This window comes from Cervus canadensis, chromosome 4, assembly GCF_019320065.1.
Source record: "Cervus canadensis isolate Bull #8, Minnesota chromosome 4, ASM1932006v1, whole genome shotgun sequence".
In the NCBI taxonomy this organism is placed as follows: domain Eukaryota; kingdom Metazoa; phylum Chordata; class Mammalia; order Artiodactyla; family Cervidae; genus Cervus; species Cervus canadensis.
The window spans coordinates 102,572,456-102,634,839 of record NC_057389.1 but is presented as its reverse complement, the minus strand read 5'-3'; the positions used below and the strand labels follow the sequence as shown (position 1 = coordinate 102,634,839).

Sequence of the window (62,384 nt, the reverse complement as noted above, 5' to 3'; positions counted from 1 at the left end):
TAGAGCTGCTGGTAGTAGTCTCTTATGATCCTTTGTATGTCAGTGTTGTCTGTTGTGATCTCTCCATTTTCATTTCTAATTTTGTTAATTTGGTTCTTCTTTCTTTGTTTCTTAATGAGTCTTGCTAATGGTTTGTCAATTTTGTTTATTTTTTCAAAAAAACAGCTTTTAGCTTTGTTTTTGTTTTGCTATGGTCTCTTTAGTATCTATTGCATTTATTTCTACCCTAATTTTTAAGATTTCTTTCCTTCTACTAACCCTGGGGTTCTTCATTTCTTCCTACTCTAGTTGCTTTAGGTGTAGAGTTAGGTTATTTATTTGACTTTTTTCTTGTTTCTTGAGGTAAGCCTGTAATGCTATGAACCTTCCCCTTAGCACTGCTTTTACAGTGCCCCATAGGTTTTGGGTTGTTGTGTTTTCATTTTCATTCATTTCTATACATATTTTGATTTCTTTTTTGATTTCTTCTATGATTTGTTGGTTATTCAGAAGCGTGTTCTTTAGCCTCCATATGTTTGAAGTTTTAACAATTTTTTTCCTGTAATTGAGATCTAATCTTACTGCACTGTGGTCAGAAAAGATGACTGGAATGATTTCAATTTTTTTGAATTTTCCAAGACTAGAGTTATGGCCCAGGATGTGATCTATTCTGGAGGAGGTTCCATGTGCACTTGAGTGTGATGGTTTTTAAATCTGACTGTAAATTCCTTGATGGTCATCCCCTCAAAAAGTAGAAACTAACTCTCCTCCCCTTGAGTGTGGGTTGCACTTAATGACTAGCTTCTACTAAACAGAATAAAGCAGAGGTAATAGTATGTGCATGTGTACAAGCTGGATTTAGAAATGGCAGAGGAACCAGGGGTCTGATTACCAACATCCACTGGATCATAGAAAAATAAGAGAATTCCAGAAAAACATCTACTTCTGCTTCATTGACAATGCTAAATCCTTTGACTGTATGGGTCACAACAAGCTCTGGGAAATTCTTAAAGAGATGGGAATACCAGACCACCTGACCTGCCTCCTGAGAAATGTGCGTGTAGGTCAAGAAGCAACAGTTAGAACTGGACATGGAACAGCATATTTGCTCCAAATTGGGAAAGGAGTGCATCAAGGCTGTATACTGTCACCCTGCTTTTTTAACTTATATGCCGAGTACATCATGTGAAATGCTGGGTTGTATGAAGCACAAGCTGGAATCAAGATTGCCAGGAGAAATATCAATAACCTCAGATATGCAGATGACACCACCCTTATGGCAGAAAGTGAACAAGAACTATAGAGCCTCTTGATGAAAGTGAAAGAGGAAAGTGAAAAAGATGGCTTAAAGCTCAACATTCAGAAAACAAAGATCATGGCATCCGGTCCCATCACTTCATGGCAGAGATGGGGAAACAGTGGAATCAGTGACAGACTTTATTTTGGGGTCTCCCCCTCATTCTTCCACGCTGCCGGTGGCAGCGCGCTGCACCCCTCTTGGACCCAGCGTGGGCTGTCGGCCTTCCTCGCCGCGGGTGGGGCGGGTCGATCTGGCTCCAGGTGATCGCCTTCCTGCCCCTTTCTTCACCTCGTGGGTTTCCACTGCCACTGCACGTCCCCCCAAACGACCCCAGCTCCTTGTGCTAGCTTTAGCTTTTCTTGTGGCTCAGACAGTAAAGAGTCTGCCTGCAATGAGGGAGACCGAGGTTCGATCCCTGGGTGGGGAAGATCCCCTGGAGAAGGAAATGGCAACCCACTCCAGTACTCTTGCCTGGGAAATCCCAAGGATGGAGGAGCCTGGTGGGTTACAGTCCATGGGGTCATAAAGAGTTGGACATGACTGAGCAGCTTCCCTTTGACTTTCAAAATCCCTGCAGAAAGTAACCTCAGCCATGAAATTAAAAGACATTTGCTCCTTGGAAGAAAAGTTGTGACAAATCTAGACAGTGTATTAAAAAGCATTACTTTGCCAACAAAGATAAGAGATATTACTTTGCCAACAAAGGTAAGTATAGTCAAAGCTATAGTTTTTCCAGCAGTCGTGTATGGATGAAAGAGTTGGACCATTAAGAAAGCTGAGCACTGAAAAATTGATGCTTTTGAACTGTGGTGCTGGAGAAGACTCTTGAGAGTCCCTCGGACTGCAAGGAGATCAAACCAGTCAATCCTAAAGGATATCAATTCTGAATATTCATTGGAAGGACTGAAGCTGAAGTTGAAGCTCCAATGCTTTGGCCACCTGATGCGAAGAACTGATTCATTTGAAAAGACCCTGATGCTAGGAAAGATTGAAGGCGGGAGGAGAAGGGAGTGAGAGAGGACGAGATCGCTGAGTGGCATCACCAACTCAATGGACATGAGTTTGAGCAAGCTCTGGGAGATGGTGAAGGACAGGGAGGCCTGGCATGCTGCAGTCCATGGAGTCACAAAGAGCTGGACACAACTGAATGACTATCACACACACACACGCTCCGGTACCACTTAAGCCTTCCATGACTATAGCCCTGGCTGACATCTGATTGCAGCCTCATAAGAGACCCCAAGCCTAAACTACTGAGCTCAACTCCCACATTTCTGCTCCTAAAACTCTGGATAACTAGTATTTGTTGTTTTAAGCTGTTGTGTTTGGGGGGATGGTAGTTACACAGCAGTGAATAACTAATACAACCAACTTGAAATGGACAGATGGGATTTGAACCCCGGAAGTCTGGTAGTCTGGTTCCACTGCTCAACTTAAGTTGTAATATGGAAAGTTAAAAACAATGTAGCCATCCATCTTAGGAAACTGCATAAATAAAGTATAAGTCATTCACTTGATAGAATTCTATGCAGCCATGAAAATGAATGAACTAGGTCTTCAAGGCTTTGCCCTGAGAAGGTGTCCATGTTATATTATAATGTGACAAAAGCAAGGTGCCAAAGGGTACATGTTGTATGAGTCCATTTTGGTCAAAATAGAAGCTTTTTCCCCATTTATGTTCATGTATGCATACTAAGTCACTTCAGTCGTGTCTGACTCTTTGTGACGCTATGGACTGTAGCCCACCAGGCTCCTCTGTCCATGGGATTCTCCAGACAAGAATACTGGAGTGGGTTGCCACCCCCTCCTCCAGGGGACCTTCCCAACCCAGGAATTGAGTCCAAGTCTCTTAGGTCTTCTGCATTGGCAGGCGGATTCTTTATCCTGGCACCACCTGGGAAGCCTCACATATGTTCATATGTGCATAATAAAAGGGCTGTTCATAGTGGTTACCTCTGGGAAGGCATGTTACGGATGAGAGGAAGTAAGTCTCGCTCTCCTTTTACTTCATACTCTTCTCTATACTTTGCATTTTTTAAAAAAACTTTTCCCAATCTGTAGATTGAACCTTCATTTCCTGCATTGCAGGCAGATTCTTTACTATCTGAGCCACCAGGGAATTCCTTTTTAAATAACAGGTTCTTTTTATTTTGTGTGATGTTATATTATGTCATTTCATTTTATTTTTTTGGCCACTCCATGCAGCTTGTGGGATCTTAATTCTCCAGTGAGGGATTGAATCCACACTCTTGGCAGTGAAAGTGCAGAGTCCTAACTACTGGACCCCAAGGGATTCCCTATAGTTTGCATTTTTCCTTTTTAATTGTTCTAGATTTCTTATTTTGGGCTTCCAGCAAAGTGATTCACCTATCCATATTGTACTACTTTTGTAATTAAAAAAAAAAATCCAAAAGATAGACAAACAAAAGCCTTTGCTTTATAGGGTTTTGAAAAATGTTCATCCCTTCAGGAAACAGTCTGGAATGTTTGTTTTTAAAAAAAGAATGTGTGACTGCCCACGGACAAGTGCCCATGTATGCATTCAGACAGAACAGGCCTGTCATTCACTTATCTAGTTGTAATTTTGTTCCAGGGTCATGGTGTGGAGAGAAGGTCTTTATAGGATTTTGTTCAGTGGGCATATTAGTTTGCTGAGGCTATCATAACAAATTATTCAAGAATCAGGAACTTCCCTAGTGGTCCAGTGGTTGACTCCATACTCCCAATGCAGGGGGGCACAGGTTGAATCCCTAGTCAGGGAAGTAAGATCCCGCATGCTGCATGATGTGGCCAAAAAAAAAAAAACAAAGTCAGATGTATTAATGTCTAAGGGCAGGAAAAGACAGATATTTCAGTTTAAGCAGGGAGAGTGAATTTGCCCTTCCTCTATCTTTTGCTCTGCTTAAAGTGAAAGAGGAGAGTGAAAAAGTTGGTTTAAAACTCAACATTCAGAAAACTAAGATCATGGCATCTGGTCCCATCACTTCATGGCAAATAGATGGGGAAACAGTGGAAATAGTGAGAGCCTTTATTTTTGGGAGGTTCCAAAATCACTGCAGATGGTGATTCCAGCCATGAAATTAAAAGACGTATACTCCTTGGAAGAAAAGCTATGACCAACTTAGATAGCATATTAAAAAGCAGAGACGTTACTCTGCCAACAAAGGTCCATCTAGTCAAGGCTATGGTTTTTCCAGTAGTCATGTATGGATGTGAGAGTTGGACTATAAAGAAAGCTAAGTGCTGAAGAATTGATGCTTTTGAACTGTGGTGTTGGAGAAGACTCTTGAGAGTCCCTTGGACTGCAAGGAGATCCAGCCAGTCCATTCTAAAGGAAATCAGTCCTGAATATTCACTGGGAGGACTGATCCTGAAGCTGAAGCTCCAATACTTTGGCCACCTGATGTGAAAAACTGACTCATTGGAAAAGACCCTGATGCTGGGAAATATTGAAAGGCAGGAGGAGAAGGGGATGATAGAGGATGAGATGGTTGGATGGCATCACCAACTCGATGGACATGAGTTTGAGCAAGCTCTGGGAGTTGGTGATGGACAGGGAGGCCTAGCGTGCTGCAGTCCATGGGGTCACAGAGTCAGACACGACTGAACGACTGAACTGACCTGAACAAGGCCTCGGCTGATTGACCGAGTATGTTGGCGGGGGCCATCTGCTTTACTCAGTTCACCAGTTCAGACGCTCATCTCTTCTGACAACACCTTCATGGACACATCCCTTTCTCCAGCTATCTGGGCCCACCCTCCAGTTAAGTTGACACATAAAATTAACTGTCTTGTGATAGTGTTTGGAGGTGATTAGGAACCTTTGGGAGGTGATTAGGTTTACATGATTGGGTCAAAAGTGTAGGCCCCTCATGATAAGATTAGTGTCCTTCTAAGAGAAAGACAGAGAAGCAAGGTCATGTGAGAACACAGCAAAAAGGCAACTGTCTGCAAGTCAGGAATTGGGGTATCACCAGACACCAAATCTGATCAGCACCTTGTTCTTGGGCTTTCTGCCTCCACACTCTGAGAAATAAATGTCTGTTGTTTAAACCATTCAGTCTGTCATGTTGTAGCAGTGCCGTCAGACTGAGCCATGGAGCTTGCTGCTCCAGGTCACATCATGATGGAGCCCCCTGGACAAAGCTTGGTGAGCTGGATTCCTGGGGATGTTATAACAAAGTCCCACAGACAAGGTGGCTTAAAACAATAGAAATCGGCTCTTTTTTAAAATATATATATATTTATTATTTATTTAATTAACTTGGTTGCACCGGGTCTCAGTCACAGCATGCAGGGTCATGCTAGACCTTTAGTTGCACATGGGAGCTAGTTCCCTGACCAGGGATCAAACCCAGACCCCTTGCCTTGGGAATGCACAGTCTTAGTCACTGGGCCACCATGAAAGTTCTCAGAAATCTATTCTTTTCCATTTCTAGATGCTGGAAGTCCTTCCTTGCCTCTTCCAGCTTCCATGGCATTCCTTGGCTTGGGGCTGCATCACCCAACCTCTGCCTCCATCATCACATGATGTTCTTCCTATGCGCCTGTGTCCAACTTTCCCTTTCCTTACAAGGACATGGTCTACCCTAATCCATTTATGACCTCTTCTTAACTTGATTAACATCTGCAAAGACCCCATTTCCAAGTAAGATCATAGTCACAGGTGACAAAGATTAGGACTTGAATCAAACAAGTTTATGAAGAGACACAATTCAACCCACCATACATGGGTTTGGAGAACACACACAAGGTGGTTAATTCAGTTGCTGCTGCTGCTAAGTCGCCTCAGTCGTGTCCAACTCTGTGCGACCCCATAGAGGGCAGCCCACCAGGCTCCCCCGTCCCTGGGATTCTCCAGGCAAGAAAACTGGAGTGGGTTGCCGTTTCCTTCTCCAATGCGTGAAAGTGAGAAGTGAAACTGAAGTCACTCAGTCATGTCCGACTCTTCTCAACCCCATGGACTGCAGCCCACCAGGCTCCTCCGTCCGTGGGATTTTCCAGGCAAGAGTACTGGAGTGGGGTGCCATTGCCTTCTCTGGTTAATTCAGTTAGTGCTATTAAAATATATATACATATATATACATATATATATATATATATATATATATGACTTAGTGAGTAAAGAACCTGCTTGCAATGCAGGAGACACCAGAGACACGGGTTCAATCCCTGGGTCAGGAAGATACCTTGGAGGAGGAAATGGCAACCCATTACAGTTTTCTTGCCTAGGAAATCCCATGGAGCCTGGTGGGCTACAATCCAAAGGGTCGCAAAGAATGGGACAAGACTGAGTGACTAAGCACACATGCATGACTTTGGCCAAGCCCTTCCTTCTCTGAGACTCCGCTGCAGTATGGGGGTGATGACCAATACCTCCCTCCTGGCCCATCTGACTGGCCCCCAGCCTTCTCCATCTCATTAATGGCCATTCACTCACTCAGCTGTTCAGGCCCCAAACCCAGAGTCATTCTCAATTCCTCCCCATTGTCCCCAGTTCGACCCTTCAGGAGCCACCCACCCAGTCCAGGCTCTACCATCACCTCTGCATTCATTCCTGTCTCCACCTTGATCCACTGAAGTCTGTTTCCATGTCTCAGCCAGCTGGTGGCTAATCTCTGGTTGAAAACTATTCAGTCTCTTCCCCCGACATTTAGAGTAAAAGCTAGTCTTCTTAAAAAAAGACCCTACTTGCCTCTTTGACCTCATCAGTCACTCTATGTATCGCAGACTCACGGGAGAAGACTGAATAGAATCCCCCCCAAAAAGGTGTGTCCAAGTCCTCACCCCTTGAACATGGGACTGTGACCCCCCAAAGGGCCTTTGCAGATGTAATTAAGAATCTTGAATGAGATCATCTCCGATGTTAGGATGGGCTCTAAATCCAATAAGTGTCCTTGTAAGAGAAAGGCAAAGGACTTCCCTGTTGGTGCAGAGGATAAGAATCTGCCTGCCAATGCAGGGGATACGGGTCTGATCCCTGGTCCAGGAAGATTCCACATGATGTGAGCCACTGAGTCCCGGTGCTCCAACTACTGAGCCCATCCGTGCTCTAGTGCCTGCGAGCTGCAAGTACTGAGCCCATGTGCCCTAGCTTGCGATCCACAGCTAGAGAAGCCACCTCAAGGAGAAGCCCATGCACCACAGCCAGAGAGGAGCCTCTGTTCTCTGCTACTATATTAAAAAAAAATGTTTTTTTTTTTAAAGAGAGAAAGGCAGAATGGGATTTGGGAGGGATAAAGAGGACAAGGCCCAGTGAAGACAGAGACAAAAAGACTGGAGTGATGCAGTCACAACCCAAGGAACGCTGACGCCCCCAGAGGCTGGAGGAGCCAAGGAAACATCCTCCCCTAGAGCTTTCAGAGGGAGCTCTGTAGTACTAACAAGGAACAATTCTCAATAGACATAGTGGGGAAAACAAGGTACAAAACAGCAGGTATTTTTAAAAAAGAAGATGCGGGGACTTGTGGTGATCCAGTGCTTAAGAACCTGCTTTTCAATGCAGGTCACGTGGGTTCAATCCCTAGCCAGGGAATTAAGATCCCACGTGTCACGGGACTAGTAAGCCCACGTGTTGCAATTAGAGAAGCCGTATGCCACAATGAAGCCTGTGTGCCCAACACAGCCAAAACAAAATTTTAAAAAATATATAGAGAGAAGATGGGGATACATACTGTTATGCTCATATTGTTATGCCCGATGTCCGAATCCCCGAGCAGGAATAGAGAAGGCCTCCAAGACAATGCAACTCGCAGGAAGGGAAGTTTATTACTGACTCGAGCCAGGACTCTCTGCTGCAGCCAGGACTCTCTGCTGCAACCAATGCAGTGGTGCGGGTCAGAGAGCCCCGAGCCCAAGCTGTTACACAAATTTATAGGGTGAGAAGCAGATTGGTTACATGTTTGCAAAGCAATTTCATTGGTCAAAACTTTCGCGCACGCGACTTTCCTGGGGGTTTCCACCCCGTTCCTAATTTCCTAATTGGCAAACAGCGGTCAGTATTAAGTGAAAGCTAATTGGTCCTAATTGGCAAACAGTGGTCAGTGTTAAGCAAAAGCTAATTGGTTGTGTCCAGGTGGCCTGATAATCTTACCAAGTAGGAAGGCCTACTCTCGCCTCACAATATATGCTGTGCTTAGTTGCTCAATCTTGTCTGACTCTTTGCAGCCCCAAGGACTGTAGCCTGCCAGGCTCCTCTATCCATGGGATTTCCCAGGCAAGAATACTGGAGTGGGTGGCCATGCCCTCCTCCAGGGGATCTTCCCGACCCAGAGATCAAACCCAGGTCTCATGCATTGCAGGCAGATTCTTTACCAACTGAGCCACTAGGGAAGCCCTTACATGCTCACATAGGGAAAGAATATTTTTTAAAGGGAGGATAGCAAGAGGCCATGGTGGTGTCTGGGGAGAGAGACAGAAGTTGGGGATGGGTAGGAGACAGGAACACTGCTTACCCTTTGAAATCTTTGCATCTTTTATCCCAGAGACAGTCTTTATTTTAAAATGCTGGTTAGGGGACTTTCCTGGAGGTCCAGTATTCAAGATTCTGTACTTCCACTCCAAGGAGCACGGGTTCCATCCCTGGTGAGGGAACTAAGATCCTCCATCCTGGGCAGCCAAAACAATTTTTTTTAATTTTAAATTTTTAGCAGCACCTGAGACAAGAGCGACACCCGAGACACCAGTGAGACTCATGACACCCACAGCAAAAGTGGCACCCACGCCAAGAGCAGAACCTATGGCAAGAGCATCACCCATGGCATGGATGGTTAGAAAGCTTTTGGAGCAGTGCTGCCTCCATAGAATTTCCTGAGATGATGGAAATGTTCTCTGTCTGTGCTCCCCAGACACCTACCACACATGGCGATTGAGTGCTTGAAACGGAGTTAGTTCCACAGAGAAAGGAAATTGTCAGTTTTATGCAAGTGTCATCCATTTAAATTTAAATGGCTGTCAGCTACCAAATTGGACAGTGCAGCTGTGTAGCATGATGCACAACATCTTAGGATTAAATATTGGGTGAAAAGACCCAGGGCCAGAAGTGGAGGTACAATTTGGTAGATATTATGCTTTTTTTTTTTTTAAAAGAAACAGCTAGATGTACAAAGGGGAGGTGGAATGACAAGAAATAGAATAAAATACAACCTGCATCTGGAATTAAGGGTTATTTTTCTTTCTCCAAATGTTCTGTGACAAGGCTACATTTTTTTAAAGAAATATATGTATTTATTTCTCTCTATATAGTATGTTATGGGCTTCCCTGGTGATGCAACTGGTAAAGAACCCACCTGCCAATGCAACAGACGTAAGAGACACGGGTTTGATCCCTGGGTTGCGAAGATCCCCTGCAGGAGGGCATAGCAACCCACTCCAGTATTCTTTCCTGAAGAATCCCGTGGACAGAGGAGCCTGACAGGCTACAGTCCATAGGGTCGCACAGAGTCGGACATGACTGAAGTGATTTAGCACTCACTCATGTTTAACATGTTGTATATGATGAATGTATGCAGTTTAGTAAATTATATACAGCATATTAATTTACTGTATGTTATGCTATAGTGTGTAGTAAATTAAATCACATATATTTTTGTATGCTGTGTGATAGCACATGGTATCACATTAAATTAAATGACATATACTATGTTCACCATATGCTATTATGGTATATAATCAAACTATATATAGCATATTAGTTTATTATATGCTGTTGTAGTACATAGGAAATTAAATGGCATACAATACATTAGTGGGCTCCCCTGTGGCTCAGATGGTAAAGAACCTGCCTGTAATGCAGGAAACCCAGGTTCGATCCCCAGGTCAGGAAGATTAGAGTGACTAGCACTTTCATTTTTTCACAGTACACTAATGTACTTGTGCTGTTTATAGTACATAGTAAATCAAATTCCATATAGACCTATACTATATCATAGTATACTGTTATACTAATGATACTAAATATAATTCAGCTGTCCTCAGCTACTCAAGGCCTCATGCCCCTAAGTTTTACAAGCACCAGACTGTCCAACTCCCTGGACAGTTACACCTGCTCTGTGTCCAGCAGTCCAGCGTTTAAGCCTTTTCCTGTTCCTCTGGGCAAATGACTTCACCTCTCCAAATGTTAGTTTCCTCATCTGCAAAACAGGAAGGTTATCCATGCCTCCCAGGTGCTAGAAATCACTTCTCCAAATGTGCTCAGCACGCCCCTGAGGTCCCCCAGATCCTTTCCGGGACCCACAATGTCAGACCCCCAACCATGACGTTAACGCTGCATCATTTGCCTTCTTCTGTGGGCTGGCATTTACCCTGAAGGTACTCAGGCATCATGCTGGTGCCTTAGCAGAAATCAGCAACAGCAACAAATGCACTGGAAGTCGTGATACTGTTCATCACAGCACCTGTGCAGAAAAAGGGGTTGGGGGGAGCCATTGTCACTTGATTTTATCGCTGAAGCTTGATGAAATAGTAAAAATTATTAATTAAAGAAAATTTCAACCCTTGAGTATATTTTCCCCCTTCATTCACTTTCTCATACTATTTTATAATTCATGTATGGTTGGATTGACTCTTCAATGTGCAGGTTAGCAGACTTTTTGGCACATGTGCACATTAATACTACTGTGGCCACAATCTGGATACTGACCCACCTAGCTTTATCATTCCCTCAAACTCCTTGGTAGAAAGTGAAGAACTAAAGAGCCTCTTGATGAGAGTTAGAGAGGAGAGTTAAAAAGCTGGCTTAAAACTCAACATTCAAAAAACAAAGATCATGGCATCTGGTCCCATCACTTCATGGCAAAGAGATGGGGAAACCATGGAAACAGTGACAGACTTTATTTTCTTGGGCTCCAAAATCACTGCAGACAGTGACCTCAGCCATGAAATTAAAAGACGTATACTCCTTGGAAAAAAAGCTATGACAAACCTAGACAGCATTTTAAAAAACAGAGACATTACTTTGCTGACTAAGATCTGTATAGTCAAAGCTATGGCTTTTCCAATAGTCATGTATGGATTGGCGAGTTGGACCATAAAGAAGACTGAGCACCAAAGAATTGATGCCTTCAAACTGTGGTGTTGGAGAAGATTCATGAGAGTCCCTTGGACAGCAAGGAGATCGAGCAAGTTAATCCTAAAGGAAATCAACCCTTCATATTCATTCATTGGAAGGATTGATGCTGAAGCTCCATTTAGCTGCCTGATGTGAAGAGCTGACTCATTGGAAAAGACCCTGATTCTGGGAAAGATTGAAAGCGAGAGGAGAAAGGGACAACAGAGGATGAGATGGTTGGATGGCATCATCAGTTCAATGGACATAAGTTTGGGAAAGTTCCGGGAGCTGGTGATGGACAGGGAAGCCTAGTGTGCTGCAGTCCATGGGGTCACGGAGAGTTGGACACGACTGAACAACTGAACAACAACAAACTCCCTTAGGCTGTCTGTTTGGACATCCCTCCCCAACTCCTGGCATCTTCCCATTCCTCTGTCAAGATAAGTTCTCTTGGAGACTTCCCTGGTATTCCAGGGGTTAAGACTTCACTTTTCAATGTAGGGAGAGTGGGTTCAGATCCCTGGTCAGGCAATTAAGATCTGACGTGCCTCATGGCCAGAAAACCAGAATGTAAACAACAGAAGTAATAAGGTAACAAATTCAATAAAGACTTAAAAAATGGCACACATTATTATTTTTTTTAAAGCTAAGTTCTTTTGGAGAATGTCATGTAAATGGCTTCCCTTGTAGGTCAGATGGTAAAGAGTCTGCCTGCAATGCAGGAGACCCAGGTTTGATCCCTGGGTCAGGAAGATTCCCTGGAGGAAGGAATAGCTACCCACACCAGTATTCTTGCCTGGAGAATTCCTTGGGGAGAGGAGCCTGATGGGCTACAGTCCATGGCATGGCAAAGGGTCAGACTCGACAGAGGGACTAACACTTTCACTTTCTTTTCCATCAGTCTTTATCTACTCAGGGTATTTGGATGATGGATTAGTGTCCTGGGCCTGCCTGGAGGGCTTAGAACAACACAGGTTTATTCCCTTAGGCTTCTGGAGGACAGAAGTCCAAAATCAAGGCATTAGCAGGGGCGACACTTTCTCCCAAGGCTCTAGGGAAAGAGTCTTCCTTGTCTTTTCCAGCATTTGTGATGGCTGTCAATCCTTGGTGACCCATTGTCAGCTTGCACACACATCACTCCAGTTTCTGGCTCCATCGTCACCTTGCCTTTTCCTCTTTAATGTCTGAGTTCAGACATTAAATGTAGCTTTCCTCTTCCTATAAGGACACCAGTCTTACTGTATTAGGGCCTAGCCTGGTGGCCTTGTTTTAACTCAATGACATCTGCAAAGACCCTATCTCTAAATAAGGTCACTTTCTTAGATACTGAAGGTTAGGACTTCAATACACCTTTTAGGGGCACACAATTCACTGCACAATAGGTGAGCCCATGTCTCTTTAATATTTTGTGTGACAAAATGGGAAATAAAGCCGTCCTATTGAGCATTAAGTTCAATGATCATCTCTAAAAGAAAAGTACTTGAACAAATTTTGGCATCCAGCTGGCATCCTTTTTCAGGGAACACCATTTTTATTTGAAATATCTGACAAACTATGATTCAGTCTTGGCTGTTTGGCAGACTTTTTCTCAAAAATGAACAAAAGGAGCCTGTTACTTCAAGGAAAACAACTGTCAGTTCTGTTGCCAATGATAAGATATAAGCTTTCAAGGGAAATCAAAATTTTGGAAATTCCATGTTTTCCACTGTGTGACCACTTTCTGACATTTTTAAAAGGCTTTTTTTCTTGCAACAGAATGGTGGTGATCTTAACGAATGTAGCTTTCTGTTGTTGAATAAGAAAGCATGATAACCTCTGCATAGTTCAGGGAACCGATATTTTCCAAGTGACCAATGCTACAATATTCATAGGAGGTGCATTCAGATGGACCAAAAGTTTTAATGTAACCAAGCCTATTGGGTTGAATGGGGACTGCCAGAAAGATATATTCATGCTCTAACTGCCGGAACATGTGAATGTGACCTTAGTTGGCAAAAGAGTCTTTGCAGATGTAATTAAGTTACGGGTCTCAAGATGACACCATCCTGGATTACCCAGATGGCGTCTAAATCCAATGACAAGTATCTTTGTAGGAGAAAGACGAGAAGATATAAACACAGAGGAGCGGTCAATACGATGATGGAGGCAGGAAGTGGAGTAAAGAAGCCCCAGCTGAGGAGTGGAGCCACCAGAAGCTCAAATAAACTAAGAAGTATTCTCTCCTTGAGGGTGCCACGTGCAAACGCCCCGGGGTGAGAGGCAACATAGCGAGTTCAAGAAACTGCACAGTTTGGAGAGGTTCAATATGATATATAAGATACAACAAATTTACATATAAAAACTAACAAAATAGACACTTTCTTGAAGTCCAGAGAGTAAATATTTTCAGTTTTGCAGATCAGCCTGTGGCTCAACTATTCAGCTCTCTCATTGTTGTTTGAAAGCAGCCACAAACAACACATAAACAGATGGTCATGAATGTGTACCAATAAGATTTTATTTCTGGGCACATGAAATTTGAATTTCATATAATTTTCACTTAGCATGAGACAATTGTCCTCTCTTTCCACTCCTGTCATTAAACAAGTATAAAATCCATTCTTAGTTCAGGGGTTGTACAAAATCAGGTAACTCTAAACTAGCTTAAGAAATAGAACATTTCCAATACTTGAAAGATTCCTGCAGCCTCCCCTAGTTATGTTCCAAGCATGATTTTGCATCTCATCTTCAGAATTCTCTTCATTTGTGTTTGTTTTTTTTTTTTGTTGGGGGCGGGGGCAGACACTGTTACCAAACCAAACTTGAGTATGCTTACCAGCACATAGTGTAGTCATTCTACTGACACCAAGTTATGTCAAAGCAAAGTGCTGTGTTTATTGCAGTCACCAAGTGAGGAGTCTGGGCAGCTAATGCTCAAAAGACCCAAACTCTCCAATGTCTTTCAGGTAGAGGTTTTTAAGGACGAGATGAGGGAGAGGGTTTCAGGGTACATGATCAGTTCACAGGCATTCTTCTGAGTGACTGGTGGTGAAATAATCACGAGTCAACATGATCAACCTTTTGGTTCCAACTGATCTGTGGGTCTATGTTTGGGGTCAACATACAGTTAACTCCTTCCTCCTGAATGGGGGTTTCAGTATCTGCAAAATAGCTCAAGAACATGGCTCAGAATATTATCTATTATCCTTGAGAATGAACTGAGAGTCTTTGACTTTTTTGGGTCAAGTATCCACCTGCCAATGTGGTACATTGGTACACAGAGGTAAAGAATCCACCCGCCAATGCAGGAGACACAAGAGGCACAGGTTTGATCCCTGGGTTGGGAAGATCCCATGGAGAAGGAAATGGCAATCCACTCTAGTATTCTTGCCTTGAAAATTCCATGGAGAGAGGAGCCTGATGGGCTACAGTCCATAGGGTCACAGACAGTCAGACACATACACATCATTATTTTGTCTTGCTTGACTGTTTTTCTTTGGTTCTGAATTTTCTCGCTTTTCTGATTTAAATGTGTTCTTTGGAACTTGGGGAAGGCCTAGAAGACTAAGTTTTTTCTACAAACAAGAGGCAGGCAGAGGACATGGAAGTGTCTCTCTTTGCCATGTGAAAATACAAGAACACAGCTATTCACAAACTAGGAAGAGAGCCCTCACTAGACAGTGGATCTGCTGACAACCTGATCTTGGACTTCCCAGCCTCCAGAATTGTGAGAAATAAACATTGCTTAAAGAGCCCAGTCTGTGATAATTTGTTACAGCAGCCCAACCTAATTATGGTAGATTTTTACTGAGGAAATATGAATACTTGAGGGATACTCAATACTTGAGATGCCCATTTGTGGGGTGCCACAGAGTTTGATAAAACCTGCTTTGGTTTTACCTAGTTAATTGTACTGTTCATTTTTTCTATTAATTATCAGAGTTTTGGATTTAGAGTCTTAAAAATCATCCAGTCCAGGGCTGTCAAACTTTTCCTTCAAAAGGCTAAAGAGTCCATATTTTCAGCTGTGCAGGGCGGTCTCTTTTGAAATTACTCCACTCTGCTGTTATAGCTCCAGAGGGGCCATAACAATGTGTAAACAAATGAGTATGGCTCTGTGCCAATAAAACTTTATTGACAAACACAGGCAGTGGGCGGAATTTGGCTTGTGATATAGTTTGCCTATCCTTGACCTGGTCCAACATTTTCACTTAACAGCAGGTGAAAAGCATTTATTCTCAGAACTCATTCTCAGGCCTGCCAAACATCTTGTCTTGGTGCCCTCACTTTTACCTCTCAGCTGGCTTCTGCGGGCTCAATTAGGTGCTTGTACCCTCCACTAATTAAGTTGGGACTTTTCCCAGATACCTCCAGGCAGGTACCAATCAGAAAGTGCAAAGTAAACACAGTTATAACCACCCATGTCAGTGGTAATTGTTGATAATAGCCTTATCTTGGCTAAGCACTTGTTCAGCCTCAGAGACTCTGCCAAACTCTCCTGTGTGTGTATTTCATGCTTCCCTAAAGGGACTGAGAGTCGTGAAGAGGACAAAGCCGCCCTCTTAGGATGAGTTAGGTGTGGATTTCAATTCTGCCCCTACCGTCGTGTCTATGTGACTGATGTCGAGTCACTTAGCCACTGAACCTGATTTTTCCCCTTAGAATGTAAGCCACTTCAAAAAACATACTGTTTAGAAAATACCTGCTTATGTGCTTGGCATGTTTCCAGTGCTTAGCAGAAGATTCTAGGTGTAACTGTGGTTTGCATTTGCTTACGAGAAATAGTGGATAGCTTCTAAAGGGACCCCAGTGGGCCCCTGCACCTGGTGCCCATGATTTTGTATAATTCCCACCCTTGATTCTAGGGTTCTTGGACTTTTCTTTGGATGAACATAATACAACAAAAGTGATTGGATGTGATTCCTCAAGTTTTTAAATATAGAATTACCATACGATCTGGAACTTTCATATGAGTGCTTTCCTGGTATCCCAGTGTTAAAGAATGCACCTGCCAATTCAGGAGACGCAAGAGACACAGATTCGATCCCTGGGTCGGGAAGATCTCCTGGAGTAGGAAATGGCAATCCACTCCAGTATTCTTGCCTGAAAAATTTGATGGACAGAGAAGCCTGGTGGGTTATAGTCCATAGGGTCACAAAAAGTTGGACATGAGCCCACACATGCATCAGAACTTCCACTTCTTGGCATATATCCAAAAGAATACTGAAGAAAACTTTGAAGATGTTGAAAATGTTCCATATCTTAATCATGGCAGTAATTACACGAGTGCATTATTTTTCAAAACTGATCAAGTGGTACACTTAAAATGGGGATGAGAAGTGATGAAATGTCACTTCCAAGATTAGGCTGTAAAAATCTATGACCCAGAAATTCCACTCAAAGGTACATAATCCAAATTCTGAAAACAGGTATTCAAACTAATCTTTATAGCAGCATTGTCTACAATAGGCAAAAGGTGGAAACATCCAAATGTTCATCAATGGATGAACAGATAAACAATATGTGTAATATTACTCAGCCATAAAGAGCAATAAAGTTCCAATCTACATTACAATGTGGATGAAGCTAAAAACATTGTAAAAACATTATCCTAAGTGAAAGAGACCAAACACAAAAGGGCACATATTGTGTGATTCCATTTATAAAACAGGCAAATCCATGGAGATGGAAAGCAGATTGGTGGTTGCCTAGGGCTGCAGAATTAGGTATGTGGAATGACTGCTAATGGGCATGAGGTTTCCTTTTAGGGGAATGAAAATGTCTTGCGACTAAATAGAAATGATGGGTATAAAGCATTGTGATTATACTAAGTGCCACTGAACTGCTTACTTTAAAATGGTTAGTTAAAACTAACAAACCACTATTATGTGAATTTCACCTCAATTTAAAAAAAAACTGTAACTTCCACTTTGCTAACAGGAAAGATGCTGGCTTTGATGAATTTTGCTGGATTGAAGAGGCTCCCATGGCTGAGAAACTGAGGGCAACTTCCTGCCAAAAGCCAGTAAAAAACTGAGGTCCTTAATCCAACAGACCACAAGAAACAAAATTCTGCCAACAACCATGTGAACTTGGAAAGCAGATTCTTCCCCAGTCAAGCCTTAGGATGAGACCACAGCCTCATCACCCTTAGTTAATTCTTAATATAGCCCATTGTAGAGGCAAGATGCTTGAATTTCAAGAGGTACACTTCTGGTGGCACAGTGGATAAGAATCCACCTGCCAATGCAGGGGACACAGGTTTGATCCCTGGTCTGGAAAGATCCCATATGCCAAGAAGCAACTAAGCCCATGAGCCACAACTCCTGAGGCTGTGTGCTGCAACTACTGAAGCCCTCAGGTCCTAGAGCCTGTGCAACAAGAGAAACTGCAGTGAGAAGCCCGCACACTGCAACTAGAGAGTAGCCCCCACTTGCCACAGCTAGAGAAAGCCTGCTCAGAGCAGTGAGGACACAGTGCAGCCAAAAATTATTTTAAAAAATTAAGCATTAAATAAAAAACTAACACATTTTTTTTAAAGAGATAAATTCATTGGCCTCAGGTCACATTTTTAATAAGTTTCTCTGAGACTGAACCCCTGTTCATGCCACCTAACATCTGTTGGAGGTGCAAACACCTAATGTAGTTTGCTTGATAAATATTCTTTTGATTCTTCTTTCCTTTTCTTAGGTGAAGAGTGGGTAGAGGTATCACTTCATGGTTTCACAGACAAGATTTTGCAGGTTTCTCCCTACTGAAGAAAAGTACAATGTACTGTGTGTGGCTGACTGTTTTGGTTTTTTTGTTTGTTTGTTTGTTTGTTTTTTTACAAATTGAAGACCTGTGGAGACCTTGTTTCAAGCAAGTTGAGCGGCACCATTTTAACAACAGCATTTGCTCACTTCATGTCTCTGTCACATTTTGGTGATTCTTGTACTATTTCCAGCTTTTTGATTGTTATTATACTCTTCATGCTGATCTATGATCAATGATCTTTGATGATACTGTTGTATCGGGAAGTGTCCTTAAAAAAAGAAAGGGAAAGAGACAGAGAAAAGAACAGGTAAAATGGAGATACAGATATGAGCGATGGTGGTGGCAAGCCAAGAAGCCGCAGAAGCTGAAAGAGGCAAAGAGCATCTTCCCCTAAAGCCTTCAGAAACAGCACGCCCAGACTTCAGATTTCTGGCCTCCAGAACTGTGAGACAATAATTTCTTGTTGTTCCAACTGACCAAGTTTGTGGTAATTTGTTAGAGTAGCCACAGGAAGTTCATACACCCATCTTGGATTGCTGCAATGACCACCCCTCCCCCCAAAAAAGGCATGTACATTTCTAGCCAAAAGGTGTGGTACCAAGAAATAAAGCCCTTGGAATGTGGCCACTGTTCTCTTTCTTTGTAGAACTGGACTCTGGTACCCAGTGGCTCTGCATCCACCCCATTGTTTTCGCGACAACAATCTTCCTCTTAATGGAAAGCAGGGTCTCAAAGAAACATCACTTTGATGACAAGCAAAGCTTCTTTACTTATTACTAAGTAATAAGTACTTTACTTATTACTAAGTAATAAGTAAGTACTTTACTTATTACTAAGTAATAAGTAAGTACTTTACTTATTACAAAGTTTTACTTTCCATATTACTCAAAGCTATGATTTTTTCCAGTAGTCATGTACAGATGTGAGAATTGGACCATAAAAAAGGCTGAGCGCTGAGAAATTCATGCTTTCGAACTGTGGCACTGGAGAGCATTCTTGAGAATCCCTTGGACTGCAAGGAGATCAAACCAGTCAATCCTAAAGGAAATCAACCCTAAATATTCTTTGGAAGGACTGATGCCGGAGCTGAAGCTCCAATACTTTGGCCACCTGATGCAAGGAGCCAACTCACTGGAAAAAAAACCCTGATGCTGGGAAATACAGAAGGCAGGAGAAGGAGACAACAGAGGATGAGATGGTTGGATGGCATCACCGACTCTTTGGACATGAGTTTGAGTAAGCACTGGGAGTTGGTGATGGACAGGGAAGCCTGGCGTGCTGCAGTTTATGGGGTTGAAAAGAGTCAGATACTACTTAGCGACTGAACAACAAAAACCTGAGAGGTATTTGTCCACCAGTGTTTCAGTACTTTCTCACAATAGCCAAAAGGTAAAAGCAGCCCATAGTTTTCATCAATGGATGAGTGGATAAGTAAAACGTGGTATGTCCATGTGCGTGTTCAGTAGTGTCTGATTCTCCTCTGTCCTTGGGGATTCTCCAGGCAGGAATACTGGAGTGGGTTGCCATTTCCTGCTCCAGGGGATCTTCCCAACCCAGGGATTGAACCCATGTCTCCTACGCCTCCTGTATTGCAGGGGGATTATTTACTGCTGAGCCACCAGGTATGTCCATACAAAGGAATAATATTTACCCTGAGAAAGGCAGGAAAGTCTGACTCATGCTACAACATGGATGAACCTCGAAGACATCATACTAAGTAAAATAAGCCAGTCATCAAAGGACAAATACTGTATGATCCCACTTCTGTGAGGTCCCTAGAACAGCCAATGTCTTAGAGAAAGAAAGTAGAACGGTGGGTGCCAGGGCTGGGGTTGGGAAATGGGATGTTTGTGCTTAATGAGGATAGAGTTTCAGCGTGAGAAGGTGAGCAATTTCTGGAGATGGACAATGGTGATGGTTGCATGGCAATGTGGATGTACTTAATGCCACTGATCTGTGTATTTAAAAATGATTAAGATGGTGGGAATTCCCTTGTGATCTGGGCTTTCATGCTGAGGGTGTAAGATCCCCAAAACTGCCCAGTGCAGCAAAAAAAAAGAAAAGGTTAAGATAGCAAATTTCATGTTGTGCATTTTACAATAATAATAACAATACCATGCTGTGTATTTTACAGCAATAATTAAAAAAATATGTGTGTTTTACAATAATGATACCATGTTGTATATTTTACAATAATAATAAAACCATGTTGCATAATTACAATAATAATACCATGTTGTGCATTTTACAATAATAATAATACCATGTTGTGGATTTTATATTAATTTGATAATATGATAATAATGATAATAGTGATGGAGGCTTCCCAGGTGGCGCTAGTGGTAAAGAACCTGCCTGCCAATGCAGGAGCCACAGGAGCCGTGGGTTTGATGCTTGGGTTGGGAAGATCCCCTGGAGCAGGAAATGGCAACCCACTCCAGTATTCTTGCCTGGAGAATCCCATGGACAGAGGAGCCTGGTGGGCTACAGTCCAAAGGGTTGCAAAAAGTTGGACTTGACTGAGCAACTGAGCACACACAGAATAATAGTAATAGCAATAAAAGAACTTTTCTCTCAAGACCAAAGAAACTATGGAGCCTGACTCCTGCTGCTAAAATTACTCTGGACTTGAGAGCGGGCCATCGGAGTTCCCGCACTACCCCAGATGGCAGAGTCAGCTTGCCCAGCCAATCATCCCCCAGCCAGCCGGTGGCTTGCCCATCCTCTTCCCAAAATAGGCCTAGAGGCTATTTTGGTACAATCTGTTCTCTCATAAAATGAGATCCCAGAACATTCGTGCTGGACTGCAGGGAGCTGGCTTTCTACCAGCAGCCGGCAGGTGCTAGATGAGCCAGAGCAGACTCTCTCTGGGGACTCTACAGAGCTGGCTTTGTGATCCAACTTCAGTGGCTCCTGCTGGTAGTCCTAGGAAGAAACTGAGGGTCTGAGAAGGGGGTTCACATGCCCAAAGCCACACAACCTTGAAGGTGAAAAGACAGGATAAGAACAGGTCTGAGAAGCTTCAGAGCCTATTCTGGCTTTCCTTTTCTTTTTGATTAAGTAGAATTCTCAGCATAGGTCCTGTGAGTTTTGACCATGATCAAAAATCAGAACAGTTCTGCCCCCTCTCCCCCTGAAACTCCCCTGGTCCCTTCGATGACAATCTCTCCTCCCACTCCTAGACCCTGGTACTCACCAATCTGTTTTCTGTCTCTATGTTTTTGCCTTTCCTATAGCATCCCAGGGGGCTTCCCAGGGGACTCAGTGGTAAAGAATCTGCCTGCCGATTCAGGAGACACAAGAGTCGTAGGCTCGATCCCTGGGTCGGGAAGACCCCCTGGAGAATGAAATGGCTACCCACTCCAGTATTCTTGCTTGGGAAATTCCAAGCACAGGAGAGCCTGACAGGCTATAGTCTATGGAGTCACAGAGAATCGGACACAACTTAGTGACTGAACAATAACAACAGAACATCCTACAAAGTGAGCACACAGGATGTAGCCTGAGTCTGACTTCTTTCAGTGAACAAATGCATATGTGATTCATCCACATTGTTGCATGTGTCAAAAATCCATTCCTTTTCTTGGCTGAGTAGTTTTCCATTGTACGATCGAGTCATTGTATGCTGTTCACCCACTCACCAGCTGAAGGGCATTTGGGATATTTCCAGGTTTTGGTGATTACCAAAACCAGCCACTATAAGTATTTCTTGTGTGAACTTGAGTTTTTGCTTTACTTGGAAATGGGATTGCTGTGTTATATGGTCAGGGATGTTAACTTTTATATGAAACTACTGTCTTCTCACTGTCTTCCACTAGCAATGCATGAGCATTCCAGTGGCTCCAAATCCTTACCAGCATATGGCATTTTGAGTTATTTTTATTTTTCTCACTCTAAACAGTGTTGTATTCATTTGCTAGGGCTGACTTAACAGAACACTATTCACAGTTCTGAACACTGAACTGTTCAGTCACTCAGTCGTTCAGTCATGTCCAACTCTTTGCGACCCCATGGACGGCAGCACTCCAGGCTTCCCTGTCCATCACCAACTCCCAGAACTTGCTCAAACTCATGTCCATCGAGTTAGTGATGCCATCCAACCATCTCATCCTCTATTGTCCCCTTCTCTTCATGCCTTCAATCTTTCCCAGCTTCAGGGTCTTTTCCAGTGAGTTGGCTCTTAGCATCAGGTGACCAAAGTATTGGAGCTTCAGCATCAGTCCTATAGATAGGGTGACTTAACATAAATTTATTTTCTGACAGTTCTGGCAGCTAGACATCAAGGTGTCAGCAGCACATTTGGTTTCTTCTGAGACCCCTCTCCATTTCCTGTAGATGGCCATCTTCTCCTATGGCCTCACATGGCCTTTTCTCTGAGCATGTCTGAGTTCTAACGTCCTCTTTTCTAAGGACACTAATGTCACACATCTATTCTCTTTGGTGAACTGTTCAAATCTTTTGCCCATTTTTTATCAAGTTTTTTTCCTTATTCAAGTTTGTTTTCCAGCTTTATTGAAATGCAATTGATGTATAGCTAACTGCACACTAGGGCTTCCCAGGTGGCTCAGTGGTAAAGAATCCGACTGCCCATGCAGGAGACTCAAGAGACCCAGGGATTCATTCCCTGGGTTGGGAAGATCCCCTGGAGAAGGGCTTGGTCACCCACTCCAGTATTCTTGCCTAGAGAATCCCATGGACAGAGGAGCCTGGCAGGCTACAGTCCATGGGGTCACAAAGAGTCAAACACAACTGAAGCAACTTAGCATGCACACACACCTGACTGGTATATAGCTCCATGAAACCATCACCATAATCAGGAAAGTTAAGACCTCCATCACCTGGAGTTTTCTTCTACTTCATTGCCATCCCTCCCACCCCCACCCCCATCTCTCTCTCTCTCCCCAAGCACCCACTGACTAGAAGTTATTACAGATGAATTTGCCTTTTCTATAATTTTTTATGAAGGGAATCATCCCATATGCATACTTTCTGGTACAGCTTTTTCCCCCATCACAATGCATTTGAGGCTCATTCACGTTATTGTTTGTTCCTTTTTATTACTGGACACTATTCATTCAGTTTGTTTCTTTTTCTTTTTGGCCACACTGCGTGGCATGTGAGATCTTAGTCCCCCTATCAGGGAGCACACCCAAGCCCCCTGCATCAGAAGCATGGAGTCTTAACCGCTGCACCACCAGGGAAGTCCCCATTCACCTTTTGATGGAACTTTGTTCGTTGTTTCCAGTTTGAGGTTATTATTTAAAAGCTGCTATAAATATTCATGTCCATGTCTTTGTGTGGACACATATTTTAATTTCTGTTGGACAAATACCTAAGAGTGGAATGTCTGGGTTAAAAAGTAATTTTTAAAGAAACTGCCAAACTTTCTTAACTTTACTTTTTAAGAAACTGCCAAAGTGTTTTCCAAAGTGGTTGCACCATGTTATATTCCCACCTGCCATGTATGAGAGTTCCAGTTTCTCCATATTCTTGCTAACACTTACTGTGGTCCGTCTCCCTAATTTTAGTCCTCTAGGGGGTGTGAAGTGGGATCTTTCCACCCATTTACCTGATGGCCAAGGATATTGAGCATCTTTCATGTGTTTATCTCTATGCCATCCTGTGTATTCTTTATGGCAAAATGTCCACCCAAATCCTTTGCTCCTTTTAAAATTGAGTGGTTTACTTGTTAGTGAGGCTTAAGAATTCTTCATATATGCAGGATCCACTCCTGTTATCAGGTGTGTGATTTTCAAAGATTTTTTCCTAGTCTGTGGCTTGACTTTCATTAACTGGGTTTTGCACAGAGTCTTAGCTGCAAATTAATCCCGTTAATCATCCAACCTATTTTGAAGGGTAGTGATAGTCATCATCCTCTTTTTCCCAAGCAACAAACAGGCTTAGAGAAGGGGAAGCCTGATGACCTACAAATGGCACAGTGAGGATTAAACCCAAGTCTACCTCATCCAAAACCCCACAGACTTCACCCACTGCCTCTATCTCCCCCTGGTGACTAAGGGCTAGCATGAGCTTCATTCTCCTAGAAATTCCATGTGTCTCTAAGTTTACAGACTCCCATTGTGCCCTGAGGCCCAAAGAGCAAGAATGAATCAAACAAGCCATCAGGATTCTTTCACAACAAATTTATTTGCTGATCCTTCACGCTGAGCCTCGACAGACATGCAAGAGGAGGAATTTGGGGGCCCTGCAGCCTCAGGACCCACCAAGCTCCCAGGCATCACCAGATCAAGGCACTTTTCCAGTAATTGGGCAAAACCTGGGACCCCAACAACCCAAGGCCTATGTGACACAGCCACAGGCTGATGCCCTGAGCATGCCCTGAGCACCCACATGCAAAGAACAGTCCCAAGCCAGCCAATTCTGGGCCCAAATCCCACCTGAGACTGGCCATGCCCCACCCACCTACCCCTCTTGAATACCCTGGTGACCTAGGCTGAGGTGGAGGTGGCCAGAAGGGGCGCTCAGCTCCCACTCCCCTTGCTCACCCTGAATCAAGTCCCCAGCCTGTTCAGTAGCAGCACGCGGTTTGGCACATAGTAGGCAAGTCTTTGTTGAATGACTGAGCGAGCGGCAACGAGGATGCCAGCACTGAGGGAGGTCTCATGGAGCTTCTGGAGTCTAACAGTGAGTGCTTGAAGCCCCTGGACTAGAGCCAGATCTTGGAACCCCCCGCCTGGCCAGCTGCATTTCTTTGGTTTAGGGGGCAACCTGAAGCCAAGGATCAGAACAAGCCTCCCCTACCCCTCCATGCTCTCAAGTCTAGCCTAGACACAGCTACTGAAGGCCTCCTTTGTTCCAGGTAACTTGTGGGGTTCTCCAAGCCACAAACACAAAAGATCTAAAGCGCAAAACTGTTTTTTAAGCATGATGAACCTCCATCAAGGCCTCACCTCCTGACTGCATTGTGCTTCTGAGCTTACAAAGCTGGTTTGTCAGGTCCAGCCTCACATCAGCCCTTGTATACAGAATGGGGTGAGGGGCCGCTATACTGATGGGCACGCAGGGCTCAGAGCAGGTGGCAGCTTGCCCAGGGATGCCCAGGAGAAGCTGACAGGAAGAGACGTGGAAATCACAGCAGCTACCTTACAGCAGACAGGAAACATCCGTCAAATGGATGAGCCTCAACATGGCTTGAAATTCTTTCAGAGTCAAGGTGTCATTTTAGAGAGGGAATAACAGGACCAAGAACATAACTGCCAGGGTTACCGGTTGGAGCTATTGCTGGGATTCTGTGGACTGCTCCCCCAAAGCTGTAACTCTATGGGGACCTGGCAGAAGAAGAAAGGGACTCCCATTCTTATAAATGCCCTTCACCCCCCATAACTCATTTAACCCCCCACACCAGGCCCGGAGGGTGGGCTGATGGCCCCAGTTTGCAGACAGGGAAGCAAAGGCCTGAAGAGGGGAGAACTGAGCCCAGGTCCTGGGTCTGGATCTTCTCCCTGGTGCCCTGAAGACCCCCTGGGTTGCCCCCTAATCCGCCTTCTTGGTCTTCTTCTTTCTGGAGCCCTCACTCAGCTCCTCCTTGGACTTGGTGGGCAGGGGTGAGTGTGGGGAGCCAGGCCCGCTGCCACCCTGGGATCCACCGTGGTTGTTATGGTGATGGTCGCCCCCTGAGGCCGACCCAAACAGCACGGGGCAGACGTAGGCTTCCAGGACATCAAAGGGGGAACTGTGGGAGTGGGTGGCCGTCAGGAACACCTGAGGTGGGATGACAGAGGGACAGGAGACAGCGAGAGAGCCAGCAGGAGGAGGAGGCAGAAGCAGATTGGGGTGGGGGGATAGAGAGAGAAGATCAGAAAGTCAAGGGCAGAGGGAGCCTAGACTCAGATTTCTGGCGGCATGCACCCCTAGGAAGGTGATCGACTATCCTGCTTTTTGCAGGATGCAAAGATTTTGGTGCTTAAAATCCCAGCCAAACCGGAACAGTTGGTTGCCTTTTCCCCAGGAATATTTCCACCCACCACGCGCACACCTGGGCTCAGAGAGGAGCTATGCTTGGTCTGGGGTCACTCACTCCCTTCCTCTATTCAGTGTGGTCCCCTCCTAGGGAGCCAGCAATGAAGTTCCCCAGCTCCACGGGGCAGGGAATGGTGTGTGGCCCCGAAAGACCTTTCCTGAGTAGGAAGTGACTCCAACTCAAGGCCTGAAGGTTAGACCAGCACCATTCCTAATCCAGCCCGCTCTCCATATCCAAGGCACAGAGCCCCCATACTCCAAACAGACTCCATACTCTCCTGCTTCCATCTTGGCCTTATGGGGTCCTCTGCCTGGAAGACCTTATTCTGCTCACTCTCACACCCTCCTGCTGGACACTGATCTTCTCACACCCTCCTCTCAGGCATGAAGCTACTGACAAGCTCCTCCCCACCCCCAACCACCTCGACTTTAGGGCTGTCCTTTCCCCAGACACCCCAAGGCTATCAGCCCAAGTTTCCCATCCTCAGCCCAGGAAGCATGGGTCAGCATTAGCCAGGATGGGAGGACTTACCTTACACGATACCATGAACATGGTGAAGATGAAGATGAGGCTGGCTTTGGACACTGGGAGCCAGCGGGTCTGCTGGAGGGTGAAGAGGATGGCTCCATACAGGCTGGCCTTGGTGGGGCTGGATGGGGTGGCTCTGGTTATCTGGAGGGTCTAGATGGCTCAGGGCTTTGTTCCTCTGGCCCAGAGCCCCTTCTCCACCCACCCCTGCTGTGCCCAGCTCCCACCCCAGCTTCTCCGGGGTGCACAGTGGGAAGATGCCCATGTGACATGGACGAGATGGTACCTCCCTGTGCAGTAAAGAGTTAACTTGGTGCAAAGAGAGCTCTCTCCTCTGGCCTGCTCCTGAGAGGTACCCATGAAGTTCTGCCTGGTAGGAATGTCTTTGTTCACCTAGGGACTCTAGGTCACACCAGATGATAACGATGTGATTTCGGGTGGGGTCTAGGGCCGCATGGTATCAGCTGAACCTCTGGAGGGACTGAAGACTGAGGTTGGCCATCCAGGATGTCAGTTAGGTCCATGTGACCAAGCTCCAGGAAAACCCCTGAACACCGGGGCTTGGGGGAACACTACTGGGTGCCAATCTTAAATACATACAGTCACACATGGATACTGGGAGCAATAGGTGCTGTTCACACAGCTCCTCGGAGAGGGGACGATTGGAAGCTTGCACCTGGTCTCTCCCCGGATGCTATCCCTTGTGCCTTTTGCCTGTGCCAGTTTTAATCTGTTCCCTTTTACTCTAATAAACTATAACCCTAAGTATAACAGCTTGGCCAAGTTCTATGCCTCCTCCTAGCAAATCATTGCACCCGAGAGTGGTCTTGGGGACTCCTGAACAATGCACTCCCCTGGAATGTGGGATTATGACACACAATTATTATTGATTTTCCTTTTCTTCTTTGAAGAATAGGCTTCCAGTATTCTGACTTGCCCATGAGCTAAGTGTGTGTCATAAGGATAAAATGAGACAATGCCATGTTTTGCAACATATGACATGGGAGGTTGTTTTCACTGGCACATGTTGTTGATGTTCAGTTGCTAAATTGTGTCTGATCCTTCGCAATCCCATGGACTGCTGCAGCATGCCAGGCTCCTCTGCGCTTCACTATCTCCCAGAGTTTGCTCAAATTCATGTCCATTGAGTCAGTGATGCCATCCAACCATCTCGTCCTCTGTCATCCCCTTCTCCTCCTGCCTTCAATCTTTCCCAGCATCAGGGTCTTTCCAATGAGTCAGCTCTTCACATCAGGCGGCCAAAGTATTGGAGCTTCAGCTTCAACATCAGTCCTTCCAGTGAATATTCAGGGTTGATTTCCTTTCTGATTTAGGACTGGTTTGATCTCCATGAAGTCCAAGGGATTCTCAAGAGTGTTCTCCAGCACCACAGTTCAAAAGCATCATTGGCATATAAGTGAGTCTTTTAATGTTGTCATATTTTAATGGCAATAGCTTTATGGAAGAAAATTCAACTAGCCTGATCCTTTCAGGTGTTTTAAAAATGTATTAGACTGACGCTGAGGAGAGTCGGTGGCTGCTGAGGGCTGATCGAGTCTGATCTCTCCGACTGAAGAGCGTGGCGTGGGACCCTGGTGTGGGCTTCACACGCATACCTCAGAATGCCGGGTCTAAGTTGTGGATTTTATCAACACAAATTTCCTGAGGTGGAAGATGTAGTGATGGTGAATGTAAGGTCCATTGCTGAAATGGGCGCTTGTGTCAGCTTGCTAGAATACAACATCAAAGGCATGATTCTTCTGAGTGAGTTGTCGAGAAGGCGTATCCGTTCTATAGACAAACTCATCCGAATTGGCAGGAATGAATGTGTGGTTGTTATTAGAGTGGACAAAGAAAAAGGATATATTGATTTGTCAAAAAGAAGAGTTTCACCAGAGGAAGCAATCAAATGTGAAGATAAATTTACCAAATCCAAAACTGTTTACAGCATTCTTCGTCATGTTGCTGAAGTCTTAGAATACACCAAGGATGAGCAACTGGAAAGCCTGTTCCAGAGGACTGCCTGGGTCTTCGATGACAAGTACAAGAGACCCGGATATGGTGCCTATGATGCACTTAAGCTTTCAGTGTCAGATCCATCTATTTTGGATAGCTTAGATTTGAATGAAGATGAACGGGAAGTACTCATTAACAATATTAATAGGTGTTTGACCCCACAGGCTGTCAAAATTTGAGCAGATATTGAAGTGGCTTGTTAAGGTTATGAAGGCATCGATGCCGTAAAAGAAGCTCTGAGAGCGGGTTTGAACTGTTCTACAGAAACCATGCCCATCAGGATTAATCTGATAGCTCCTCCTCGGTATGTAATGACTACAACCACCCTGGAGAAAACAGAAGGCCTCTCTGTCCTCAATCAAGCTATGGCTGTTACAAAAGAAAAAATTGAGGAAAAGAGGGGAGTCTTCAATGTTCAAATGGAGCCCAAAGTGGTCACAGATACAGATGAGACTGAACTTCCAAGGCAGCTGGAGAGGCTTGCGAGAGAAAATGCAGAAGTGGATGGAGATGATGATGCGGAAGAAATGGAAGCCAAAGCTGAAGATTAACTTTGTGGGAAACAGAGTCCAGTTTAAGGAACACAAAGCAGCCTTCCTGGCTATAAACCCTAGACTTAAAAGTTTTCCAGTATCGAAAACTTCAAAGCTGAAAATTTTTTATTTCTAAGTATTTAAATGTTCCAACAGACCAAAACATGAAATGCCCTCCTAAATGTTAGCTGTTTACACACAGTAGCTCCAACACCTTGAGCATTTTTTTAAGGGAGTGGCCTGATTTCACTAGAGACAGATCTTCAAGACAAGACATAAATTGGGCTTATGATTTCCATTTCTGATATCTCCAGATTGGCACCCCTTTGTAGTTTAGTGCCTCCATGAAATTTACCAGAGGCACCCAAAGCAAATAGTTCCAACCTTTCTATATAAAATGTATCAAGCAAACATTAAATAAATTTCTGGGATATTAAAAAAAAAAGTATTAGACTAAATGCCTCATGGGGTCCTGGGTTGAGTCCTGTATATGACCATCTGGTCTTACCCTTTGTTTTCCACCTAACCCCAACCACATTCCCCACCACACCCTCACTTCCCACCCAAAATCTGTACCCTGGCCCTGAAGAACCAGGCGGAATCTTTTCTCACTTGATAGTTGGCAGATGTACTGGCCTCCGTCCAGAGTCTCCTTTGCCAGAAAACTCCTACTCAATCTTCAAAACACATTTCATAGGTGATGAAGGAGTGTCTTATCCCCCTGAAGCCCTGCCTAACCCCTCGGTAGTGTCAAGGCTCTGCCTCTGAGGTCCCCCAGCCTTGGCCTCTGGAAGCTTCTGGAAGGAGAATCAGGGGACCAAGGCTTCTCAGTTACCAGAGTATCCAACCCAGGGTCAGGCCCAGGGGGTGGGGAGGATGGGATACTCACAAGGACATCTGCAGAATCTCGTTGGTTTCTGGCTTCCAGACCCCTCGGAGCAGCTGCTCAAGGTTGGACATGAGAGTGACACCAGAGCCTATGGGACAGGGTACTTCTGAACAAGCCTGCCACCCCCAGCTTCCCATTCTTCTTGGCTGAATTCCCAACAAGAAGTTGCTGGAGTCTTCTCCAGAGGAATGCTGAGCCTAAGGTGTTGCAGGTGGGAAAACTGAGGCCAAGAAGGGACAGTCTTCCCAAGGATCACAAGGCATATTCAGAGCAAAACCAGCATGAAGTAATGGGGGTCACATACCACCTGCAAGATATGTCTTGATCAAATCTGGATTGTCTGCCCTCATGTTTTCAATCCAGGATCTTGAACTGTACAAGAGGCTTCCAGAGGGCTTCCCAACCCCAGCCTCTCTCTCCCCTTGGGTTCTGACCTTTCAACCTTTCTTGAGCCACCTGCCCTCTGGAAGGCATGTTGTACCCCTGGGGAATTTTCTCTTTAGTACAGGCTTCCTAGAGAGACAATAAGGAGACCCATATCAAGATTTTTGGTTGAATTTCCAGAAGAATCTTCCCATTTACTTCAAATGTATTGGCTAAAGAGGCTTAGACACTCATTGAAGGCGTGGTTGTGCCCACTGAGTTTGCTTCTGGGGAGTCTTTGCCCCAGAGAGGCATTTAGCAATATTTGTAGACATTTTTTATTTCGCCACCGGGGAGGGAGCTGCTACTGGCAACTTGTCAGTTGAAGCCAGGGATGCTGCTCAACATCCTGTAACACACAGGCCAGCCCCCACCAGAGCGTGATCCAGCCCTCAGCGTCAGATGTGCCTTAGGACCCTGGCTTGCTGGAGGGTACTCCTGGGCATTTGGGAGTACCCACTTTGGTGGGCAGGAAACAGGAATACAGAGCTTAGTGGTATTTAGCACCTGCTCAAGCCTTCTTTCCCTGCCTTCTTGTCACTCCCTGGCCCACCTCTGCAACTGTTACTGTTGAACTGTCTATTTCTCCTTTAACTTCCCTCAGTTTTTGCTTTATGTATTTTGGTGCTCTGTTTTTAGGCGCATATGGGACTGATGCTGAAACTGAAACTCCAATACTTTGGCCACCTCATGCGAAGAGTTGACTCATTGGAAAAGACCCTGATGCTGGGAGGGATTGGGGGCAGGAGGAGAAGGGGACGACAGAGGATGAGATGGCTGGATGACATCACCAACTCGATGGGCATGAGTTTGAGTAAACTCCAGGAGTTGGTGATAGACAGGGAGGCCTGGCGTGCTGCGATTCATGGGGTCGCAAAGAGTCAGACACGACTGAGTGACTGAACTGAGCTGAACTGATGTTTAAAATGGTTATATCGTCCTAGTGAATTGATCCACCATTATAAACTGTCCCTATGTAATTTTAGTAACTTTTTTTTTTTAGTCTTAATGTTTATCTTGGTCTGCCTGTTAGCATAGATAGAGGAGGGGGAAAAGGAGGGCTTCAAAATAGTTATGAATGTGAATGTTGAATTCAGAGGACCTGGTGTCAAACCCCATCTGTGCCCCTGTAACCACATGACCTTGGGCAAGTAATTTCATTTCCTTCCTCAGTAGAAAGGGATGATGCTAACTTTCTGCTAAAGAAGAGTCAAGTAAGATGCACAAGGAGCTCAACTCAAAACTTACCCTGGATTGGGGATCTTAACCTAGAGTCTATGAACCCAGAGAGGAAACAGAATTACATTTTCATTTTCACATCCTTCAGTGAAACACAGCCTTTCCATTTATCATGAAGGGAGGCAATTACCTTGGCAGGATTTGCAAGTCTATGACTGTCATCAACAGAACTCATGGATTTTTTTTCTTTTCACATTCTCATTGTTGTAGATGGTTTCAAATACCATTTGTGCTCAACACTGCTTCAAGAGCATGAGACTTATTAGAAGTCAGTGGAAGGTCTGCTATTTAATCACTAGTAAATATGCATAAAAGGCTTCCCATGTGGCTCAGTGGTAAAGAATCCACCAGCCAATGCAGGACACACAAGTTTGATCCCTAGATTGGGAAGGTCCCCTGGAGAATGAAATGGCAAACCACTCCAGTATTCTTGCCTGGGGAATCCCATGGACAGAGGAGCCTGGTGGGTTATTTTCCATGGGATCAGAAAAGGGTCAGACATGACTGAGTGACTAAACAATGAACAACAATAACAAATAGACATAAAACTACTAAAGCCTATTTTTGAACACTTTGTAACTACTTTAAAATAATAGGTTTCCTTTATTCTCCTATATATTTTATGTCATGCACTTAAGAAAACATAAAAAGGTCTGTAGGCTTTACTGGGCTGACAAAAGGGCCATAGTCCACCAAGCTTAACAGGGGTATGATTTCCTCTCTGTGAGGCCCTTGACAATGCCTGGAGACATTTCTGGTTGTTGCTCTGGTGGCAGGTGCTACAGGCATCTTCATGGGTGGAGGCCAGGGATGTGCTCAACCCCCTACAACGCACAGGACAGCCTCCACACAGAGAAAGGTCCAGCCCCGCATGTGAGTAGGGCCGCAGTTGAGAAATCTTTCTCCAGAGGCATTAGCTATCCTTGCTTCATTGTCCTATTTACTTTTTTTTAAAAATCTCTTCTGAACTTGTCACAATACTGCTTCTATTGTTTAAGTTCTGGTTTTTTGGCCCCAAGGCATATGGAATCCTCGCTCCCATGTGGGATTGGCTCAGATGGCTGATGACGGCCACTGAGAAGCGGCTCTCAAGTGGGGTGACCTCCCTTTGTCCTGGTCATGGTCCTGCTTACCTTTGACCCACCCGGTGGCGATCATGATGAACCACCCGTGGTGGTAGTGGTGATGGGCGTGATGGATGCCCACGGCGATCTTGCGAACTCTCACCACCTCCTTCATGGCCACAAAGATGAGCTTCACTGGCAGGAAGCATACACACTTGTAAAAGAGGTCCAGCGGGCAGAAGAAAATCAAGTACCTTTGGGGAGAGAATGCCAAGCATCAGGGGGAGACAGACCCTGGGGGCCCTCGGAGATGAGCTTGTGTCCAGACTCAGGACAGCTGGGCGGAGAGGGTGGTGAGTCAGGGCTCAGTGTGGAGGTTTGGCTGGCGGGTCCTAGTTCCTCCCACCTCCCGGGTGGTGGGATCGCCCTGCCCGCCGGCTCTGCTCCCCCACATCCCGCCAGACCCGTGATGCTCACCAGACCGCTGAGGCCAGCAGGATGCTGGAGTTGTTGCTGAAGTAGTCGATCACGGGCTCCCCAAGGAGCAGATCAGCCAGGATGTAACTCCCAAAGCAATGCAGCATGGCACACAGCCAGGACGCCATGGGGTGGTGCCGGGACAGCTCAACTGCTCCTGAGGGGCACGGGGGTGTCCCCACCATCACCAAGGCGCTGAGGGCATGCTTCACCATCATGCCCTCTGACCAGCCCATTCTAATTCAGCCGCCTTCCCAGATTGTCCGCCCAAAGCCCTGCAGTTCATCCATTTACAGAGGAAGAACCAAGGCTCAGAGAGACTGTACACATGTCCGAGATCACACAGAGAGAAGGCAGAACCAGGTTGGGGCTCTTTCCTCTGAGCTCAGAGAGGATGATAATTAAAACAAATCATATTTAGCAGGTCTTCCCTTATAGCTCAGTTGGCAAAGAATCCACCTACAATGCGGGAGACCTGGGTTTGATCCCTGGGTTGGGAAGATCCCCTGGAGAAGGGAAAGGCTACCCACTCCAGTGTTCTGGCCTGGAGAATTCCATAGACTCTAAAGTCCATAGGGTTGCAAGGAGTCGGACACGACTGAGCGACCTTCACTTTGACTTTCATATTTAGCAAGCATTCCTGGGTCAGAGGTGGTGATGGTGGTGGTTTACTCATTAAGCTGTGTCCAACTCTTGTGATCCCACAAACTGTAGCCCATCAGGCTCCTCTGTCCACGGGGTTTTCCAGTCAAGAATACTGGAGTGGGCTGCGACTTTCTTCAACAAGGGATCTTTCTGACCCAGGGATCAAACCCGGGTCTCCTGCATCTCAGGCAGATTCTTTACCGCTGAGCTATCAAGAAAGCCCTCTCAGACACTGGGTTTTAGTGTTTATAGGAAGGACTCATTAAATCCTCATTGATGACTGCAGCCAAGTGATCACTCTTATTATCCTACCCACGGAGACTGAAACTTGTTTTGTTTTGCTTGGCCATGCCTCTTGGCTCATGAGATCTTAATTCCCTGACCAGGGATTGAACCCATGCCCCCTGCAGTGGAAGCATGCAGTCTTAACCATTGGACCACCAAGGAATTATGAGGAGACTAAAGCTTGAAGAGGGCAACATGCAGCTGAGAATGTCTGACGCAGCTACTCCTGCCTTGGGCCGGATGCCAAGATCCCCATAAGCCTACACCTGTACCTTTGGTCTTTCCTTATCTAAAAGAAAAAAAAAAGTGGGTGCAGTAAAATATACATAAAATGTGCCATTTTAACCATTTTAAGGGTATGGTTCAGTACCATTAAGCACACCTATGTTATTGCACAACCATCCCCATCATTCATATTTATAGATTTTTCACCTCACAAAACTGAAACTCTGGCCCATCAAACATTAACTCCCCGTTCTCCCTTCATCCCAGCCTCTGACGCCCACCACTCTTCCTTCCATCTCTCTGAACTTGACTATTCTAGAGATCTCAAGTAAGTGGAATCATACAGCATCTGCCATTTTTGTGACTGGATCCTTTCATTTTGCATAAAATCCTCAAGGGTCATCCATGTCATAGGATGTGTCAGATTTTTCTTCCTTTTTAAGGATGAATAATATTTCATTGAATGTGTCTACCACCTTCTGCATATCCATTCATCTGTCAGTGGACATTTGGGTTGCGTACAACCTTTAGCTATTATGAATATGGCAGCTAAGAACAAGAGCATACAAATATCTGTGAGTTCCTGCTTTCAATTCTTTGAGGTATAATTCCAGATGTGGATTTGCCAGATCAAAGGTTAATTTCATTTTTAACTTTTTGAGAAACTTTCCCACTGTTCTCCACAGCAACCATGCCATTTTACATTCCCACCAACAATGCACAAGGGTTCCAACTTCTCCACCTCCTCGGTAACACTTACTGTTTTGTTTTTTAGGACTAGCTATCCTGATGGGTGTGAGGTGGTATCTCATTGTGGTTTTGATTTGCATTTCCTTAATGACTGGTGGTCTGGTATGCCCATCTCTTTCATAATTTTCCACAGTTTATTGTGATCTACACAGTCAAAGGCTTTGGCATAGTCAATAAAGCAGAAATAGATGTTTTTCTGGGACTCTTGCTTTTTTGATGATCCAGCAGATGTTGGCAATTTGATCTCCGGTTCCTCTGCCTTTTCTAAAACCAGCTTGAACATCTGGAAGCTCACAGTTCACGTATTGCTGAAGCCTGGCTTGAATAATTTTGAGCATTACTTTACTAGCGTGTGAGATGAGTGCAATTGTGCAGTAGTTTGAGCATTCTTTTGGATTGCCATTCTTTGGGATTGGAATGAAAACTGATCTTTTCCAGTCCTGTGGTCACTGTTGAGTTTTCTAAATTTGCTGGCATATTGAGTGTAGCACTTTCATAGCATTATCTTTCAGGATTTGAAATAGCTCAACTGGAATTCCATCACCTCCACCAGCTTTGTTCGTAGTGATGCTTTCTAAGGCCCACTTGACTTCACATTCCAGGATGTCTGGTGAGTGATCACACCATCGTGATTATCTGGGTCATGAAGACCTTTTTTGTACAGTTCTTCTGTGTATTCTTGCCACCTCTTCTTAATATCTTCTGCTTCTGTTAGGTCCATACCATTTCTGTCCTTTATTGAACTCATCTTTGCATGAAATGTTCCCTTGGTATCTCTAATTTTCTTGAAGAGATCTCTAGTCTTTCCCATTCTGTTGTTTTCCTCTATTTCTTTGCATTGATCGCTGAGGAAGGTTTTCTTATCTTGCCTTGCTATTCTTTGGAACTCTGCATTCAAATGGGAATATCTTTCCCTTTCTCCTTTGCTTTTCGCTTCTCTTCTTTTCTCAGCTATTTGTATATGCAGGTCAGGAAGCAACAGTTAGAACTGGACATGGAACAACAGACTGGTTCCAAATAGGAAAAGGAATACGTCAAGACTGTATATTGTCACCCTGCTTATTTAACTTATATGCAGAGTACATCATGAGAAACGCTGGGCTGGATAAAGCACAAGTTGGAATCAAGATTGCCGAGAGAAATATCAATAACCTCAGATATGCAGATGACACCACCCTTATGGCAGAAAGTGAAGAACTAAAGAGCCTCTTGATGAAAGTGAAAGAGGACAGTGAAAAAGTTGGCTTAAAGCCCAACATTCAGAAAACTAAGATCATGGCATCTGGTCCCATCGCTTCATGGCAAATAGATGGGGAGACAGTGGAAACAGTGTCAGACTTTATTTTTTTGGGCTCCAAAATCACTGCAGATGGTGATTGCAGCCATGCAATTAAAAGACACTTACTCATTAGAAGGAAAGTTATGACCAACCTAGATAGCATATTAAAAAGCAGAGACATTACTTTGCCAACAAAGGTCTGTCTAGTCAAGGCTATGGTTTTTCCAGTGGTCATGTATGGATGTGAGAGTTGGACTGTGAAGAAAGCTGAGCGCTGAAAAATTGATGCTTTTGAATGAACTGTGGCGTTGGAGAAGACTCTTGAGAGTCCCTTGGCCTGCAAGGAGATCCAACCAGTCCATCCTAAAGGAGATCAGTCCTGCGTGTTCATTGGAAGGACTGATGCTGAAGCTGAAACTCCAATACTTTGGCTACCTCATGAGAAGAGTTGCCTCATTGGAAAAGACCCTGATGCTGGGAGGGATTGGGGGCAGGAGGAGAAAGGGACGACAGAGGATGAGATGGCTGGATGGCATCACCAACTTGATGGACATGAGTTTGGGTGAACTCCAGGAGTTGGTGATGGACAGGGAGGCCTGGCGTGCTACGATTCATGCGGTTGCAAAGAGTTGGACACGACTGAGCGACTGAACTGAACTGAATGACTGGTGATACTGAGTACTTTTTTCAAATGCTTATTGGTCTTTTTTTTTTTTTCTCTGCACCACCATTGTTTTAAATATTTTAACTTATTTATTTTGCTGTACTGGGTCTTAGTTGTGGCATGTGGATCTAGCTCCCTTGCCAGGGATTGAATCCAGACCCCCTGCATTGGGAGCACAGAGTCTTAGCCACTGGATCACCAGGGAAGGTCCTTATTGGTCATTCCAATATCTTCTTTGCAGAAATGTCTATTCAAGTCCTTTGTGCATTTTTTTAAAAACTGGGTTGTCCTTCTTTTGTTGAGCGTGCTCCTATGGAGAAAGTTTATTTGCTTTGACTGGCCCCAGATAGGAAGGTACATAAGAAATTTGAAAGGACAATCTGATGCCCTGCTTCCAAGTCTTGTCTTACTGGGAGAGTGCCATCAGGGCAGAGGGAAGTCACGAGATACTGGTACCAAGACGGACAGTGCAGGCATGCCCATGTGTTTGGAAGGGTGCAGAAAGAGCAATGAGCAAAGCCAGATAAGGGAGTCCTTGAATATAGAATTATACTGACAGAGTGGGGAGGGAGAGAGAGCAACCCTATTAGCAGCATAGAAGGGACAAAGACACAAGCAAAACCGTCCAAGCACAAATGCCACTTCCTCCAGGAAGGTTTCCCTACTAAGCCAGTCACTCCTGAGGACTTCCACTACCCTGTGGACTCCACTCTATTGGTACTTCACACAATTTTTTCACATTGAATATGAGAAAGTAGCTTAGTAGTTGCTTAGGGATAGAGGGGATAGGGGAGATGGGAAGGTAAGAGCTCAAGGATCTAGGTTTCTTTGACAGGTGATGGTTGCACAATTCTGTGAATATACTTAAAACCAGTGAATGGGATGGTTTAAATGGGTGTATTGGGTGGTACAAGAATTATATCTCCATAAAGCTGTTAAAAAAAAAAATAAAAGGCCAGCAAAGAAAAGATGTACTATATTTCACAGTTTCTGCAACTGAAGATTGTTGCTTTGTTGTTTGGTCACTCAGTCGCCTCCAGCTCTTTTTGTGATCCCATGGACCATAAGCCCACCAGGCTTCTCTGTCCGTGGGATTTTCCAGGCAAGAATACTGGAGTGAGTTGCCATTTCCTTCTCCAAGGGATCTCCCTGACTTAGGGATCGAACCCGTGTCTCCTGCATTGCAGGTGGATTCTTTACCACTGAGCCACCAGCTGAAGCCCACAGCTGAAGATGCACACATACACAAATGATACTAATTGAGTCTTCTTGTTCAACCCAAGAAAGAGCATGTGAAACAATGGACTTACCTAGCAAATAGAAATAGGGACCCCACCCCTAAGGAAGATGGCTCAGTGCATTAGTTTCCACCTTGATGTACATCAGGATTACCTGGGGACTTTACAAACACCTGATCCCTCTGCCCCAGCCAAATGTCTCAGTTGGTGGGTCTGGGGTGTGGCTAGGCTTGTGGATTTTTTAACGCTCTTGAGTGATTCCTCTGTGCAGCATAGTCGAGCACCACTGAGATAGGGGAATGAGCTGGTCTGTGTCCTGACATCCTGCAGCCCTGATAACCCCAAACCTTCCATCCACGGCTGAGAGGTTGGGCTCCCAAGAGCAATGGTTTTCAAACTGTGTTCCTGGGAACTATGAGGGTTTGCAGGAGCCAAGGAGAAATCAAGTGGGTATGCTGGAGTTGAAATGGAGCACAATTTCATTTACTGCTTCATCTCAGACTTTGGCATAAGATTTCATTCAAAAAGGAGAATCTGGTATTCACATAGCTGCTGCTGCTGCTGAGTCGCTTCAGTCGTGTCCGACTTTGTGCAATCCCATAGACAGCAGCCCACCGGGCTCCCCTGTCCCTGGGATTCTCCCGGCAAGAACACTGGAGTGGGTTGCCATTTCCTTCTCCAATGCATAAAAGTGAAAAGTGAAAGTGAAGTCGCTCAGTTGTGTCTGACTTTTTGCGACCCCATAGACTGCAGCCTACCAGGCTCCTCTGTCCATGGGATTTTCCAGGCAAGAGTACTGGAGTGGGGTGCCATTGCCTTCTCCACAGTCATTCTTACAAATGTTCATAGCAGTTTTTATTTGTAAACAACTTAAATGGCTTCAATGGGTGAATGGATAAACAAACCCTGGTATATCTGTACCATGGAATACTATTCAATAATGAAACAGGGATGAAATGAACCAGGGATGCAAAAACTATCTGAACAGATCTCAAGAGTATAATGCCCAGTGAAAACTGCCAATCTCGGTTATGAACTGTCTGATTCCATTTATGTAACATTCTCCATGGGATAAAAACCATGGTGATGAGTGGCAGAGAGCAGATCAGTGGTTACCAGGGGTTAGGCTTCTAAAGAAGATCTAATTATAGAGGGCTTCCCTGATAGCTCAGTAGGTAAAGAATCTGCCTGCAATGCAGGAGACCCTGGTTTGATTCCTTGGTCAGGAAGATATGCTGAAGAAGGAATAGGCTATCCACTGCAGTATTCTTGGGCTTCCCTTGTGGCTCAGCTGGTAAAGAATCTGCATGCAATGTGGCAGACATGGGTTCGATCCCTGGGTATGGGAAGATCCCTTGGAGAAGGGAAAGGCTACCCACTCCAGTATTCTGGCCTGGAGACACAACTGAGCGACTTCCACTTTCTTTTCACAAGGGAGTTTTCCTGGGGTGTCAGAACCACTCTATATCCTGACTGTGGTGGTGGTTACTCAAATCTACACATGTGATAAAATTTCAAAGGACTGTATTTTTTGTAAAGTGCAAGGAAAAACAGCTGAATAAAGTCTATAGTAGGTGTTACTGGTGTCAATCTCCAGTTTTTTTATTTTTTAATATTTATTTGGTTGTGTTTGATCATAGTTGTATACACAGGATCTTTCATTGTGGTTAGCCAGTAGGGTTAGCTGTGGGGCACAGGCTTAATTGCCCTGTGGCATGTAGGACCTTAGTTCCCTGACCAGGGATTGAACCTGCATGCTCTGCATAGGAAGACAGATTCTTAACCACTGGACCTCCAGGGAAGTCCCAATTTTCAGGTTGGTTTGTTTGTTGTTTTTCATAATGAGCTATCATTAGGTAAGATGTCATTGGATGAAGCTGGGGAAGCTGGAAACTCTTTGCTTCATTTTTGCAACTTCTGGAAATACCCTGGTGGTACAGCAGTTAGGGGGGCTTCCCAGGTGGCGCTAGTGGTAAAGAACCCACCTGCCGGTGCAGAAGACCTGGGTTTGATGCTTGGGTCAGGGGGATCCCCTGGAGAAGGGCACAGCAACCCACTCCAGTATTCTTGCCTGGAGAGTCCCATGGACAGAGGAGCCTGGCGGGCTACGGTCTGTAGGGGCGTAGAGTCAGACACAGCTGAATCGACTTAGCATGGCACAGCATCGCCGTTAGGCTTCGTGCTTTCACTGTGGAGGGTTCAATCCCTGGTAGGGGAACTAAGATCCTGCAAGCTGTGTGGCATAGGCACAATAAATAATAAATTACTTCTGAGTCTTGAACTTTTTCAAGATGAAATCTATTTTAAGATCACAAATTAAAATGAAGGTGGGGGGGGCGTCTAGTTCCTTAAAAACACATTTACAAAACCACTAGAGGTACAAGATTGATGTCTATTAGTCAAACTGTACAATTTGTACTACCCACTGAAAGTCTTGCAAATCTTTTGAAATAGTTCAGTTCTATCTTTATCCTGTTATTGTCATAATCTTCCAGTCACCGCCCCCCCCAACTTGGAACTCGGGTGTCTTCTGGTGTGACAACTTAGTTCATCATCTTGATTCCTTCCCTCCCCCCAGCTTCATTTTCCAGAGAATGAATTTAGAATGAAGTTGTAAGACACAGTTACTTAGTTCTCACAGCCAGAGGTGGTACCAATGACTATCTTTATTATTTATTTTGTAAATTTTATTTTAAATTTTATTGAAGTATAGTTGATTTATAAGGTTTTGCTAATTTCTGCTGTACAGGAAAGTGATTCAGTTATGCATACATATCCATTCCTTTTCATGTTCTTTCCCATTGAGGTTTGTCAAAGGATGCTGAGTATAGTTGCCTGTGCTATATAGTAGGACCTTGTTGTTTATCCAACCTATATTCAGTTCAGCTTTAGTTCAGTCAATCAGTCGTGTCTGACTCTTTGTGACCCCATGAACCGCAGCACACCAGGCCTCCATGTCTATCACCAACTCCCCGAGAACACCCAAATCCATGTCCATCGAGTCGATGATGCCATCCAACCATCTCATCCTCCGTCGTCCCCTTCTCCTCCTACCCTCAATCCTTCCCCGCATCAGGGTCTTTTCCAATGAGTCAGCTCTTCGCATGAGGTGGCCAAAGTACTGGAGTTTCAGCTTCAACATCAGTCCTTCCAATGAACACGCAGGACTGATCTCCTTTAGGATGGACTGGTTGGATCTTCTTGCAGGCCAAGGGACTCTCAAGAGTCTTCTCCAACACCACAGTTCAAAAGCATCAATTCTTCGGTGTTCTTCTTTCTTTATAGTCCAACTCTCACATCCATACATGACCACTGGAAAAACCAGAGCCGGACAGACTATGACTAGACGGACTAGACAGACTTTTATTGGCCAAGTAAAGTCTCTGCTTTTTAATATCTGTCTACATTGGTCATAACTTTCCTTCCAAGGAGTAAGTGTCTTTTAATTTCATGGCTGCAATCACCATCTGCAGTGATTTTGGAGCCCAAAAAAATAAAGTCAGCTGCTGTTTCCACTGTCTCCCCATCTATTTGCCATGAAGCGATGGGACCAGATGCCATGATCTTAGTTTTCTGAATGTTGGGCTTTAAGCCAACTTTTTCACTGTCCTCTTTCACTTTCATCAAGAGGCTCTTTAGTTCTTCACTTTCTGCCATAAGGGTGGTGTCATCTGCATATCTGAGGTTATTGATATTTCTCCCAACAATCTTGATTCCAACTTGTGCTTTATCCAGCCCAGCGTTTCTCATGATGTACTCTGCATATAAGTTAAATAAGCAGGGTGACAATATACAGTCTTGACGTATTCCTTTTCCTATTTGGAACCAGTCTGTTGTTCCATGTCCAGTTCTAACTGTTGCTTCCTGACCTGCATACAGGTTTCTCAAGAGGCAGGTCAGGTGGTCTGGTATGCTCATCTCTTTCAGAATTTTCCACAGTTTATTGTGATCCACACAGTCAAGGGCTTTGGCATAGTGAATAAAGCAGAAATAGATGTTTTTCTGGGACTCTCTTGCCTTTTCGATGATCCAGTGGATGTTGGCAATTTGATCTCTGGTTCCTCTGTCTTTTCTAAAACCATTTTGTACATCTGGAAGTTCATGGTTCACATATTGCGAAGGCCTGGCTTGGAGAATTTTAAGCATTACTTTACTAGTGTGTGAGAAGAGTGCAATTGTGCGGTAGTTTGAGCATTCTTTGGCATTCCCTTTCTTTGGGATTGGAATGAAAACTGACCTTTTCCAGTCCTGTGGCCACTGCTGAGTTTTCCATATTTGCTGTATACATATATACATCATATATATATATATATATATATATATATATGTATACATATGTGTGTATATATATATATCCATCCTACTACAGTTTGCATCTGTTTATCCCAAATTCCCATTCCTTCCCTCCCCCACCACCCCAGCAACCACAAGTCTGTTCTCTATGGGTGTCTTTTTCTGTTTTGTAGATAAATTTATCTGTGTCATATTTTAGATTCCATGTATAAGTGATATCATATGGTATTTGTCTTTCTCATTCTGCCTTACTTCACTTAGTATGATAATCTCTAGGTTCATCCATATTGCTGAAAATGGCATTATTTCATTCTTTTTTATGGCTGAGGAGTATTCCCCAGTAGCTCTCTTTAAATAGTTTACTTAAATCCAATGAAAACTCCATTCAATGTGGATGTGAGATAACAAGGTTACAATACATGATCTGTTAATCGAAAGACTAATCAAAAGATATAATCAGTCCAGCTCTGGGGATTTTGAAGGGTAAGTTTCTCTTTATTTCTAGAGATTGGATGACTTTTGTCTCTAAGCTGTCAAATCTAGGACTTCCCTGGTGGTCCAGAGGTTAAGAATCTGTCTTCCAATGCAGGGGATGAGGGTTCAAGCCCTGGTCAGGGAACTAAGATCCCACATGCCTGGAAGTGGCTAAGCCTGTGTGTTGCGACTACTGAGCCTGCAGGTTACAACTCGAGAGAAGCCCATGAGCTGCCACTGGAGAAGCCTGCAGGCTGCAACGAAGACCCAGTGCAGCCAGAGAAATAAAAATAAATAAAAACTTAAAAACTGTCAAATCTGAAAGCTTGACCTCTTTAGGCCATGTACTAAGTGTGAAGCTATTGATGTAAATAACTGTATACTACTGATACACTCAACAAGTTGCATGCATGCGTGCTAAGTTACTCAGTCACGTCCAACTTTGTGTGACTCTACAGGCCGTAGCCCACCAGGCTCCTCTCTCCATAGAATTCTTCAGGCAAGAATACTGGAGTGGGTTGCTGTGCCCTCCTCCAGGGATTCTTCCTGACCCAGGAATCGAACTCATATCTCTTACATCTCCTGCATTGGCAGGCAGGTTCTTTACCCCTAGCGTCACCTGGGAAGCACCCCGACAAGTTGACTTGATCTTAATCCTTCGGTGAGTACAAGGACCTTATCCATCTTATCTGCTGCTGGTTCCGAACCCTCCATCCCAGCCTCCTCCCTTCCTCCATGCTGGGCACTGTGCCTGATACACGGTAGCTAGTAATAATTGTGAGTGAATGAACTCCTGTCCGCCTGGAGCTTACATTCTAGCAAACGTGGACTGAACACTCAAGCATTGCAGTTATGTTGGGCACTTTTAGTTACATTATAACAACACCCTCCCCTGCTCTCTTCACTTACTGAGTTCCTTGTTTTAAGTGAATCACTATTGTATCCTAGGCAGCTACATACCTTCATAGCATCCTCAAGGCTTCAGCCTCAGAGCCCAGCTTTCCACCCCAGGTAACCTAGGGGTCGATACCCCTACCTACAGAGAGTTACAGGAGGGAACCGTACGCCCCTCCCCCCTCAAGTTCATGTCCATCAGAACCTCAGAAAGTGACCTCATTTGAAGCAGGGTCTTTGCGGATGTGATTAAGGTAAGGATCTCAAGATGAGATCATAGTGGAACATCTGGGTTTGTCCTGAATCCAATGAGTGTTCTTGTAAGAGGCAGAAAAGGAGACGTAGACACAGATAAGAAGGTGTTGCGAGTTAAACTCACAAAGAGATACGTTTAAGTCCTAACCCCTGGTATCTGTGAATGGGGCCTTATTTGGAAATACGGTCTTTGCAGATGTAATTAATTCAAGATGAACTCATTATGTGGGCCATAATACAGCATCTGGTGTTCCTGATAAGAGAGGAGGAGCTGTATAAAGGAGGCAGAGACTGCAGTGATGCAACTGTAAGTCATGGAACTTCAAGGACGCCTCCGGAAGCTTTTCCTAAGCTTCCTTCCTAGGACCATCAGAGAGAGCATGACCCTGCTGACACCCTGATTTTGGATTTCTAGCTTCCAGAATTGTGAGACAATACATTTCTGTTGTAAGCCACCCAGCTCGTGGTGCTTCATTATGGCAGCCAAAGGAAATTTATACAAAAAGCCAGATGAGGGGGGATTCCCTCAAGGTCTAGTGGTTAAAACTCCATGCTTCCAATGCACGGGATGCAGGTTTGATCCTTGGTCAGGAAACCAAAATCCTACATGCCACATGACCAAAAAATAAATAAAATAAGAATAATAAAATAAGTTTTTTAAAAGCCATATGAGGTCAGAGGCAAAGATTGGAGTGATGTGTGTCCAGGCCAAAGAATGCCAAGGATGGCTGGAAGACACCAGAAACTAGGAGAGAAGCACAAATGGTTCCTCTCCTGAAGCTTCTAGAAGGACCCAGACACTTTGACTTTGCACTCTAGCCTTCAGAACATAGAAAGAACAAATTTCTGTTGTTTCGAGCCCTCTAGTTTGTGGTCATTCATCATGGCATCCCTAGAAAACTAACATAGAACCTGACAGATGAGGCAACAGATCTTGAGTGGCTTTCTCAAGATCACCCCGGCTTCAGTGAGGATTTATGAGTTCTGACCGTGTACCAGGCTCTTGCTAGGCACTAGAGAAGCAGCCATAAACAAGAGTTGGTTTAGGGGTTACCTGTGTGGGGTCCATAGTCTGGTAGGGAAGCAGAATGGTTAAATAATCCCACAAATGGAGGTTGAAACTCATAAGGGGGAGGCACATGGTACTTTGAAGGGTTTAATTCAGCAACTGTCTTAACTGAGGAGGTCAGACTTCATTTAGGTAGCGGTGCTTAAGCTGAGATCTGAACAATGAGCAAAGATTTCCTAGAGGATGAGGGGTGGAAGAGAGAAGATGATCCAGGAAAAGGGAGCGCGTGGGAGAAGGTGGGAAGGGGAGAGAGGGAAGCTAAGAGCTAAGGGACACTCGGCACAAGATACAGTGTCCAGGGAACTTCCCTGGTGGTCCAGTGGTTAAGCCTTCTCCTTCCAATGCAGGGGGTGTGGGTTCGATCCCTGGTCCGAGATCTAAGATCCCACATGCCTCTCAGCCAAAAAAAACCAAAGCATAAAAAACAGAAGCAATATTGTAACAAGTTCAATAAAGACTTAAAAATTGGTCCACATCAAAAATATCTTAAAAACAAACACACACACACACAAAACTGGAACAACACACTGTCAGCATCCAAGCCTCTTTCCCACGTCCCATGTCCAGTGCTCTAAGCTCATGTTGGGGAAAGAAACATGAAGTTCACTCTGCTCTATAGAAGGAGCTGCCTTCTTTTCAGATCAATCAATCTCAGACCAGTCAATCAGATCAGCTGCCTTCTTTTCAGATCAGTCAAGCTCACGTTGGGGAAAGAAACATGAAGTTCACTCTACTCTATAGAAGGAGCTGCCTTCTTTTCAGTCAATCTCAGAGAGAAGGATGGGGAGGAGGAACATCGGCCCCTCCTTGAGAGGAAAGAAGCCCAAGTTTCCCTTGGACATACACAGTTGGGAGGATCAATAGGCAGAACCAGCTGAGAGGCAATTTGGCAACACGGAGGAAATGAGTCACCTGTGAGTCACTTGGCCCCAGCAATTCCATTCCTCACCATTTGCCCAAGAGAGAAACTCATGCATGTGAACAAAGAGACGTGGGGGTGGGGGTGGGGGGGGGCGCATTTCACTGCCACGCGGACAGCCTAGAAAAGCAGAGTCTGCTGTTTCTTGGTGAGGGGTGAGACACAGAGGGCTTCCCAGGTGGCTCTAGTGGTACAGAATCCACCTGCTGAGGAAGGAGACACAAGAGACATGGGTTTGATCCCTGGGTCAGGAAGACACCCCTCTCCCTGGAGTAGGAAATGGTAACCCACTCCAGTATTCTTGCCTGGGAGATCCCATGGACAGAGGAGCCCGGCGGGCTACAGTCCACGGGGCAGCAAAGAGTCAGACACGACTGAGTGAGTGAACACAGAGTCACACAAAGTGGAATGCCAGAGTAGTCATTGTTAAGTGAACTAGGAGCTTCCCTGGTGCTCCAGTTGTTAAGAATTCACCTGCCAATGCAGGGGGCAAGCGTTCGATCCCCGGTCTGAGAAGCTTCCACATGCCACGGGGGAACTAAGCCTGTGTGCCACAGCTACGGGTCCTGCACACCTAGAGCCTGGGTTCTGCAACAAGAGAAGCCCCCACAGTGAGAAGCCCAACACCTCAATGAACAGTAGCCTCCCTGCTCGCTGCAACTAGAGAAAGCTTGCCTGCAGCAACAAAGATTCAGTGTAGCCCAAAACAGATAAATGAATAAACCTTAAAAACAAAAATGAACCAGAATTAGGGGATTCCCTGGTGGTCCAGTGGTTAGGACTCCAATCCCAAGCTGGGAAACTAAGATCCTGCAAGCCGTGTGACATGGCCAAAACAAACACCAACAACACACTAGATCCAGATCTGAGCTCCTCACCCTCAGCGGTGCTGACGTGTGAAGCTGGATCACCCTCTGCTGCGATGGGGACCACGGATGTCAAGGAGCATCCCTGGCCTTGTCTCATTGGATGCTAATAGCCCACACCCAGTCTGAAGAAGGAGATGGCAACCCACTCCAGTATCCCTGCCTGGGAAATCCCATGGATGGAGGAGCCTGGTGGGCTATCACCTATAGGGTCGCAAAGAGTCAGACACTTCTAGTGTGGTGGGTACCAAACCACCACCTCACCCTGGTTGTGACAACCAAAAATGTTTCCAGATACTGCCAAATATCCCCAGAGGACAGATCTTCTGGCTGAGAACCCCTGCTCTAGATGCATCAACACTGATAAATCCTGTAAGGCTGCTGCTAAATGAAAAAGCTAGGTTGCAAAATGATATGTTTATGTATATTCTATGTATAATATATGTGTAAAACAACACAAACTGCTCCATGCAGTTCATAGATATATGTACATTGGTGAAGGTATACATACAGGCATGGGAATAATATAGGCTGATTTTAGGGCAGTGATCATATCTAGAAGACTCTTGAGAGTCCCTTGGACAGCAAGATCAAACCACTGAATCCTAAAGGAAATCAACCCTGAATATTCATTGGAAGGACTGATGCTGAAGCTAAAGCTCCAATACTTTGGCCACCTGATGCAAACAGCTGACTCACTGGAAAAGACCCTGATGCTGGGAAAGACTGAAGGCAGGAGGAGAAGCGGGTGACAGAGGATGAGATGTTGGATAGCATCACTGACTGAATGGACAAGAGTTTGAGCAAACTCCGGGAGATGGTGAAGGACAGGGAAGCCTGGCGTGCTGCAGTCCATGGGGTCGCAACGAGTCAGACACGACTCAGCGACTGAAAAACAACAACATATCCAGAGAGGGAAAGGGGGGAAGGGAGGGGACTGGCTCTGTCACTATTTCTTAAAAAAAAAAAAAAAATCTGAAGCAAATCTATGTTCACATCTGGTAAGTGTAGTGAACACAGAGGTATCTGTGTCACACATATTCTGTATGTTTGAAATATTTCATCATCAAAACTAGAAAAAAAACAAGGGTCACCCTAAAAGTTGATAAGCAAGAAGGACTTGGGGTGCTCTCCTGCCTTATCATACCAAGCCCCCTGGCGGGGCCCCTCACTGCCTGCCCCCTCCCCAATGGTTGTGAATGGGGATCCAGGAACAGGAGGTCTCACAGCCTAGGGTGGACCACCACGCTCTTTTATGCACAGTAACCCACCAGCAGGTTCTAGAGGACTCTTAAAAGGTCATGTTCACAGAAGCACTCTCCACAATTGCCAAAAGGTGAAAACCACCCAAATGTCCATCAACAGATGAACGAACAAACTAAATGTGGTCCATCCACATAACGGAATACTATGCAGCCTTAAAAAAATGAAGTACTGACAGGTGCTCCAACAGGGGTGAATCCTGAAAACACGCTAAGTGAAAGAAGCCACAACACAACACACATTGTGTGATCCCACTGACATGGAATATCCAGAAAAGGAAAATCCACAGAGACAGAAAGCAGATTAGTGGTTGGCAGGGACTGAGGAGGGGATGGGGAATGACTGCTAATGGGGACCGGAGTTTCCTTTTCAAGTGATGAAGATGGTTCTTGAACTTATACATGCCATATGCGTGCCTGTTCTGTTGCTTCAGTTGTGTCCAACTCTTTGCAACCCCATGGACTATAGCCCGCCAGACTCCTTGTCCATGGGATTCTCCAGACAAGGATACTGGAGTGGATTGCCATTCCCTTCTCCTGGGGGTTTTCCCAACCCAGGTATCAAACTCGAGTCTCCTGCACTGCAGGTGGATTCTTTACCACTGAGCCACTGGGGAAGCCCCACATTCCATATAGGTGGGCTCATATAATATGACCCTTTGCATCTGGCTTCTTTCACTGAGCTCAGTATTTTCAAGGGGACTATTCATTTCCACTGCTGTACTGTATTCCATCATAGGAACAGATCACAAGTTATTTATCCATTTTCTGGCATATATTAATACATACCATAATCAGAAACCTGCCTCATAAAAGTCGTTTCAGATTAAATCAGCAACACACTTCCCTTTCTCTTTACACCCCCACTGACTAACCACATGTTCTTGGACAAACCATCTTTTTTTTTCCATCTCTTTCCTTCTGTCAGGTGGGAACCCTAATCCCTTCTTTGCCTAACTCCTATCAGGGGTTGGAATCAAATTTTCCCTCCTCCATCTCACCCTGAAGTCACAAGCCCAAAGTACACCCTTTCTGCATCTACTAAGCTCCTTCATTATGAAGCCCAGTGCCCTCTTCCCTCCTCTGGGCATCTATTTAAAACGCTGCCAGCTGAGAGTTAATCCTTGGGAGCAGCTGGTGGGTCCTATAGGGGCCGGGTCAGGTGAGGCCCCCATGTTTTGCAGAAATGGATACCTCTGCAACTAAAAATAACCCCCAGGGGTTGAATTCTTTCCAGGATCTTTCCTTTGCCTGCTGGGACGATAAGGCCTGGGAGAGTGGGGTAGGGGTGTGGGAAGCTTGGGTTTTGCAGGAACTCCGTAGGCTCCTCACTATGGGGGAAGCCTGGTAGAAAAGTCACACGTCTGGGGTTTGCCTCTGCGGCTCACTCGGCAGTGGCTTCGGGCAAATGACCAGCACCACCCCCTCTTACCTCCAGCCTGTTTCCTCTTTTGTGGATGGGAGAATGAGAGCATTCCCTTCACTGAGTTATGCTGATGATTCAATGCTATGTTGATTATCATCATTATGCTTTTTTAAAAAGTCAAAGGGCATTCCTTTGGCAGTCCAGTGGTTAGGAGCCTGTGCTTTCGCTACCAAGGGCCTAGATCAGGGAACTAAGATCTTACGAGCCATGTAGTGTGGCCAAAAATATAATAAATAAAATTGAAGTATAGTGTATTGATTTACAATATCATGTTAATTTCATCATTGAAACAAGTATACTATCAAGGGTAAAACAGATCACCAGCCCAGGTTGGATGCATGAGACCAGTGCTCAGGGCTGGTGCACTGGGAAGACCCAGAGGGATGAGATGGGGAGGGAGGCGGGAGGGGGGATCGGGATGGGGAACACATGTAAATCCATGGCTGATTCATGTCAATGTATGGCAAAAACCACTACAATATTGTAAAGTAATTAGCCTCCAACTAATAAAAATAAATGGAAAAAAAAGATTAAAAAAAGATATATAGCAAAGTGATTCAGCTATACATATATATATATATATATATATACACACACATACTTCTTTAGATTCTTTTCCAGTATAGATTATTATAAGATATTGAATGTAGTTCCCTGTGCTATACAGTAAATCCTTATTGTTTAGTTTATCTATAGTAATATGTATCTGTGGCTTCCCTGGTGGCTCAGCAGTAAAGAATGTGCCTGCCAATGCAGGAGATGCAAGAGACACAAGTTCGATCTCTGGGTGGGGAAGATCACCTCGAGAAGGAAATGGCAACCCACTCCAGTATTCTTGCCTGGGAAATCTCATGGACAGAGGAGCCTGTCCACAGGGTGGCAAAAGAGTCAGAAGTGACTTAGCGACTAAACCACAACTATATGTATCTGTTACTCCCATACCCCTATTTTATACTTCCCCTTTCTGCTTGGGCAATCACAATTTTGTTTTCTATGTCTATGAGCTTTTTATCATTATCACTACTTTCCCAGCAACCGTAGAAAGACAGGATGAGTCTCCCCATTACCACATGAGAAGCCTGGGGCTGGCGGGGACAGTCTGCCCTGAGGATCCACAGCCAGGCAGTGGTGGATAAACTATCCCCCTGGCTCTTTCCCTTTGCCATACTTCATTCTGATTTCTTTCGCTGGGTCTTAGAGCAGCACCAGGAAGCAGGACAATGTGGGTTTCAATTCCAGGTTTGCCACCAAAGCACTCCCTCTCAATGAGTGAGCTCTGGCTGCTCACTCCCCGTCTGGGCCTCAATTTAGTCATCTGTAGAATGGGGATGCTGTCTAGAGCAACCAACTGTTGCTGTTGGCATGGGCTGAGGGGGTTCTGGGGCTTTGGATGTCTGTCTTGGGCAAACCTGGGTGACATGGTCACCCAGGGCTATTACTCACTTCAAAGGGCTATTATTTATTTCATCTGTGAAAGATGAAAAGAAATTAAGCTTAGTGCTTAGCAATTATGTGAGGGTTATTTCTGGAACTGAGCTGAAATGGAAAGTACCTGTGGGTGGAAATTTTAGTGGATGGACTTATACTACAAATCAGATCTGCCTAAGGAAGAAGCACTGATTCTGACCCTAGTTCTGAGCTGTGATGGGCTCCACACATTCCCTCTCTGGGGGTTAGTGTCCTGTCTGTAGATGGCTGGGAAGTGCTAGATTTCCCAGCGTATTTTTTTTTTTTTTTTTTTGCTGTACCGGGTCTTAGGTGCAGCATGCAGGATCTAGTTCCTGGACCAGGGATTGAATCCAGGCCACCTGCATTGGTAGCATGGAGTCCCAACCACTGGATCACCAAGGGGGTCCCCACAGGGCACTCTTAGCACCGCTACCATTCTGTGCTATTTAGTGTGAGGTCCAAACATATGGGAGGTACGCTCACAGACTTTCTCTAAGGAAGTCTCCCTCTCCCAAGCCTGGAGCTCAGCTTTCTTCCTCACTTTTGGTTCTCTTGGGCTCTCCCAGTAATTTTTAAATGCTCAAACTGCAACGAAGATGTCCTTCGATAGGTGAATAATGAAACCGTGGAACAGTCATACCATGGAGTATTATTCAGCACTAAAAAGTAATGGGCTATCAAGCCACAGAAAGACACAGAGGAGCTTTAAATGCATATTGCTAAGTGAAAGAAGCCAGTCTGAAAAGGCTACATAGTGTATAACTCCAACTCTGTGACATTCTGGGAAAGGCAGAAGTATAGAGACAGTAAAAAGATCAGACACTGTCAGGGATTTGGGGAGAAGAGGCAGGAGAGATGAATAGGCAGATCTTGTGGGATTTTTAGGTTAGTGAGACTATTCTGTACAATACTACAATGATGGATGTTTTTATTTTAGTCACAGAAAGTATTGTCTGACTTTGCAACTCCATAAACTGTGGCCTGCCAGGCTCCTCTGTCCATGGAATTTTACAGGCAAGAATACTGGGGTGGGTGGCTATTTCCTTCTCCGGGGATCTTCCTGACCCAGGCATCGAACCCACTTCTCCTGCATGGGCAGGCAGATTCTTTACCACTGCACCAGCAGCAAGGCCCCATAATGATGGATACATGTCACTATATGTTTGTCAAAATCCATGAAATGTACAACACGAAGGAATCCTTATGTCAACTACCGACCAGTTGATAATGATGTTGATAATGCAATACAATAATGGTAATAGGACAATAATGATGTTGACAATAATGTTTGTTCATTGACTGTAACAAATGCTCCCCTCTGGTGCAGAACATTAATGGTAGGGGTGGCTGTGTGTGGAGGAGGTAGTCAGCCTATATGGAAAACTACTTTCAGTTTTTTGCTGTGGATCTAAAACGGCTCTAAAAATTTGTTTATTAATTAAAAAAAAAGAATGGATGTTCAAACAGCCAACATATAAACGTCAGTTCAGCTCAGTTGCTCAGTCGTGTCTGACTCTTTGCGACCCCATGAATTGCAGCACGCCAGGCCTCCCTGTCTATCACCAACTCCCGGAGTTGACTCAAAACTCATGCCCATCAAGTCGGTGATGCCATCCAGCCATCTCATCCTCTGTCAACCCCTCCTCCTCCTGCCCCCAATCCCTCCCAGCATCAGGGTCTTTTCCAATGAGTCAACTCTTCGCCTGAGGTGGCCAAAGTACTGGAGTTTCAGCTTCAGCATCGGTCCTTCCAGTGAACACCCAGGACTGATCTCCTTTAGAATGGACTGGTTGGATCTCCTTGCAGTCCAAGGGACTCTCAAGAGTCTTCTCCAACACCACAGTTCAAAAGCATCAATTTTTCAGCGCTCAGCTTTCTTCACAGTCCAACTCTCACATCCATACATGACCACGGAAAAAACCATAGCCTTGACTAGACAGACCTTTGTTGGCAAAGTAATGTCTCTGCTTTTTAATATGCTGTCTAGGTTGGTCGTAACTTTCCTTCCAAGGAGTAAGCGTCTTTTAATTTCATGGCTGCAATCACCATCTGCAGTGATTTTGGGGCCCCCAAAAATAAAGTCTGACACTGTTTCCACTGTCTCCCCATCTATTTCCCATGAGGTGATGGGACCAGATGCCATGATCTTAGTTTTCTGAATGTTAAGCTTTAAGCCAACTTTTTCACTCTCCTCTCTCACTTTCATCAAGAGTGAAAGTGAAACCGGACTGCGCAGAAGCGTGCCGGCTGCGACAGACCGCGCAGAAGCGCGGCTGTGAGGAGTTACCCCTCGCCCAGGGTCGGGGTAGCAACCAAGAGCGTCAGGCTGCGACAGCTCAGGAGCCGCGGGCCGAGAGGAGCTACCACACGCCTGAGGGCGGGAGCGGCAGCGGAGAGGAGCAACCCCAGTTCCAAGGAGCGGCTGCTGCCCGGCGCAGGAGGGCTGAGAGGAACTACTCCACGTTCAAGGTCAGGAGGGGCGGCCATGAGAAGATACCCCTCCACCAAGGTAAGGAGCAGCGGCTGCGCTTTGCTGGAGCAGCTGTGAAGAGATACCCCATGTCCAAGGTAACAGAAACCCAAGTGAGACGGTAGGTGTTGCCAGAGGGCATCAGAGGGCAGACACACTAAAACCATAATCACAGAAAACTAGCCAATCTGATCACAGGACCACAGTCCTGTCTAACTCAATGAAACTAAGCCGTGCCGTGTGGGGCCACCCACATGGTGGAGAGGTCTGACAGAATGTGGTCCACTGGAGAAGGGAATGGCAAACCAGTATTCTTGCCTTGAGAACCCCATGAACAGTATGAGAAGGCAAAATGATAGGATACTGAAAGAGGAACTCCCCAGGTTGGTAGGTGCCCAATATGCTAATGGAGATCAATGGAGAAATAACTCCAGAAAGAATGAAGGGATGGAGCCAAGGCAAAAACAATATCCATTTATGGATGTGACTGGTGATAGAAGCAAGGTCTGATGCTGTAAAGAGCAATATTGCATATATGGAACCTGGAATGTTAGCTCCATGAATCAAGGCAAATTGGAAGTGGTCAAACAGGAGATGGCAAGAGTGAATGTCAACAGTCTAGGAATCAGCGAACTAAAATGGACTGGATTGGGTGAATTTAACTCAGATGACCATTATATCTACTACTGTGGGCAGGAATCCCTTAGAAGAAATGGAGTAGCCATCATAGTCAACAAAAGAGTCTGAAATGCAGTACTTGGATGCAATCTCAAAAACGACAGAATGATCTCTGTTCATTTCCAAGGCAAACCATCCAATATCACGGTAATCCAAGCCTATGCCCCAACCGGTAATGCTGAAGAAGCTGAAGTTGAATGGTTCTATGAAGACCTACAAGACCTTTTAGAACTAACACCCAAAAAAAGATGTCCTTTTCATTATAGGGGACTGGAATGCAAAAGTAGGAAGTCAAGAAACACCTGGAGCAACAGGCAAATTTGGCCTTGGAGTACGGAATGAAGCCGGGCAAAGGCTAATAGAGTTTTGCCAAGAGAACGCACTGGTCATAGCAAACACCCTCTTCCAACAACACAAGAGAAGACTACACATGGACATCACCAGATGGTCAACACCAAAATCAGATTGATTATATTCTTTTCAGCCAAAGATGGAGAAGCTCTATACAGTCAGCCAAAACAAGACCAGGAGCTGATTGTGGCTCAGATCATGAACTCCTTATTGCCAAATTCAGACTTAAACTGAAGAAAGTAGGGAACACCACTAGACCACTCAGGTATGACCTAAATCAAATCCCTTATGACTATACAGTGGAAGTGAGAAATAGATTTAAGAGACTAGATCTGTTAGACAGAGAGCCTGATGAACTATGGACGGAGGTTCATGACATTGTACATATAAACGTAGGAAGCTGCAAATCACATTTCTAGCTTCCCTTGAAAAATTAGTTCTGCTAGTTCCAGCCCCAATCAGGTGGCGATGCACATGGCTGGATCTCACCCGGGGACTGTCCTCACCTGGCTGTCTTACTCCTTTCCATATGTGACCTGCCAGGCCCTTGAAAGCACGGGAGTTTAAGACTCAGTCTAGATTTATGATTCTTAACTGGCACTGTTAATGTGCCAGTTAACTGACACTGGCAACGTCTGGGGACATTTTTGGTTGTCACAATTCGGGTGTGCTCCTGGCCTCTAGTGGGTCAGGTTAGAGATGCTGTGAAACATCCTGAAACTCACAGGATGGCCCCCACCACAGAGGATGATCTGGCTCTACCTGTCACTGGTGTTGAGGTTAGGAAACACTGGTGCAGAAAACTGGATCTCATCTGGGGAACTTTAAAAAATATTAATTGGGGTACCATCCCCTGCAATTCTGATTTTCATGATGAAGTGGTACTCCCTGGACAACAGGAATCTTCAAAGCTCTCCAGGTGACTCTAATATGTAGTCATACTTGAGAACCTCTAGTCTGGGAGGCTCTTTGCAAGGATCAGGTCTTAAAGTAGCCATTGATTGTCATTCAATCATTCATCCACTCATTTCTTCAATCATGCAGCCAGCAACCACACCTTCTTCTCTTCTTGCGTAGAGCTAGGCATCTTAGAGGTGAGTCAGATTTGGCCCTCCCTGCCCTATTGAGGAGCTCCAGGTTCTTTTAGTCCATCATTTCTCAAATGTTAGTACACTTGCAGGGATCCTGTTCAAATGCAGAGTCTGTTTCAGTAGGTCTGAGTGGGGAGCCTGCATTTCTTAACCCAGGGGTCACAGATGCTGTTCACCTGAGGACCACACGTTGTGCTTCTTCCTCATTCAGGATTCTCATGAAAGCCTGACCCAGAAAATGCCTGCAGCCCAGGGAACACATTGCCCCATGCCTTACAAATCGTTCTACTACCTCTCACAAGTGCCTTAGACCTGACTACTGACCAAGTTCTCAACAGATCTTCACAAGAGCCAGGTAAGGGAACCCAGATTATTGTACCAATGAGTCCATTTCACAGATGAGCAAACAGACACTCATGTACAAAATAACCTCCCTGGTGTTTACTCACTGCTTTTAAAGGCAGAACTGACTTCCAGTTTGAAGATTATTCCTTAAGATTATTGGCTTTCAGGTTCACAAAATTCCTAGGGGCCCATGCATTCTCTAGCTGGCCCTGCAAACAGCACACAGACTCTGAAAAGAAACCTTTACAGAGGCTTAGCAGAAACACCAAACTGGGGGGCTAATAGCTAAGCCCAATGCCTCCCTTTTCTAAGGGTAGGCAAGTCCTCCAGAACAACTGTAGTGATTCTTGGGGTCAAGCAGACCTGGGTTGGAATCCCAAGTCTGTCATCTACCAGCTATGGGACCACAGGTTGATTGTATATGTAAATTAGCTTAGCCTCTATTTCCTCAGCATCCCTAGGGGAGGAGAGCTTGAAACATGAGCATGCCAGGTCTCTATCCCAGGATTCAATTGGCCTGGAGTAGAGATGAGATAGGGGAAGGAGGGCCCCCAGGAGCCTCTAAGGCACTCTCTCAACCTTCAAGAACCTTCAGGCTCCAGCACTTCAAGTCCAGGAGATTTACTCTGTGACTCCAGCAGGAATGTCTCAACCCCTCCTGCGTGCTCCCAGCCAGCCCAGAGACCACTTTCCTTCGAGACACTTGTGTCCTACTTCACTGCCAGGCTCCTGCCCTCCACAATTCTAGATTTCCCAATGTGTGCTAGGTTCTGTACTTGCCCAAGAGACCTGGAATGAGCCACCAGGAATTCATCTGCAGACAGGAAATACAGCCCTGTGTTCTGGTTAAGACAATACAAAGCTTATTTTGCTTTGCAAAGTAACTGCTTTCCAAAAGCACTCATAAAGAAATAGGCTCTGGCATGTGGACGAGCTAAAATAAAACAGAATAGAAACACTCGGCAGGCAGAGGATGATCCTATTTGCATAAGACTGTGCATTTACATCCATAACTACAGGGGTATAAATGCAGAGAAGGGAGGTCTGGAAAGCGGCCACAACATTTACTGTAATTATCTCTTTTTTCCTTTAGGCTTTTCAATTTGATTTTTCTCTTTAATGTACACTAGCACCTATCTTTATCATCTTAAAAAAAAAAAAGAAAAGCTATTTCTGAGAGGATACAAGAGTAATTTACATCTAAGTGGGAGAAAGGATCACAAAGTTTCAGGTCTTTTTTCTAAAGCTAAAATTCTATTGTCCCTTTAGTTTGCTGTTGTGCTAGAGTTATTAAAATAGGAGGAGATGAATAAGAAACACTCCCTAAGCCTTGTATAAAAATAGGCTGCATTCTAAGGAGGCCATTTACCGTTACTGAAAAAAAAAAAAAAAAAAAAAATCCAAGACTCTGGGTCTTCCCCCAGCGATTCTCCAAGAGGGTCTGGAGCTGGTGGGAGGATGCTGACCCCACATTACCCTGCCCTAGGGCCGGTCCTGCTCAATAAGTGGAAAGGATCCGGGCCAGAGCTGGAAGAATTCCCGCCGGGCTCCGAGATCCAGCACAGCCTCGGACCAGGCAAAGGGAGAAGAGGTTGCCCCAGAGCCACAGCAGGGAAGCGGCATCGGTGTCACTTTCTCTGAACCTGATCACAGCCCCCAGCACTGCCGGCCCTTATATAGACACTCAGCTGCGGCTTTGGCTCCCGGCGCCAAGGGCAAGGAGAGAGGTCATGGCTGCAGGCAGCCAGGACTTGTGACCTGGCCAGCAGAGCCGACCCCCGCCTGCACCCTCACCACGACCTAGCCCCTCGCCCAAGTTCATGCGACCCTCTCCTGCCAGGATTCCTGACCTTCTCTCTCCCCGCATCTTCCCCAGCACCTGTTCCCCACTCCTCTGGACAATCACGTTCCTCTCCTGCATCTGCTTCCCCTCCCCCAGCCCCACAATCCCAGGGGCTTCCCTCCTTGCCCGCGCTCACATCTGTCCCCTCTGCCTGCCCCCACGATACCAGAACCTGCTGGCTTCCCCGAACCGGCCCCTGGAACTGTTTCCCCACGATCCAGGCCTTTCCCCGCCTCCGGACCCCTGGGTTTCCTCCCGTCTCCCGCCCCGCAATGCCAGCCCTCTCCAGCACCCCGGCCCTGGCTCACCTGGCTCATACTTGAGGTAGAGGATGGAGACGATGAAATAGCTAAGGTCGAAAACAGGGAAGAGGGGCACCCGCGAGAAGCTGAGCGCAAGCTCGCCCAGGCTCAGCGCCGAGAGCAGCTCCATGGCGCCCACCAGGTCCCACCCCAGCCCCCGGCCCGGTGCGTCCCGTCGCTGGCAACTGCGCCCCCGCCGCTGGACCCGCCCCCGCCCGCCAGGCACCGCCCCAACCCGGCCCCCGCGGGAGAGGAGGAGCGACCGCTGGCCTCCAGGCGGGGTCCAGTCCCATGGATCTCGGTCGGTCCAGCGTCCCACACTCCGTCTCTCGGGCCATCATGACCCGAAACAGTCCAGCCCGGGAGAGTGGGGTGGGTGGATGATGCCGGGTGTGGGGTCGCTGTGGAGTTTGAGTTGGACACGGAATCTAACCTTGGAGGGGGGCGATATCTGTTCCTCAAGGAGCCCCCTCAGGCGGGACGGATCATTCAGGACCCCACTCCTGTGGGGCTCGGTTAGAACCCACGTCCTCTATGGAGCCCTTGGATCGAGACCGCCAAACCCCTGTGGAACCGAATCAATTATGAACCCCATACTCCCGTTCCCCATAGGGTCTTTTTGGTCAGATCCCTCGTCCTCTATCTATCTGTCATGATCCCAGCTCTAAGTCATAACTTCTGTCCCCCGCGAGGAATCACGTCCTCCGAAGGAACCGCTCAGTAGGAACCCCAGCCCCCGGCAGTGCCGCCGGCTAGTGGGGCTCTTGCCTTCCGTGGGGCCCAGGAGGAGGCCCTTTTGGAACCCAACAGTCGGGATGTATATGTCAGGGAGAGCCCACTGAGTCGGGATCCATTCCCCTATGCAGTTTAAGATCAAAAGATCCCGTTTTTCCAGAGGCCGCATCCTTTGAAAGCCTAGCGCAGCAGCTTCTGCGCTAGTGGTCTGGAGCGCTGGTCACTCACACAGGCGAGCGGCTTCCAATCCATGACCCAATCCGGCCCTCATATGGCTCCGCCCCCGTTGGGTGACGTCACGTTATGGCCCCGCCCTTTCTTGGTTACGTTCAAGGCCTGGGGGCTCAGAGGTGAAGAATCTGCCTGCAATGCGGGACGTGTGGGTTCGAGCCCTGGGTCGGAAAGATTCCCGGAAGAAGGGAATGGCAACCCACCCCAGTATTCTTGCCTGGAGAAGTCCATGGACAGAGGCACCTGAGGGGCTACAGTCCATGTGGTCACAAAAGAGTTGGATACGACTGAGCGACTAACACTTTCACTAACACTTTTCAAGCAAGGAGCGGCGCTGGCTCTTCCTTTAAGGGGCTTGGCCTGTAGAAGGCGGGACTCTGCCCGCCTTGGCCTTTGATTGGCTCACCCCTCTCCAGAGCTGCTTCCAGATTGGTTGGCTCATGTGTCTCTCCCCTCCCTCCCCGAGGTTTCCGCTTCCTGTTCTGACGGACTCTCCGGCCGTAACGATGATCGGAGACATCCTGCTGTTTGGGTAATTAGGAGGATCAGCGGATGGGACGTGAGGGCCCTGTACGGTGGGGGGAGGTCTAGGTAACCGTATTCTTCCTCTGCAGGACGCTGTTGATGAACGCTGGGGCGGTGCTCAACTTTAAGCTGTGAGTAGGCCGCGTTGGACCGTGGCTCCATCCGGGGGAACTGTAGCCCCGCCCCTGCGAGCGTGAGCCTGCCCTACGACCCCGGCCCCGCCCCCAAGTCCCGGCCTCTAGTTCCGCCTCCATTCGGGTCCGTCCTTCTACGACTCTCTGCGCCACCGCGACTTGAAATCCAGACTCTCAGTTCCCCCAGTATCCCTCTGCTCGCACCCATGAGAGCCTCAGGCCCGTCCGCCGAGAATCTCTTAGCCCTAACGTGTATCCTCAGCCCCGTATCTGGTACCCTCGGACCACCGCCTTCACCCCGTCGATGGCTGTAGTCATAGCTGTGATTGGCGGGGCAAGTGGTGTGGTCCAGGGAGGATCACTGAACTGCTCGAAGTCACAGCAAACCAGCGGTAGGGCTAGAATTCTCCTCTGAGCTGGGGATCAGGGCCTGGTGACCAAGTGATGTGTTTGTCCTATTGAAAGTGGACGCTGTCTGCTTCTCTTTGTAGGAAAAAGAAGGACACGCAGGGCTTTGGGGAGGAGTCGAGGGAGCCCAGCACAGGTAAGGCCTCCTTTCAGGACTCTGAAATTGGTACATTTCGGAGAGGACAGTTTTTTCCCATCAGTTTTAAGTGTGTGTGGTGGAGGGTGGCCCGTTTGTGCTGTTCCTTCTACCCACCTTTGTCATCCACTTGTTTCTCTTACCAGGCCTCCTTGCATAGGTCAGCACTCACATCACTTTTTACAGTTATACTTTTCTTCAGTGTGTGCTATCATCTGGCTAATATCTGCTTCTCACACTTGATCTTAAGCTCCAGAAAAGAGGCTCCAACTTGTTTTGGCTTCCTTGCCTGCTTGAAGTTCCAATATTCCAGTGTGAATGAATGAATATCCTCACAAATAGGTATTATCTTCAGAATGCTGTTGTTATTGTTTAGTCGTTAAGCTGTGTTCAGCTCTTTGCAGCCTCATGAACCAGAGCCCCCCCCACAGGGCCCCCACAGGCTTCTCTGTTCATGGATTCTCCAGGCAAGAATATTGGAGTGGGTTCAGAATGCTGTAGACCTGTTTAATTTTCAATTAGATTAATTTAATGTTCAATTAGATTAGCTTTCAAATGAGCCAGGAGATGTCATAGAAAAATTCAGATGTAAATCAGAACGTTCTACAACTTGGAGTTCAAGAGACCTTTTGGCATCTGTTGAATGGGAGTTGAGAAGCAGACCCCATCAAAGTGGGGCCTGTGGACTCTAGCTTATCCCAGCCTCCGCCCCCTTATCTTTATATGCCGGGCCTGCCGGCTAGATGAACAGGTCAAGGACGCAATCACCAGTGCACCTGAGAAATAAAAGACTAAGAAAGATGGGGTTGAGAGGGACGGAGTCAGCTTGTGACTGATTCCGACGACTTTATTGAGGGGTAACATACATATATATACTAACAGGATTCACCAAATTTTAGATCAAAGACTTGTATACGTGCAGAACTGCAGATACTAGTTTTAGGAGTTTATCTTAACTCCAGCAGAGCATGGCACCAGCATCTTACAATCAGGTAAAGACTACCTAGACATAAGCCATTCACAGGAGCCCGATAATCTTATCAGAGTCAGGAAAATAGGCAAATGGTGGCTGCAGCGATTTCCTTGAGGGAGGTGAGAAAGGCCAATTTGCACTTTAACAAATCAGGGGTGGCGGGACAGAGAGGGACCTTTTGATCTCTCTCAGGGCCGAGAAGGGGCCTGAGCAGTCAGGCCGGCTCCCCGCATCTCCCCCTTTTCTTTTGACTAATGGCCATTATATCTCCCTCGAAGGAAATGGCAGCGTTTGCAAACGGGAAAACATCAGCAATCTTTTATTTATCATCTCAGATAAGCATTGACAAATGCAAGGGCCAAAACACAGCAATAACAATATGCATATAATGATGAAAATTATAGATTTCCACCAACCACTATGAAACCAGGCAGATATCTGACTCCAAATGCTGGAGTCAGAAAAATCCATAGCGGCTACTTGTTGTTTCATATCTTCTAAAGCATCAGAAACATTTGAGGAATAATCAGGAATATATACACAACACTCCATTTTTATTAAGGCACATGTTCCCCCTTGAGAGGCTGTTAGAATATCCAGAGCCATACGATTTTGTAGAACAGCTTTTCTCATCTGTTTTTGTTCTTCATTAAGAGCCTCTAAAGCTCTTATAGTACCTGTCAATGCCTGTTTTGTAAAACTGTTCAAAGCCTCTACCCTGAGCATAATATCAGTGGCTCCTAAAGAGGGCACAAAAATTGAGGCTAAATAATCATACCAATGAAAAACAGAGCATGACCACTGGGCTTTAACATAAGGTAAATTAACAGGTTGACTAATTTTTTGCTTATGAATTCTCCCAGGGGCAAACACAAACCCTAGGGTACATCTCCCCACCCATCCTACAGGGAGCCAGGGCCAAAGGTTGTATCCACAAATCCATCGAGTGTTATTTGG

The 62,384-nt window shown here is 45.6% G+C and overlaps 2 protein-coding genes and 1 long non-coding RNA gene across 5 annotated transcripts; 2 read left to right on the top strand and 1 right to left on the bottom strand.

Annotated features, from left to right (window-relative positions):
- Positions 1-24,190: 24,190 nt before the first annotated feature.
- TMEM38A (transmembrane protein 38A) lies at positions 24,191-58,444 on the bottom strand. The gene is made up of 6 exons (XM_043467218.1): positions 58,292-58,444; positions 33,213-33,369; positions 32,805-32,989; positions 30,010-30,097; positions 26,575-26,692; positions 24,191-25,784 (listed from the first exon to the last, which is right to left on the bottom strand). Exons 1-6 carry the CDS (start codon positions 58,413-58,415, stop codon positions 25,557-25,559), a joined length of 900 nt encoding a protein of 299 aa, XP_043323153.1. The 5' UTR covers positions 58,416-58,444; the 3' UTR covers positions 24,191-25,556.
- Positions 28,095-29,740, top strand: LOC122440684 (eukaryotic translation initiation factor 2 subunit 1-like). Its single transcript, XM_043467217.1, is given in 1 exon segment — positions 28,095-29,740. A coding segment is annotated over 1 exon segment (945 nt). The 5' UTR covers positions 28,095-28,193; the 3' UTR covers positions 29,139-29,740.
- LOC122440686 lies at positions 53,700-61,170 on the top strand. 3 transcript variants are annotated; one of them, XR_006269141.1, is made up of 5 exons: positions 53,700-53,714; positions 56,007-56,150; positions 59,718-59,783; positions 59,866-59,907; positions 60,402-61,170. It is a non-coding gene; the product is annotated as an uncharacterized LOC122440686 (long non-coding RNA). The 3 variants fall into 3 exon arrangements; XR_006269140.1 differs by lacking the exon at positions 53,700-53,714 and adding an exon at positions 53,753-53,796; XR_006269139.1 differs by lacking the exons at positions 53,700-53,714; positions 56,007-56,150 and having other exon boundaries at positions 59,439-59,783.
- The last annotated feature ends 1,214 nt before the right edge of the window (positions 61,171-62,384 follow it).

Coding starts and splice junctions, on each gene's coding strand:
- TMEM38A (XM_043467218.1), bottom strand. CDS start 58,415: ATGGAGCTGCTCTCGGCGCTGAGCCTGGGCGAGCTTGCGCTCAGCTTC. Junction 33,370..58,291: donor CTACCTCAAGTATGAGCCAG/GTGAGCCAGGGC, acceptor CGTGCCCCTCAG/GAGCAGTTGAGCTGTCCCGG. Junction 32,990..33,212: donor CTGCTGGCCTCAGCGGTCTG/GTGAGCATCACG, acceptor CTCTCCCCAAAG/GTACTTGATTTTCTTCTGCC.